This window comes from Sceloporus occidentalis, unplaced genomic scaffold (genome assembly GCF_023333645.1).
Source record: "Sceloporus occidentalis isolate IW3139 unplaced genomic scaffold, rSceOcc1.0.p SCAF_4, whole genome shotgun sequence".
NCBI classification, from domain to species: Eukaryota; Metazoa; Chordata; class Lepidosauria; order Squamata; family Phrynosomatidae; genus Sceloporus; species Sceloporus occidentalis.
In genome coordinates this window covers 47184364-47256452 of record NW_028316984.1, presented here as the reverse complement: position 1 = coordinate 47256452, position 72089 = coordinate 47184364, and the positions used below count along the sequence as shown (strand labels likewise).

The 72089-nt window shown below is 40.5% G+C and overlaps 1 protein-coding gene across 1 annotated transcript; it reads right to left on the bottom strand.

Annotated features, from left to right (window-relative positions):
* Nucleotides 1-15253: 15253 nt before the first annotated feature.
* ACVR1C (activin A receptor type 1C) lies at nucleotides 15254-54002 on the bottom strand. Its single transcript, XM_089523312.1, has 8 exons — nucleotides 53834-54002; nucleotides 34957-35202; nucleotides 29246-29476; nucleotides 26231-26398; nucleotides 22325-22481; nucleotides 20342-20466; nucleotides 17618-17748; nucleotides 15254-15405 (listed from the first exon to the last, which is right to left on the bottom strand). Exons 1-8 carry the CDS (start codon nucleotides 53985-53987, stop codon nucleotides 15280-15282), a joined length of 1338 nt encoding a protein of 445 aa, XP_089379438.1. The 5' UTR covers nucleotides 53988-54002; the 3' UTR covers nucleotides 15254-15279.
* Between the last annotated feature and the right edge of the window lie 18087 nt (nucleotides 54003-72089).

Below are 72089 nucleotides of genomic sequence, written 5' to 3'. Positions count from 1 at the left end.
GGGGTGCATCTACACTGTAGAAATAATGCAGTTTGACACCATTTTAACTGTCTTGGCTCTATCCTACAAAATCCTGGGATTTGTAGTTTCTGGCAGAGAAGACCAAAGACCCTGGGAAACTTGAAATCCCAGGATTCTATAGGATGAAGCTACAACACTTAAAGTGGTGTCAAACTGCATTATGTCTACAGTGCAGCTGTAACCTGGGAAGTCAACAAGGCTGTTCCACTTTTGATGAGCTTCATCCCACCAGCTGAAATGGGCACTAGCCATGGATAGCCCACAGTGAATTTTCATTGTCTATTTTTCCATAGAGAAAATAGGCTACTGATGGTACTATGCCATGAAGCTGTCTACAGAGGAATTATGTTCATGAGTAAGACCAGCTGCTCTTGTGACCCATCACACACACACAATTTCAGATGCAATAATCTGAAATTATTAAGGCTGGTACTTCCCAGAGAGCAGTAGCTTTTGGGTAACACTCTGGCAAGGGGATGGGCACCAGCCCACGGAGTGCTGAGATTGCATTGCTGAGGATAAAAACAGTGAAGCTAAGATTCATAACAAGCTAGAACGTGTCTACAGGAGGGTGACCAATATGATTTTAAAAAACCTGTGAAGACCAAGTCCCTATAAGAAATGGTTGAGGGGGATGGGTATACAGTATTTAGCCCGGAGAAGAAAAGACTGACAAGTAAGACAATTTTATTGTTGTTGTGCACCTTCAAGTCGTTTCTGACTTGGCAACCCTAACGCGATGGCCATCTTTAAATATTGAAAGTGTTATCGTGTAGATAGTGAAGTGAGCTTCAAAAAAAGTGGTACCACTGGAAACAATGGATTCAAATTACAGGAAAGGAGAGTCTGAATAAATATTAGGAAGATCTTTCTGACAGCACAAGCTATTCAGTAGTGGAATAGCCTCGTCTGAAGGTGGGGAGCTCTTATTCAAAAGAGGTTTTTAAACAAAGGGTGCTTTAGCTGTCGATTCCTGGATGGCAGGGGTTGAGCTATATGGTCTTTGCAGCCCCTTCCAGCTCTACGATTCCTCTTCCCGGATTGAGTGAAGAAACCCTTTCTCTGGCATTACGTCAGCAGGCACAGAGTTGGTGCTCGGCAACCATTTCTAATTAATTATTATCTATTTGAGCTGAATGCCATTCATTTTCACTGAATTGTTTGTTTGTGCTTTATTCGTATGTTGCTCTGACTTTAATATGATTAGATGGCTGTATTAACGGACCTACTATTTTTGTTATGTGTTGTAGTGTTTTTTTCATGTCAAGAGCCACTTTGAGCTCAACCTTGTCACTGGGAAAGTGGCACAGCAATATTAAATCAAAGCAGATAAAAGCTTCTTGCATTATAGATCATTCCAGGCTAACATGGAAGGTACTGGTGAACTTCTGATGTCACAGGAACAGCTTGCAATGTGCAGGTCTCCAGCAGAACAATTTTATCTGTCAAGCAGAATGAGTGTCCTCATGAATAGATTAGCATTAATCGTCCTACTGTTTGTGTGCATGCTGTGTGCCTTTAATTCATTTTTAACTTATGGCAACACTAAGGCAGGCCTATCCTGGAGTTTTCTTGGCAAGATTTGTTCAGAGGAGGTTTGCCATTGCTTTTCCCTGAGGCTGAGAGCATGTGACTTGCCCAAGGTCATGGCTGAACAGGAATCAGACTCCGGTCTCCAGAGTCCTAGCTCAATGCTCAGTTCACTATGCCACATTGTTTAGAAGTGCTCTATAACTTACCTGGGCCACAGTAGGGCAAATTTGCCACCTGTGCTTTGAGCCATTGTGGTGTAGTAGTTTGAGTGTTGGACCATGACTCTGGAGACCTGAGTTTGATTCCCAGCTTGACTGTGAAATACACCAGGTGACTTTGAGCAAGTCTCACGCTCTTAACCTCAGGAGAAGGCAATGGTAAACATCTGAACAATTTTGCCAAGAAAATGCCACGATAGGTTCGCCTTAGGGTCACCATAAATTGGAAACAACTTGAAAGCACACAACATCAACAACAAGCCTCAGGATCCCTCTTTATTTCCATTGCTGTAGATCTGACAGACCATAGCTGAACCACTTCTGTTGATGAAATACATCCCACACTGCAACATAACCCTTGGTGAGATGTTACCTGAACCATATGTGTGATGGACTTATTAAACTGAATGCAGATGTTACACATGGTGGTATGTTGTTGGCTCCATTTTCTCCTCTTGCCGCTAACTAGTAAAGAAAGCTAACAGGAAGCAAACCAACTCATTTGAAATGTGGTGCTGAAAGAGTTTTCTGTGGATACCATACACTGTCAAAAAGACAAATAAATGTGACTTGGATAAGAGCAAGCCTGAAATTTCCCTAGAAGCCAAAATGACTAATCAGAGCATCTAGTGGTAGCCATGTTGACCATATAGCAAATCCAAAAGCATCCAAACAATGATACCTTTATTGGGCCAACCAAAATGTACAATTACATGTTGCAAGCTTTTGAAGTCACATTGGCTTCTTCATTAGGCAAACAGAAGAAAGAAATTGAAGATGTTAGTCATAGGCCTGCATTTTCCAATAAAAGTGTAATTGTTTGGATGTTATTTGATTTGCTATATAGCCAACATGGCTACTCCTAGATGTTTTTTGGATTTCAAGATACAGTAGACCCACCCCTTACGTGGGGGATCTGTTCTGGACCCCCTCCATAAGAGGAATTGAGCGTATGCTCAAATCCCATTCAGAATAATTGGGCGTGCTCCTGCAGCACACGCCCCATTGTTTGATTGGGGCTTGCCTTCCCCTTGAGCTCAAGTCTGTGGAAGGAAAGCCCATGGAAGGGGCGGGCCAGCTGTACCACATTTTAGCTGTCACAGGGGACTCCTATGGAAAGAGCCAGTGCACTGGGATCTTGCCATCTGAGACTTTTGCCTCCAACAAAGGTAAAGCAATTTTTCTAATATTGGGACTGATTGGCATGCTTTGCCTCTACACCACCAAAAGTTTTCCTGATGCAAAATATGAAGACTTCTTGAGAAATTCAGTGTTCTCTACCTATGTACATAGGTGCCCATGGCTTGACAAAGGAAAGAGACATGCTGCATTCCAAGGAAACATCTCCTTTGAATTGCAAATGGACATTAAATGTTTTTGACTTTGAAAATCTTCCAGTGACCCCCTGGCCAAAGGGGGAGGTGCCAGCCTGCAGATAGCCCTCGGTGCCATCTTAACTAAGACCAGAAACCAAAAGTGCAGGCTTGTTTGTCTAATGAAGAAGCCAGTCTGACTTTGAACGTTTGTTATACTTTGGACAAAATATGAAATATCATGATTCATTGCAACAACAAAAAACCAATAATGTTTGGTAAAGTGGAAAGCTGTAGAAAAAAAGGAAGTGCACTGAATATGCATTTACTCAGTCAGTGAAGCCAAGACCTTGGGTTTGTAGCTCTAGCACACTGCACAATTAATTCAGCTTGACACCACTTTATCTGTCATGGCTACATCCTATGAAATACTGAGATTTGTAGTTTGCTGTGATACCAGAGCTCCGCAATAGAGAATGCTAAATATCTCACAAAATGACAAATCCCAGAATATCATAGCACTGAGCCATGGCAGTTAAACTGGTGTCAAACTGCATTAATTCTACAGTGTAGATATAGCCTGTAAAACCTGAGCAGGGCTGTGTAGAGAGTTCTCATTCTCAGGGTTGCCATGAATTAAAGCTGATCTCATGGCAAACATCAACATAACAAGAAATAGTAGTTTGGATGGTTCCATGTTACTGCTGGTATTACATTCTAAACATACATGAAAAATTATTATTATTATTATTATTATTATTATTTTCTTATATCCTGCCTTTCTCCCAGTATAGGAACTCAAGGCGGCAAACAGAGTGGCATCCATGTAGACTTGGCTATTCCCTCCTGCCACTTGAAAAAAAGAAAGAGGATAGATTCACAAACACAGAAGAGATTATTAAGTAAGCACACACAGAGAGCATAGGTTTTAGAACAACTTGATCCACTCCGGAAGATTTGTACTTCAACTGCCGCAAACCAATCAGTGGCTGTATTAAATAAGACTGGCATTTGGGGTGATGGCAGGTTGCCCACACCTAGCATTGAACATGTTTGATTCATTAGATGCAGAGAGACACAGAATTCCTGCTGTGTCCAGCAGATGGCATACAGTTCTCATTAAAAGAGCAATAATGGCATAGAAATGCACTAAGCTGGTGTATTGTATTAACTCACGAGGCTAAAAGAGATATTGGATACTGCTGGGCCCCTGATTTTCTTTTCCTTAAATTAAATAAGTTGTCCTACTTACAAAGATAATTTAGTCTGTGTATCAAGTGCCATGTGAATATGAACGTTGAAGAGGTTGCACTATATAGAAGATTACAGTACTAGTTCAATTAGAGATGATATAAGTGGTATGATGGTTAATTGCATGGGTAAAAAAATTAAGCTAAGCTTGGGATGAGTGTGTATGTGCTGCTTTTACTAAAAACACTTAGGACTCTATATCAGCATTATGGAATCCTGCAACTTGTAGTTTGGCAAGATGCTTGTAATCATCTGCTAGAGAGCTCTAGTCCCTTTTTGCATGGGAGACAATTACCTCACCAAACTATAAATCCCAGGATTTTGTAAAATGGAGCCATGGCAGTTGAAATAGTATCCCAGAATTAGAACTACCAAATATACTCATGTATACGTTGACCTCATGTGTAGGTTGAGGGCAGGTTTGGGGCCAAATTTATGGATTTTAAAATGACACCTGGATAAGTCACTGGTAAAACCTAGAGGCATGTAATAAAAGATGTAAAGGATACAGGAAAATAAAATAATGCCCAAGAATTTACAAAATACTGGCAGGCATAACTGTTTTTACTCACCCTAAATTGATGGATGAGGAGAAAACTAAAGTAAATGAGGGTTGTGTGATGTGTGTGGGAGGCAACCAGGCACAGGCAGGGTTAAGAAAACACAGGGTGCAAAGGCAAGAGTTAAGATGAAAGTTAAGAGACCTCTTCCACAAGTTCCAAGATATCAAAGAGAAATTTAAGCCAAGGATAGGGATGTTCTACGATCACAAAAAAATCGCATAATACATTACTATGGTGTAATTTTTAAAAAAAAAAAAAGGTAGAGACAATACACTGAAGAACTATACAAAAATGTGAAATCTCAAATGATACTTGGGAAGAAGAAATGAGGATGAACCCCCAAATTTTAGAAAGCCAAGTGAAAGCTGCACTCAAAGTAACTGTGAACAATAAATCACCAGGAAAATATCCTTTACCAACAGAACTGGTACAATCCACAGAGAGAAACTCAACTATCGTTCTAACTAAAATCTATCAACAAATATGGAAAACAAAACAGTGGCCCAAAGATTGGAAATGACCAGTTTACATTTTCACCCACAAAAACGAAACAGAAAAGGCGGCAGAAATTACAGGATTATTGCACTAATTTCCCATGTAAGCAAAGTTATGCTCAAAAAATTTCAGCAAAGACTCCTATGGAGCAAGAAAAAGGGAAAAATGTTTTTATTTAGGAATGCTTTTTAATGTAATAATCGTGACAGGGTGGTTTTATGTGGGGTGTATATGTTTTAATTTTTGCATGTTTTTAACTGTATATTATTTTAATTAGATGTTTTTAACTGTTTTTAAATTTTACTGTAAAGTTTTAAAAGATGTTTTTATTTTAATGAAATTTCACTTTTGAGAGATTAGGAAAAGATAAGCCTACAGAATAGCTAGGAATAGTTAACGAATGGGAAAATGTAGACAAAGTTACATGATTTTAGTGATAGAAAGTCAGTCAAGGATAAAGTAGGAAAACAGTGATCAAAGGAAGAGAAAGTTAGCAAGTATGGTAGATAGAAGGATGAAAGAAAGTTGGAAGATGGTTAGAGTATGTGAGTGAAGGTAGGCAAAAGGGTTATAAGAGAGATGGTAAGGAAAGAAAGAAGAAGGGTGGAGGTGGAGAAGTGAGAAAGTTTTGAGAGGAGTGAAAGGAGAAGAGGATAAATGAAAGAGAAAGGATGGGGAAGTAGAAATGGAAGGATGGAATAAGGCAGTTGAGAAAGATAAAGGAAGGAAGGAAAATGGGAAATGGAAATAGATATGCCTTCGACTTCACATTGGAAATAAATAAATATATATGCTGAAATTTACAAACTTAATAGATATGCATATAGAAAAGACATCAGTAAGGAAATTTATTTTGATATATTTTGAAGAATTCTTGACTATTATATGAAAACTTGTTTGTAGTTGTATGTTTGTTTGTTTTTATAACTTTATAGTGTATGTTTTAAATTAATAACCTTATTTAATATAAAAAATGCAAAAAAAGATGTTTTTATTTTGAGACTCAACTTGGGTCCCTTTTATGGGAGAAAGGAGGCATAAAAATGAAATAAATAAATAAATAAATCCCAGAGATGCAAGCTGGATTTCGAAAAGAAAGAGGCACTAGAGATCACATTGCAAATGCAGGTTGGATAAGGGATCACACTAGAGAATTTCAGAATAAAATCAGCTCATGCTCTATTGACTACAACAAAGCCTTTGACTGCATAGATCACAAAAACTATGGCTTGCTATTATAGGGACAGGAGTGCCACAACATCTGATCATCCTGATGCACAACCTTTATTCAGGACAAGAAGCTGCTGTCAGAACAGAATACTGAGAAACATAATGGTTCCTAATTGGCAAAGAGGTAAGGAATGGTTGCATAGTATCATCCTATTTATTCAACCTGTATACAGAAAATATTGTTTGCATAGCAGTCTTAGAGTCAGAAACAGGAGGAGTGAAGATTGGGGAAATAACATTAACAACCTAAGATACACAGATGACACAATACTACTAGTAGAAATCAACAAGGACCTGGAACAATTACTGAAGAAGATCAAGGAGGAAAGTGTCAAAGCAGGATTAATGCTGAACATTAAGGGGGCTTGGGATGACAATCACAAAAGAGCAAAAAGAATTCATCCTAGACAATGAGAAAATAGAAATTGTCAAAGAGTTCCCAAACCTTAGATCAAATATAGATCAGAACAGAGAGTGAGGTCAAGAAGTCAGGAGACTAAGAATGGAAAGGGAAGCTATGAAAGAACTAGACAAGATCATAAAGTGTAAAGATATAACTCTGAATGCTAAAGTGAAGATAGTCCAAGCCACTGTAGTCCCCAGCACAATGTACAGATGTGAGAGTTGGACAGTGAAGAAAGCTGATAGAGAGAAAACCAACTCAAATTTAAGATGTGGTGCTGGAGAAGAGTGCTGAAGACACTGTGGACAGCCAAGAAGACAAACAAATGGATTCTAGAACAGATAAGGCATGAATTCTCGCTGGAAGCCAGGACGACTAAATTGAGGCTGCTGTACTTTGGCCACATCACGAGAAAGCATGACTCATTATACCAATAGCTATAGCAAGTACATTTTTATACTGCTTATCAGTGCACTTAAGTGGTTTACAATGTGTAAGCTAATTGCCCCCAACAAGCTATGTACTCATTTTAGTGACCTAAGGAAGGATGCAAGGCTGAGTCGACCCTGGAACTTTGCCTGGGATCAGACTCACAACCTTGTGGCTGTGAGTGGCTGCAGTACTGGCATTTAACCAGTGTGCCACTAGGGCTCACAGAAAAGACAATGACGCTGGGAAAGGTAGAGGGCAGCAGAAAGAGAGGAAGACCACATGGCAGATGGTTAGACTCAATCAGGGAGGCCATGGGTTTGGGCCTGCAGGAACTGAGCAGAGCAGTTCAGGACCGGGAGTCTTAGAGATGTCTCATCCACAGGGTTGCTATGAGTCAAAGTCAACTCGAGGGCAGTTAACAACAATAATTAACTCTTATCAGAAAAGGAACCATCACCTTCCCTGAGTAGAGCTTATTCTGGCCTTTGAGAACCCAAAAGAACCACTGGTGCCTTTCTACTCTCTTGGAGTGCCTTTGCAGGGGGAAAGTGCCAAAGAGCTACTGCTACTACCATTTTCCTGCCTAGGCATTCCAAAAGGCCAGAAGCAGCACCACTGTGGACAGACTAGGAAGTTCAGTGCTTCTTTTAGATTCTCCTAGGACAGATTTAGCTCTTACATTTTGTCACTCTACTCAGAGAAGGTGATGGTTCCTTTTGGGGGGTAAGAGTTAAGACACAGTATTTACAAGAGCCAGCATGGTGTAGTGATTTGAGTGTTGGACGATAACTCTGGAGACCATGGTTCAATCCCACTGGGTGACTTTGAGCAAGTCACACAGTCTCAGCCCATGTAAAGCCTGTGATAGGTTTGCTTTTGGGTCATGTTAAATCGGAAACAACTTGAAGACACACAACAAATACAGTACATATATTGACCCGTAGATAAGTTGACCCAAGTTTTTTGGGTTGATTTTTTGACTAAATTTTCTACGTCTATACATGTGTATATACAATATGTACTTTAAATGTTCTGGAGTGGTATATATTAATATCTTACAATCAGATGTGCTTCAGAAGACTCTTTTTTAAAAAAAGAAACAGAACACACATCCTAGGTTCCCACTTTTTTATTTATTTAAGAGAAGTTGTGCATCACAAAAACAAATGGCAGAGAAGAATTAATATAGTAAAACTGACACTTTACAAAAATACATTTTCAGGAGGAAGTAAGCAAGTATACAAAAATACGATAATCAAATACATTATTTACAACCAGAAGCAAAAGCAATATCAAAGCAATGCTTTTTTAAAAAATAAATACTTTACTTTTTACAGTACAGACTAGGTTAAACCATGTACAGTATGAAGACTGACTTTATAATTCAGTTCCATAGCTATGTTTGAAACTAATCTGTGACTGGAGATTTTTAAAAATCCCATTTTTCTATAATGCACAGCTTTTGTGGAGACTTGCAGACTGAAAATACTACATTGTCCCCCTCTGGAATGGAGCTCTGCCCCACCATGCAGCAACTCTTTTAAAGAAATACGTTTTCTTCTGACACAGACTTACACATCTAACACATACAGATTCTTCAAATTCAGTTTATTGCACTTTCATCATATTCCTTATAAATATTTTTGTAATTTTTAATACATTATTTTCCCCTAACAGAGCCCTGAATGTGTGGTGCCTGCTGGGATGGAATGTGTTATCTTCCTTTCAAAAAGCTTCACACAAATAAAGATATCGTAGTGCAGGCTTTTCCATAACAAATAATATTTCAGAAACAACTGTGCAGCTTAACATGGTATCCTGCTAAAGATGTTTTCTACAAGGCAGTTTACTATTCATGCAAGAAATTGCACAGCACAATCCAGAGGATAGGATTAAGTGTTGAATAAAACAAGATTTCAAACTCTACCGGTGCTTACTGAAGACCAGAGAAGAAAAGCAATTTTTTTTACATAAAAGGCACTCCTTATTCCTGGCATTTTCACTAGTTGCCAGAATAAAAGCTTAAGCCATGGCAATTTGACAAACAGAAGGGTGACTGTCCAATCCAGAAAATGAATGAAAAAATGTAAAGATTAGTTCAATTACTTTTATATCCACCAATGAGTAACTAAGGGCCAGTCATACATGCAGCATTTACCATCTATTTTTGGCTGCTTGCAGAGCTTGAAAATATTTCTCCACTGAACTACAGCTCCCACAATCTCAAAGCCAGCATGGGAATTGTAGTCCTCAAAAGTAACATTTCCACATTCCGGACTGTAAGCATCAAACAATTACTTGCATGCATGAATGACTCTTTTGCAGATGAGTCATAGTGGATAGAGTATTTTTGTATCATCAATTACTACACATTAGAAGACAGTGGAAGGCATCCGCCATTATATGTACATGTATGAGCCAATGCTTACATGGGGCACAGTGACCTTCCTACAAGCAGAACTGTCATGACCTGCTACATTTTCACCAAGCTCACCAAGTAAGAAATTATCCTGTGCTGGTACAGGAGGAACGGTTGGAAGCAGCATGCTAAGAACCTGCCCAAGGTAGAATGATACAGGGCCAAAGCAGACATTAAAGCAACAAATCAACATTTCTGGCTTACAATCTGTAGGCTCTGTGGGTCTGATTTGGACCATAGTAGGCCAGGGAAATGATTAAAGACATCTTCTTCCCACATGAGGGTCTAGATCAAGATCGAGGAAGGAGACTGCACTTTGTTGTTGTGTATTTTTGTCATTTCTGCCTTAGGATAACCTTGAGATTAACCTATCATGGGATTTTCTTGGTAAGATTTCTTCAGAAGAGGTTTGCCACTGTTCTTCCAAAACTGATAGAGTGTGGCCAAGCAGGGATTCAAACACTGGCTTCCCACAAACCTAGTCCCACACTCAAACCATCACACCATAAGGAAAACCGGGGGGGGGGTGGGGGGGGATGGGACAAAGCAGCTAGCCACACAAATAAAGTAATATCTGCTTTGGCCTTAGATGGATAAATGAGACAATGGTGGTAACCTACTGATTCACACAGTTACTGTGGTATAGGACAAACCACAAAAATAAACAAAACCCAATGAAATTGATACTCTCAGGTTTTGAGTGTACTTTAAAGCAGGGATGGAGAATACGTGGTCCTCAAGTTGTTGTTGGAATGTAACTCCAATCAGCCCTAGTCAGTATAGTTAATAATGGGAGATGGGGAAAGTTATAGTCCAGAAACATCTGCAGCCCCATCTCTTTTTAAAAGGTTTAGTTCATAGAATAGTATAGATTTTTCCCCTTAAATACGTTTTCCCCCCATATGGAATATAAGATATTTATTTGCAGTTACAAAAATCCTAAACTAAAAGCAAACACTACTAATGATAATCACTTGTATCGTAACTTCCATTCCATGTATAAGAAAGGACTTCGCACCCACCCCCATTATCCTCAACTGCTCCCTTCACCTCTGGAAATCTGCCTTTAAAGAGTTAGGAGATCCAATCAGAAAACTTCAGACTGAGGGAGTTAAGGAGGCGGGGGGGGGGGGGGGGACACACGCGCCCAGCGCCACATTAACAGATGCATAATATTTTGGACCTAAGCTAATGTCCTCTTGTTCTACTATTAACCAGCATGGGAGAAAGAGTTTAAAAGAACCTTTCAATGTAGAAAATCATTGGATGGTGACATGTGGAAGGTTACTTATTAAAACTCAAAAATTGTCCAATCTGTTCAGTTTCTTGAAAGGAAGGAAAAAGGGAGAATTTGCCAAGTTCCTCTTTTACTTTGTTCATTGTAACAAGTTAATTAGCACCTCCAATTTACACCTACCTGACAAAAATCTAGATAATGGATAAAGATGCCATGCTTAATATAATCGACATCGTTCAGACAGACAGATAACAGTTAGGTACGTGCATAAATCCATGTATTGATCTTGGTTCTAATCCAAACTTTGACTAGATGGACTTGGTACAAGGCACATTCTAGTGTTTCAGTAATGCCACTGGTGGCTTTTTTGTTCTTATTTGTGTTTTAAAACTTTACTTACTCACATGTAGGCTGTAGGAGGAGTATCTGGGGAGTTGTCGTCCAAAAATTAACTTTTCTAAGGACAGCATATAGCTCAGTATGCATGTCACCTTTTGCATGCAAAGCATTGCTGTATCATTAAACAATGTTTCGTCTCTCTAGACAGGAGATAAGACATCTGGAATTCCAACAGGCAGTTGGAAGGAATACACTCTTACATATCTTTCCCTCCCTGCCTCTCTCCCTAGAGAGAGAGAGAATACAAAGCAATGTAATATTTTAATCATGTTGCTTTCCATTGTTTATATTGGGATGTGTATGAAATTATGGGCACCTTTCCATATATATTCAGCACCACTAGGCTCTAGGGTTGTTTGGGACCGACATACACACATAAGCAAGGAAAATCACAAGGGCCTTTCTCACTCATTTAGAACTGCACTGGTGGCATAGGAAAATCTTAAATTGCCCTGTCCTGTCTGCACTGTAATTACAAGACCTTCAACTGAACACAATCAAGTGACAAAAAAGCCACCCTTCTCTATAGCTGTGTGAGTATAGCCTTGAACTATATTGCTGGTCCTACTCTGCTGCTGCTGCTCCTGCTATTGAGTCAACACATCATTGAGTCATATTGCACAGTACCCTCTAGACAAAGACTTAAAAAAAAAGATTCCTGGCATTCATACAGACTCAGTATTCATTACAGCAAGGTGGGAATTATGTGACTTTCCAGATATTGTTGAACTGCAAGTCCCATCAGCCCTAGCCAGCACAAGCAGTGATGAGGAAAGCTGACAGATGCCATCCATCAATACTTGGAGTGCAACATGACTCCCACTGTTACACTAGAAGCCTGAGTTCCTTTTTAAAAATTGATTTAAAAATATTATACTCCCATATATGTATTTTCACCTTACATCCCCTTGTTCTTTCTCCAATCCCTTTCATTATGGACTGATGCAACCCTGTGTAAAAGAGCATTCCTTTTTAGCTTTCCTTAGCCACGTAACAACATTATGTTTTGGCCTCATTCTAAGTTTTGGCATCACAAAAGACAAACTCCAAGCTTAACAGAACAACACTAGTAACTAGGTTACATTTTGGAATACTTAAAGGCTAGAGGTCTAAATACAAAAAGCATGTAACAATGAAATTTCCAATGTTTTGCACTTGAAGGTTTAAATACATTGCTACCTTGAAGGCAACAAGTAATAAAATAAAAAGTTTCACTTCACAGTTTTCATGTTCCATCGAATGTCTATTATTTGGTTAATAAAAAGTTAAACAAAAACAAAATATATGAATTAAATGAACAAATGAACCATATGCATATGACACCAACTATTCTACAAATATCTATGTGAAATGCTTCAATGCCTTGATTAATTTGGTCTTTGTTTTGAAGGTGTAAGCTGCCTTGTATTCCAGGTCAGACTATTGGTTCATTTCATCTAGTACTGCCTGTTTGAATGGTTCCCTCTTAGTCTTAGGCAGACGTTTTTCACATCACCTTCCATCTGATCTTTTTCTTCAGACATGCTAGGAATATGTGCTTGACTTCACACAAATTTTCTTTGGTCATACAATGCTTCTTATATATATCCTAGTTAATACAGATACAGGTAGTGCATTTTGATTTCTACCAGCAGGAGTGTCTGCCCTCCCTTGGCAACAACCTATGAACGAGGGAGAATTGTAATGCATTTGGGGTGGGGATATGTCACTCCTCCAAGACTCTCCAGCAGGCCAGGAAGAATATGGAAAGTTAAGCATGTCACTCTGGCTGAACACTTATTTTCAAAATCCTGTGGTTCTCTTGCAAGGCAAACCTCTGATCTGTACATGACATGAGGATGCAACCATCACAAATTACCAGAGCCCCATAGCAAGCATAGAAACTCCCAGATTCTAGTAGTTGTAGTAAAAAAAAAAAAAGTAATAAAAAGTAAGGTCTCTTAATATGACATCAAGGACAGTCCTGATTAATCTGTTGTCCCACCTTTTCCAGCTGTTTTTAAACTATAGTTTTTTGTGGGGTTTTCAGGCTATGTGGCTGTGTTCTAAAAGAATTTAACTCTGATGTTTTGCCTGCATCCGTGGCTGGCATCTCTGAAGATGCCAGCTACAGAAGCGGGCAAAATGTCAAAAATAAATTCTTCTAGAACACAGCCACATAGCCTGAAAAACCACCACCACCAACAACAAAAACTATGGATGCCAGCTGTTAAAATCTTTGACTTCACATTGTTTTCAAACTGTCCTAGTACCTCTGTCCTCCTCCCACTTTCCTTTTTTGTTCTCTCCTTACATCAGTTGCTGCAAACTGAGATAAAGTGGAAAAGTAGTTTGAATTGACTCAACAGGGGAAAGAAAGAGAAAGAGCAGAATCTTGCCCTTCTTTATAGAAACAGGCAAAAGCAAACTGTTACAGCCTCTCCTAGCTTGTGTGTGCTTTCTTCATCATGGCCACACTTTGATGTTGTTTGGCCACATATCTCCTGGTTTTCAGCTGTGCACTTCTGGTGAGTATGGCATGGACAGAAATAGGGTTGCCATATTCCAATCTCTCACATCCAGGCATCTAAATAGCATATTATGCAAATTATTACAATTATATATATTATTAATTTGCATCCTGATCATGCAAATTCAACACATTAATCATTGTACTTTTTCTACCATTATGTTTCATCCTCAGTAGAGAAGGAGGCTTCCAAGCAGCCCCAGAATAAAGAGACTCCCTTTATTCTCTCAAGGCTGTTTGGAGATCAAAGTTCCTCAATGCTGCCTAGACCTAGGCCTGTTACAGACAGCCAAAATAAAGCTGCTTCGAGTCACTTTGGAGGTATGGTATTTCAATGATACATGCGTCCTAAGAGTCCAAAGGCCGCACCATAGCCACGCTCCAGTCCTAAGGACTGGAGTGCAGCTTTAGTGAAGCTTCCAGACTCTTAGGACTCATGCATCATTGAAATACCATACTTCCAAAGTGACTCGAAGCAGCTTTATTTTGGCTGTCTGTAACAGGCCCTAGGCTCAAGCCAGTGACAAAATCACCACACAACACAAGGGCATCTCTGCTTGCCTTCTTTCTTTCCCTTCCCACCTTCTGGACCTGTTGGGGAAATGGAGGAGGGAATGGAAGAATAAGGTGGCAATGCTACCCATGTATAGTACCAACAGAAGACTGCAGGGCAGGCTCCCACCAATGCCAGTCATCTTACATGGTTTCCTGTTTAATCACCACTGCCACATTTTAACCTACCCATCAACCTGCAATGAAGAAGAAATCTGGGATTTAATGGTTCAGCTGGCCCAGCCACCCAGGATAATCCAGGATTTCCCAGATTTTCTAGGACAAATGGCACAAGAAGCATCTGCCATGGTAAAACAGCCCACCATGTCTGGTTCTTACATGAGTCCTACAGTTTTCTGTAGCTTGTGCTGGCAATCATTGGAGCAGGAAACACCAGGTCAGCACTGTGGAGCACATTTTAAAAAATCATTTCTCATTTACCAGTCAAGCTGGTCACCTACAATCCCACCCCAAAAGTGTGTGTGTGTGGGGGTGGGAGGAAACACTTGAAAATCTGAACCCTTCTGCCACCAAAGAAAAAACTTGAATGAATTGGAACCACTAAAGAAGCTACTTTCCTGTATCCTGGGATTTGGTCTCTTAAATACTGTATTTAGTATCATGTGAGGTAGAACAAAATCAAAAAAGAGGCAGAAACATGAACATGATTTTCTTCCTTCTCCTTTTCTGCAGGTTGTGTGCACTTAAGTTTTGGAATCTTCTCGCACACAGAGCTGAGAAATAGTCTTCTTGATACGAAGTGCTGTCAGTCGAGCTGCCCCATTGGTATACCAGCACTCACGCATGATGCGACCCATTATTCTGAGTGCCTAAAGAAAATGCCAAAGAGAGTGCAAAAAACACCATCACAATCATTAATGTTTCAGGATAGTATAAAAATTTCTGACAGGCAAGAAACCATTTTGAAATGCTAATGCTAATGCTAATGCTAATAATAATAATAATAATAATAATAATAATAATAATATGCTTACACACTTTTTTATATATTTTAAGCAATTTCTTTATTCTTTAATCATTGAACTTTGGCTTGGATGCTGAATTCCTTTCTGCTTATTAAAGGATCCCTCCCCCCACACACCCAAAAAATTCTTAGCAGATCATTGAACCTGCCAGAGATCTGCTCTACAGGGTTGGGAGACCCTTGAGAACAGTGATGGCAAACCTTTTAGAGACCAAGTGCCCAAACTCTAAGGCATTCCAGCACCGGGTGTTACCCGATGCCGGGGGGGGGGGGGGGCAGGAATTCTGAGTGGACAGGACTTTGGGGGGATGGGACTTCCACCTTCTGGGGGCAGGTCTTCCACCTTCAGGGGAAGGGACTTCCCCAGATGCAGCTTCCCCACTGCTGCTGCTTAGAGGAAAGGGTGAAGGGAGCTGAGATGATGTACTTCTGTGAGGAATGGATGGGATAGGAGGGTGCACATTATCTGTGAGCGCACTCCCATCTTGTTCCCCTCTGAGCTGAGACAAGCAGTTCGTCATCATTGTTGTAACCCGCCCAGATTCCTTGTGGTTGGGCGGGTTATAAATAAATTATTATTATTATTATTATTATTATTATTATCATCATCATCATCATCATCATCATCATCATCATCTTTCTTGTCTCCCTGCTTCTTCCCTCTCCACACTGATAAGCAGCAGGATCTGCCAGGTGTCGTGAGGAGGTTTTGGATGGGGCACAGATGACCAGAGAACAGACCCTTGTGCATCCCCCCTGCAAAAAAGGCATGCCTGGGGGTAGATATGGAACTGCATGGGCAGAGCATTACTGTCCACCCATATAATTTAGGGCAAAGTTTGATTGAAGCCAATGCTTTCATCCATATTTTCAGATATCTGGTGGGGGTTCCTCTTCACTGATGTGCTCACTTAGGGAAGACGGTTGTTAAAGTATGTCTTTGCTGAATGGATTTTTCCTATTCAGTAAAAGGCACACTTTGATGACCGTCTCCCTTCAGGAAGAGAATATGAGTGCTAAAACTTCATGTGGATCAGCACAGAGAAAGCTGCTATTCTCCTGATCGGTTTCACCTTTTTTCCCCCTCATGCAATAAAATCTTGCATAATTATAGCACTATGGTTGCACTTTAACTGCCATGGTTTCATCTTATGGAATCCTGAGAGTTGTAGTTTAGGAAGGGATATTTATACTTTTCAGCCAGAGAGCTCCATTGCTTCCCTAAACTACAGGATGCATCCATGGCAAAAGTGGAATCACAGTGCTATAAATGGGTAGTGTGGAAGGGCCCTTGGCAATCATGACATCTGCATCTGCACTGCAGAAATAATGCCATTTGGCACTGCTTTAATTGTCAAGGCTCACTGCTATGGAAGCCTAAGATTTGCAATTTGCTGTGGCATCAGAGCTTTCCTACAGAGAAAGCTAAGCATCTCACAAAACTACAAATCCCAGGACTCCATAGCATTGAGCCTTGACAGTTAAAGCAGTGTCAAAGTGCATTATTTCTACAGTGCCGATGAAGCCTCAATAACAAAGACAGAGCATTTTCTGCACCTCTATCTGGCACTATGTTTATTTGTTTATTGGACTTGCCTTGCTCTCCAAGATGGAGTTCAAGGTGGCTCGCATTAAATAAGATAGAAGTAACCACCTATGAGTCTAAGAGAAATCTATGAAATTCATGAGGTCAGCACAAGCCAACAGGAAACCTAAAGGCACATACACATATATAATTATAGTACAAAATAAAACCAGTTATTAATAGAGAATTAGATCAAGCCATATATAAAACAACTGAAAACATCTTACTAAAAAGTTTGCTCCCTGTTGCTAAGCAGTCCAGCAATTTGAAAAAGAAAAAAAGAACTTAATTTTGCCTAATTTTGCACCACACTGATCCTTTCACTTCAATAGAAATGAATACGTTAACAAATAAAGAAAAATACTCTTTACTGATATGTTGGTATATTTTGGTTTGATTTAAATGTGTAGTTTTCAGATTTTCTATACAGTGAAAGCCGCAATGAAAAGATGAAGAAAGGAAAAAAAGGTACCTCACAGCTTTGCCACTGATTTGGGATATTTGGTCTAAGTTTTTGTTCACAAACCACCTTTCGCATATCATCGATTGAAGGATCAGAAGACACAACATCATAATAAGGTAACTGGTACTCTTCAACAATTCCTATAAGAAGAATGTAGTACAAGTACAATTTTATTATGACCATTTCAAACCTTGGGGGGGGGGAGTTGGAAAAGATATATAGATGTAGCAAGGAATCCTGATCAATCACTAGCCTGTGAGAACATCACTGTAAATGTCTTTTGTGCCAGTGTTTTCATGTTTCAAAATATTAGCTGAGCTCCTACATCACCAGACACAGCTATGATAATGGAGCTACTCCTGGCAATACCACTCCTATGAAACTGTATTTTCAGCCTGGCAGTGCTCCCAACCAAAGGATTTTTGAAGCACTGCAGATTGAGGTGCTGGAAAATGACATTTACAACACTCTCCTGGTTACAGGGCATGTTGAGATTGGTAGCTGAAGAGAGTCCTTGTGCTTCTGTTGCGGCTGATTGTCTCCACACAATCCACAACTGGGAATGCGTGGCTGCAGTAATCTCCCAGTGCCCTTATCTGCAATGCCTCAGAAACCTTTCAGTTGGGATGCTATCTGGCTTAAGAGGTAGATGCGGGGCATGCTTGTAATGACCATATCAATGAATCCCAAAAGTTATGAGAGCATAGATCTACCTTATGATCTTGTAAAGATTCAACAAGATATCAACCACAGATTTTAACCCAACCATTTAATTTGACATCCAAAACATATAATGAATAAAGCAGCTTTTTGTGGGGTTTTCAGGCTATGTGGGCATGTTCTAGAAGAGTTTGTTCCTGATGTTTCACCAGCATCTGTGGCTGGCATCTTCAGAGAATGCATTCAGCATTCTCTGAAGATGACAGAAACAGATGCTGGCAAAACATCAGGAATAAACTCTTCTAGAACAAGGCCACATAGCCCGAAAAACCCTCAAAAAACCATGGATGCCAGCCATGAAAGCCTTCGACTTCACAGTAAAGCAGCATCCTTAAAAATACATGTTTTTTATTTATTTTGGAAGTTTGTTCCAGATATAAAAAGTCAAAATTCTTACATCAGTATTAAAAAATGTTGAGCCCCCCTTATCCAAAATGCTTAGGACTAGATAATTTTTGGATTTCAGAGTTGTTTGAAATTTGGAATATTTGCATATACATCATGAGAAATCCTGGAGATAGGACCCAAGTCTAAACTTGAAATTCATGGATGCACCTTATACATACAGCCTGAAGGTAATTTTACACAGAGTATTTTTTTAAATAATGTTGTTCATGATATAAAGTTTGCGTACAGAAAGCAAAGGTGTCACTATCTCAGCCACCCAGGTGGACAATTTTGGATTTTGAAATATTTTGGATTTCAGAATTCTGGAAAAGGGAGACTCAACCTGTATTAACATTCAAAATCTTACATTTTAAAATCTTAACTTTAATCTTAATTTTAAAATCTAAGGCTGTAGCATGAAAAAATTCCTGGAAGTGATTGCCCCCCCCCCCCCAGCTAGTGATCCTGCCTCTAAAACCTGGAAAGCCAGTAGTGTACACAGTATTTGAAAAAGGGGTGGGTTTTTTTGGTGGGGGGACTATAGCTCCCAGAATTTGAGGAACTGTAGTCTATAGAGATAGTGAGAGATATAAAGTTTTCTGAGCTCTTTACAGACCAGACTTGTGCACTGGTTGTAACTGCTCCTGTCACCTCTATGGGTAGGCAAAGATCCAGCACTTAGGCTAAGCTCTCATAGAACCAAGCAAGAGGTTTATTTCTGAGCCAATGTTAACTCTACAAAGTATCATATATACAGTATTATCTTGAACTAGTGCTGATCTTAAGAAGCAGATGAATCTCCTAGCTATGTTTTAGCAAAAGAAACAATTTTGTTTTAATTACACTGACAATGAAGTTGTTGTATTTAGTAAGCTATCTTTAATTTAAACCAATTGGTAAACCAATTTAGCAGGTTAAATAAATTAGATGTCTTGGTGGTTTTGTTCACAGCCAACTCTTCTTGGAATTTAGTTGTCTTCTTTTTGGAGGAAAAATCTACTTATACATTTTCAGATAAACAAGTAAGTTCAATACATTCTGAAACACAGTTCTTTTGCTAGCCAGGCAGCTTGGTGTTGTTGTTTTAGTGTTACACTACAACTCTGGCAATTAGGGTCCAAATCCCTGCTCAGCCATGGAAACCCACTGGATGACCTTGGACAGGTCACATTCTCACAGCCTGAGAGGACGGCAATGACAAATGCCCTTTGAACAAATTTTGCCAATAAAACCCCATGACAGGCCTTCCATAAGTCGAAAATGACATGAAGGCACAGAACACATTCTTTCATTAGATGTAGAATGAATTTAAAATGCAGTGATGGATGGATGTTCAGTCAAATTTATTGTAGTTTTAATGGAAGAGACAGAGAGCCAACATGGTGTAGTGTTTTGAGTGTTGGACTACAACTCTGAAGATCAGAGTTTGATTCCCAGCTCAGCTATGAAATCCACTGGATGATCTTGGGCAACTCACATGCTCTCAGCCTCAGAGAAGGCAAAGTCAAAAACTCTTCTGAACAAACTCTGTCAAGAAAACCCCAAGATAACCTTGGGCCATGATACGTTGGGAACAACTTGAAGGCACACAACAACAACAACAACAACAACAGAGACAGATTATACCTCCAATTGAACATCTTCGAGATATCTCCCAGTACACTAGCCCAAGAGAGTAGATATCCGCCCGCTTGAAAGATTCAAAGATATTCATGTTCATTGTGTCATCGAGTATTTCTGGAGCCATGTACCTTCCAAATACAGGAAAACCTAAATTTAGGGATTTACCAGAGCAGGAACAATCACAGCTAACAAAGATTAAAATGAAGTAATGACAATTTTTTTAAAAAATGACTGTAAATGTCTTATGTATTCACTTGTATTGCTTTATGAACTTGAATTTCCTGGGAGAAAGGAGTCAAGACACAGTTCAAATGTCTTGCCAAAAACCTCCTGGACACTGGACTTCAGCTCTTTATATGTAATTAATGTGTACAGACTGAATAGACACAAATTAAGGAAACAGGCTCTCAGTCTGGTCAGAACAGACTGTTCTTTCATAGGCAGGCACAGCTTGTTCATTCTCCACTAATTATTATCCACATTGCACAGTTACCATAGTTTGATACCAGTTTAACTATTAAGGCTCCATCCAATGGAATCCTGCATTAAAGCTCTCTGGCAGGTAATTCCATGTACCTCACCAAACCAAAGCTTCCAAGATTCCATAAGACTGAGCCATGGAAATTAAAGTGGTATCAAAGTGTTATAACTGTGTGGCATGTATACATCCTGTATCACAAAGGATTCATTAAGATCAATTAGCTTTAAAGCAAAAGTAAGGATGCATTTGTACCAAATGGTAAGGGGGCAGAGGGAATCACGCATGACATTAATCCGCAGTTTGGATTTTCATGTTTGTTTGTTTTTTGTAGGATGTGAGTTTTATGCCCTTACTACCAGATTATGAGAAGGATAAAATTTATGTTATAAATTTTATACTGTTTTTAGGTAATTTTAATTTTTTTGAAAATTTTTATTGTAAAGTTTATAAATGGTTTCCCCTGTGAGCTGCCCTGGGTCCCTTTCTGAGAGAAAGGCAGCATAGAAATGAAAATAAATAATATTTATATAATACACACACACACACACACACACACGAAAATAAAGAAAGAAAGAATACCGCTTCCTTTCTACAACAGCTTGACTGGTACAGACGCTGTTTCTGGGCACAGTTAAAAGTGCTGGTGATGACCTATAAAGACCTATTATGCCCCCTCTTCCATCTCTTGATTTTTCTTTTCCTCCCTCACTTTTCCTTCCTTTTTCTGGGAGAGCAGATGATGGCCCCCACTCTAGAATTGTTGCTACAGGCACCACTCAGGTAAGGGGCCAAATTCTATTTTAAGATTGCTCATTTCTAGGTTTTTAACTATACACTACTGTATTTATTTTAGTCTTGATGCCACATGGAGTTCTGGTTTTAGGGGAAAGGCAGGATAGCAGTGATTATGAATATGACAGAGAGGGGTGATCATATTCAAGATTATGACAAGAAGGAAGGAGTTACGGTAATGTTTTAAACTTCATTCTACACTTCCAATGAAAATGATATCCATGAAGCTGCAAGTACACTCAATCCTGATTGCTCCATTGTCTACTGGCTATTTTAAAAGAAAGAAAGAATGAAATGTTAACATGAAACAGCAAAGAACATGTTTAACGTAGTGTCTTGTCTCATACTGAGGCACCCAACCATCCGGGAACATAACAATAGACTTTGAGTAATACAAAAGCAACATCTGAAGGATCACATGTAACAGTCATTGGGATCTTGATTCTCATACATTTATTTTCTAGTGACATTTTCCTGCCTATGGAGATGTTCAGACTTGTACTATATGATGATGGCAGAAAGCCAAATCAGAGTGAGCGCAATAGGACTCTGAAACATTTTCACCATCTTTCATATGACTCATGAACTATCTCTGATGGAGGGAGGGAGAGATTTAGCTAAACATAACTTTCGTTTTTAGATCAAACATGTTAGACACAAAAATTTAAAAGGGAAAATATTACTCTGCTGGACTGAGAAACATACTGCTTTACCTCTTGGTCCCCACTCTCGGATTCTGAGGTATATCTATTGTGTTTAACACAGAATCATGCTTCACAGCCAGACCCAGGTCAGCAATGGCACAGGTTTCATTCCTTTTGACTAAAATGTTTTTAGATTTCAGATCTCTGTGTGAAATTGCTGGCTTGCCTGCAAAATATAAAATATGTTAAGTTCAAAATGTCTTCCAGTGTGTTAATCTATTTAGCAAAAATATTGTGTGTGAGTGTAGGGGAAGGGAGTTAGGGAAAGAAAACACCAGAAATTTCAAAAACACCTTTTCACAGTACTTCCTCAGCTATCTTGATTTAACATACAACTTTATTTCCTTCAACTTTCTTCTCCGGCTTAATCAATACCAATATATAAAGCATCTTCAAATGTGACCATGTGCCATGTCTATATTTATTTTTCCATTTTCTACTGGTGCAGCAAATTCTTGTAAGCACATAGCTTCTGGATGTATTTTGCAATTCATGCACATCCTTTGGTGAAACTAAAACCAAAGTGCATGCAACTTTAAAAAAATGTCTCTCATTAGTTTTTTTAAAAACATTATTTTATACCTTCTAAGAGAACCTTATGCTTATAAAATGATGCACAATGATGCAGTGAACAGAATACTCAATGTTAGATTCCCAAGATTCAAATTGCATTCAGCCATGATTCTCATTTACAGTGTCATTCTATGAATATCTACTCTGGAGTAATTCCTATTGAATACAATGGGATTTATGCCCCAATAAATGTGTACAGAAGAAGTGAGTACTTGCTGGTGTAAAGAGGTCCCCCACCAGCACAGTGTGCTCCCCGCCCTTGGATATATATTTTTTTAAAATCCCATTCAAAACACTCCAATTTTGTTATGTTTCCAAGTAGTCTTAGACAGAGGAGGCCCTTTATTTATGCAGGAAATGAACTGGAATTTAACTTCCATTTTAGTTACTTGTTAATTAAAGGTCTAAACCAGCCCAGAGGAGGGCAAAGAATCCTCCTCTTTAGGGATGGTATTATGAATGCCAAAAAATGGACAATGATGAGAAGCAATGTTGCGCGACCATGGGGATTGCACTCTACCATCACCACCTTGGTCTGTCAGATTGCAGCCTCACTGATCCTGGGCCAGCTTACTGTCAACAAAATCTACCTTAAATGGCAAAATAAGGACAATCCCACATATACTGCCTTGGCTCAATGAAATTGCATTTTTATTGGCATTTTTGTGGCTATTAGTTATTGTTACTATTAGTTACAATGGCCCTTTACAGACCGGCCTGTGGGCAGAGTTAAGGCACAGCGTCCGCACACTGGACGCCCTAATCCCGGCCCCAGGGCATCATTTTGGTGTGCGCCAGTCCACGCAGTGCACGCCATCTTGACACCCATATGATGCAACACCAAAGGGGCATCATAAAGCTGCACCACCATAGCTATGGTGCCCCTTGGTGGGCACAAAAAGGAGCTGCTTTTTGTGGCTCTTTTTTGCACTTTCTAGAGGCTGGATTGGGGATTTGGCATGAGAACACACTGTATAGCTCCAAAGTTACTATTAGTTACTAAGAAGTGCTTACAGTTTTCCAGGCAGTGTACAAAGTGTAAAACAACAACACAATCCCTGTCCATAGTTTTACATTCTATTAAATGAAACACAGAAGGGAAAAAAAATTATAGACATGAACCAAAAAGCCAGGTGAATTTAGGCACAAATTCCTTATGCAGTTCCAGATACATTAACTCCTGGGGTGGTAAGCACAGGAAATACCACTTGATCCCAGCCAAGACAATGGAGTGCTTTCCTCCAAATCTCTCTGTGATGCTGATAAATGCTACTGTTCAGTGATGTAATATAGCCAGAGCGCACAGAATCGCTGGTAACCACCAGTCACTGTTATGTTGCCACTATTCCATAACTTCATTGTCCCTCCAAGTTTAGCTATATTCTTCATAGCAGCTGAAGTAGTGAGAAGTGGGGAAGATCTTCCAAGAACATGACATTGTTATGAACTATGGCTATTGTAATCAAAAGTAGTGACGAATAGGCAATAAAGATCTCTTTTTCCAAAAGTCGTACTCATGAAAACTCCTAGAAGAATTTTTTCTGATCTGGATCAGCACAGCTTGCCTTAATTTTTGGATTTGCTAAACCCAATGGAAACTGGTCCCAGCTTCATTAAGATATGAATGAAATTAATTAAATATTGTGTAAACTAGGGACCATATGATAAACATATGTTGGGTAGTACAGCATGTCAAACAACTTGGTATTTGAAAAGAAAATCAGCCTGTGCTGATTATAGCATCACTTGAATGTACAGTCGGCCCTTCTTATACACAGATTTTTTATACGCGGATTCAAGCATACATTCAAAATGTTCAAAAAAAGTATAAATTTCAAAGATCAAACCTTGTCTTTCCATTTTTTATAAGGGACATTTTGCTATGTCATTATATTTAATGGGACTTGAGCATCCACAAATTTTGTTATACATGGGGGATTTTGGAACCAAACCCCAGCGTATAACAAGGGTCCACTGTAGATCATAAAAACCTATGGATCACTTTTAAAGAAATGGGTATGCCACAACATTCAAATGTCCTGATACATAACGTGCACTCAGGACAAAAGGCTACTGTTAGGGCAGAATATGGAGAAACGGAATGGTTTCCGATTGGCAAATGAGTCAGACAGGACTGCATTTTATCACTTTATCTGTTTAACTTGTATGATGAACGTATTGTACATAAAAAAGGATTAGATAGGGAAGAAGGAGGAGTGAAAATTGGAGGAAGGAACATTAATAATCAAGAGATGCAGATGACACCATATTACAAACTGAAAACTACAAAGACTTGGGATGATTATGAAAAAAGTCAAGACAGAAAGTACACAGGCAAGTTTAGAACTGAAACAAAAATAATGACCACAGCTAATATGCAGAATTTCAAAGTAGATTATAATGACATTGAAATAGTTCAAGATATTCCAAACTTTGGCTCAATAATTAATAAGAAGAGAGACTGAAGTCAAGAAATCAGAAGAGAACTTGGACTTGCAAGGCAACTGTGAAGGAACCTGACAAGATCCTGAAGTGAAAAAATATATCATTGAATACTAAAGTCAGGATGGTTTATGGTATAGTATTCCCAATTTCTATGTTTGGCTGTGAAAGCTGGACAATGAGGAAAGTTGATAGGAAGATCAACCCATTTGAAATCAGGTGCTGGAGAAGAGTTCTTATGGATATTATGGACTGCTAAGAAGACAAATACAGTGGGCTCTTGGTAGCCGGTGAGGGTTGGTTCCAGGACCCCCCATGGATACCAAAATCCATGGATGCTCAAGTCTCATTGTAAAAAAGGCATAGTTAAATGGTGTCCCTTACAAAAAATGTCAGAATCAATATTTGCTTTTTGGATTTTTTTTGTCTGAACATTTTAAAGCCATGGATAGTGGAACCCATAGATACTGAATCCATGTATACAGCAGGCTAACTGTAAATAGGTCATAGGGCAAATTAAGCTTGAACTATCCCAAGAAGCCAGGATGACTAAACTGAAACTGACATACTTTGGATACATCATGAGAAAACATGACTCACTAGAAAAGACATTAATGCTTGGTAAAGTAGAAGGCAGTAGGAAAAGAGCACATTCCAGAACAATTGACTCAATCAAGAAAGCCAAGGCCTAGAGTCTGTAAGACCTGAGCAGGCCTATTGGTGACAGGGTGATTGGAGGTCTCTCATTTAGAAAGTCAACATAAGTCAAAGCAACTTGGCAGCAGTTAGCAACAACAAAACTTTGCAATCTAAATAGCTCCCTGTCATCCATTCAAATCATTCTCTGCTCCCATCTACAGTGACTTTATGGTGGAAACATCTGTACGAAACAGCTTCTACCTTGTGTGCCAACAATCTCCATGTGAAGGTGTGCAAGGCCACTTGCTATGGAGAAGGTCAATTTAATCATCCCATCAGCCGTGACAGTGTTGCTGTTTAAGTAGTCAAACAATGAGCCTTGCTCATAGTATTCAGATACAAGCCACAGCTGAGTCCAAGTACCATTGTCTGCAGAAAGACACATATTTACATTATTACCATGTAGGAGTAGAACAGCACAAAAGGCTCAACAATTCAACCATTACATTAAATTTGCAAAAAACAAAAACAAAAACCAAACAAACTTATTTCCTCCAAGGAGTGTTATCAGTATACAGTAATACTAGTAACACAGCATGTTTATATGGATGCATAAATTATGTCAGAATGAAGCTGCAATGTTCTTCTCACTGAATTATGGGTAAAAATCAATACATTAAAAAGACAAGAAGTGTTAAGTTGGACTTGATCTACCCACAGCTCACCTATATTACAGTTGGCCGTTCTTATATAGAGATTTTTTATACACAGATTCAAGCATACATGGTTTGAAAATGTTCAACAAAAGTATAAATTTCAAATATCAAACCTTGATTTTCCATTTTTTATAAGGGACACCATTTTGCTATGTCATTATATTCAATGGGACTTGAGCATACACGGATTTTGTTATACACGGAGGATTTTGGAACCAAACACCAACATATAACAAGGGTCCACTGTATTTGGTTAAGCCTTCAACAAGACTTGATCTTACACCTTCCAGCAGTCTTCTGTCATCCCACTTTTCAGTTGTTTTTAAAATGTCCCCATTTCTACACACACACACACACACACACACACACTCCCCCTTTGTCCTTAGTGTACTTCAGTTGCAGTGCTTCATTCCCACTTACCACTTATTTCGGTTTCCAAACCGAACCTATGATTCGGTTTGCCTCTGGGCGTGGTTCACACCACGTTTGCACCGAGTGAACAGTGTTGCCAATTTTTGGGAAATTTCCCAGAAGGGAATTTTAAAACCTTTCCATGTCATTTCTGTGTTTGGAAAATTTCCAGGAAGATTCAAGGAAATTCTGCCTTTAGAGAAATTCAACCTTCCTGCCAAAACATACCTTCCTGCCCAAAAAATACCTCCCCCCCCCCAAAAAAAAAAACCTCCTGGCATACCTCTCATCCCAGATGTCCTGCCCCCTTTAGCCTTCCCATAGTGCCTTGTGCCCCTCTTCGACCCGGAGGTCTGACCCCGACCCAGAAGTCCCACCCCATCCCAGAAGTCCTGCCCCCATTCTGGGAAATTTGGGGGCATTCCAGGAAACCAATCAGGGATTTCCTTCAAGGGTGATTGGTAACACTGTGACTGAAGCTGCTCCGTCAAACCTGGGGCCGGGGAAGCCAGGGACTACGCCAGGAAAGCCAGGAAGGGAAGGAGGCCACAGGGAAGCCGGCGACAAGGCTGGGGAAGCCAGGAAGAGAAGGAGGCAGGGGACAGGAGAAGGCCAGAGACAGAAGCCAGGGATGGACTGTCCAGAGATGGAGAGAGGCCGGTGATGGGAGAAGGCCAGCACCATTGCAGCTGCCCCCCATCAGGAGCAGATTCAAATCCACATAGTTCCTATGTGGGCTGAATGAATTTATTTTAAAATACATCGATTCAGCCCAAAAGGAGTGGGGAAAATCAGTGTCTTTTTGAAGCATGCCCCCCCCCCTTTCCAAATAATTTCAGGAATTCGGATTAAGTGGACACCATACATGTTTAAACCAGATCATAACAATCCGGTTTAAACGATAGTGGGAATGAGTGGGAATGAATAAGTTCAAAGTGCAAACATAGGCCCCATACAGACAGGCCAAAATAAAGCTGCTTCAGGTCACTTTGGAGGTATGGTGTTTAAATGATGCATGCATCTAAGAGTCTGGAAGCCACACCAAAGCCATTCTCCAGTCCTAAGGACTGGAGAATGGCTTTGGTGTGGCTTCCAGACTCTTAAGATGTGTGTATGATTTAAACACCATACCTCCAAAGTGACCCGAAGCAGCTTTATTTTGGCCTGTCTGTATGGGCCCATAGTTTGCATTCACTTAACAGTGGAGAGAGGAGAGGAGGTAATGGAATCTTGTCCTTCCCAAGAGGCTTAGACAACAGCAAACTGCTGCAGCATCGCCTAGCTTGTGTGTTCTTCCTCATTAATAATTTTTGCCATTTTTGTATTATCATCACAGTTTCTCCTGAGTCCATTAATTTTAGGTGAAATGTTAAATGTTTTTATTGTACATTTCCCTGGGCACCTCTTAGGAAAAGGGTGCAATGAATTAATAGAATACAATACCAAAATCAGTGCTAAGGCCACTACTGCAGGGAGGAGGGATTGGCATGAGGCAACATAGAAAAAAGGAATAGCAAACATGTCCTAGCTCCTAGAGCAGCAGATGGATCTCTCTTGAACAGAACCAGAGTAAGTTTTCTTTCTGGTGACCATGCAATGCCCAATTGGTGACAAAAACCCAGAAGAGGCTTCCATCAGTATCATATGAGAGTCCTGACAATACAAGCAGCAGACATTTTGTCATCTCAGACAAAGAAGAAAATGGCACTTCTCCTCCATTCCCTATGAGGAAGTCAGCTCGCCTTGACAACTACAACATGATGGTGTAATAGTATCTTCCATACTTGAGGGAGCAGAGTAGTTTAACTGGTTTGGGACAGACTATGTAACAAACAGAGCTCCATCCCCAGGTAGAAACACCAAGGAGTTCAGGAGGTTATCCTTTTGCTCCCTTTAAATGGTTGCCTGATTCTGCTTAATGTTAGGGTCAACCTTGAAGAGTTCACTGCAGTACCACAGAATGCAACATTTCTTTCTTCACTAAATCCGGATAATCATAAATCAGGCTTTCCTAATCTGTTCTACAAGTAGAATAACACATCTCAATATTTTTCCAAAAACCTCCTCCCCCTCAAATGGGCGCCCATGAATTCCACCAGGCAAATCCAGTGGAGGACAAACATTGTGAAACTGTTTGGAAGTACTATACCCTTGTTATCAGCAGCAATAAACCCCAAGATATTTTCATGCCTCAGCATGATTGTCTGATAGATTTCTGCTTCACGAAACCAAGACCTCTCATCTCTTGAGGAGAAGATCTTCACAGCTACATCTTCACCACACCATTTTCCACGCCAGACTTCACCAAATCGACCTTTTCCTACTAGTTCTTGAAGAACGATAGTCCTGGCAATTGTTCTTTGTACAAGCAGAGGTAAACCTGACAACAGAAATACAGGCATTTGTATAATGCAGCAGTCATTATGTTAAATTTCTTTAAAACCTAAGAAATATCAGTATTCTGCAATATTTGCTATATAACTACAGAAAACAACTATGATCTGTAAAATTCACATCATGTTAAAATAACATGAAAGCTCTCGTCATATAGAACTGGGGGCTCATTCCCACTATGGTTTAAACCAGATCATGCCAAATCACGATCCGGTTTAAACCACCATGGTCCCCACTTAATCCAAATTGCTAAACCAATTCGGAAAGGGGGGGCATGGTTTTCACCTATTTAACCTGCATCAAAAAGACGCTGGGTTTTTCCACTCCTTTTGGGCTGAATTGATTTATTTTCAAATAAATCGACCCAGCCCAAGTGGGAACCAGCAGATTCAAATCTGCTGGTTCTGTGACCAGGCCCCCGGGGGGGGGGGGGGGAGGCTAGCTGCAAAGGCACCGGCCATTTCCTCGTCACCAGCCTCCCTTGCCTCTACATACCTGACTTGGGTTTCTCTTCAGCCTTCCGTGGCCTGCTTCCCAGCTTCCTTTCCCTTCTGTGACCTCCTTTCCAGCTTTCCTGGCTCCTCTGTGACTTTCCTCCATTCCCTGCGCCCAGGGAAGCCAGTAAGGTGGTCGCAGGAAGGTCGCAGGGAAGCTGGGGAAGCCCTGGGGAAGCCGGGGAAACCTGGGGAAGCCCTGCAACCTTCCTTCAAACTCCTTACCAGCTTTCCTGGCCATGGGGAATGGAGAAGACAGGGAAGCTGGGAAAGAGGTTGCAGAGTAGGAGGCCACTGGGAAGTTGAAGAAAGTTGCAGAAGGCCGAGGAGAAGCCAATGGCCAGTACAGAGAGGCAAGGGAGGCCAGTGACAGGGGAGATGGCCAGGGCCCTTGCAGCTGCCCCCCCCCTCAGGCCCGACCTGGTGCAAACATAGGGGGAAACCACACTCGCTGCTGGAACCGGATCCAGGATTCAGTTCAGCAGCAATTTAAAAGGTAAGTGGGAATGAGCCCTGGGTTTCTACCCAGTTTTATGCCTCCTATAGGTACAGTGATTCCCTGAGGCTCGCAGAAGTACAGCAGAGATACTGATGAATGGAAAGGCTTGAGGGGGTTAAAAAATGTATCCACAAGAAACCCAATGAAGACTGAGCATGGTTAGTAGCCACAGGATGCTGGCTTTCATCTGGAAAAGAAAAAAAGAAACTGGAGAGTGGAAGAAAAGCCTGGAGTATCCTGAAAAAGTGCAGGGGTGTCACGAGGGGAGTTCAGGGTGCACCAGGTGACACCCTAGGTGGTGTGGGTGACACCACTGCCTTTGGGTATGTGCCTTTTGACAGAAACAGGCCATAGTATTCACCTGTCTCCTTTAAAACACTGAAGAAATGGTGTGAGGGGGTATGGCTCAGTGGGAGGAGAAAAGAGAGGTCCCAGTTTTTTTTTAAAAAAATAACAAAAATGTTTTTATTTATTTTTTTAAAATTCTTTTAAAACATCCCCCCATACTGCATTTTCACTTTAACCACATGAAACTATGTACATGTAAATACATTTAGGCTGTGCATATGATATTTTAAGTTAAAGGCATAATTTTAATGTTGCTAATTGTTTCTGTAACAACTATTACCATGGTATTCAGTGATATATGGGAATTACGATTTATGAGTAACATTAGTATAAAAAACATTACTACAGATTCTGTATGGTATGGGAGGAAGTCAATGGCAGAGGGTGATACCATGAGTTATCAGGTGACGCCAACTCTACTGATGCCACTGGAGACAGGTTTGTCTTAGGGTCTCCATAAATCAGAAATTACTTGCAGGCAGGCAGACATACAGCAGCAGCAGCAACAACAGCAGTAACAACCTCAACAACCATAAAGCTGCCGTCTATTTTAAGAACAACAATTGGCAGATTGGTGTAAGGCCAAAGCTTCAGGGCATTCAGCCTAGATGAAATGAAATTTCAGGCCCTGTCTTCAAGACACACAAGACATGGTGTTAAGCAAGAATATCAATCTCAGTCTACACTTATTTCAAAACAGTTTTAAACTTTTTGGCTCAGGAAACACCCAAAAATTGTCAGCATAACCCTGACCTTTGAAGCAAAAATATTTGTCTTTCACAAACGTACATAAAATAGCCTGGAAATCCTGCAGAGACTTCAGTTGCTATAATTGTATAATCATGAACCTCTTCCATATTTGGCTTATGGTCAGATACTGCTGGGAAGGCAATATTTTTTTCCTGGCAAATGTAACTTCTCAGTGGAGATACACACAGAATATGCTGAAGGCAGATGAACTTTCCAAAGCCATCAGTGAACCTGGCAGGAATGTTTGTAAGTTAGGGGCTTTTAAGGTGTTTTTTTCATGGCAAATAATATCTCTCCCACAAAGTACATTGGTTCTAAGAAGCAGACACCATCTGCTTATGTTCATTTCTTTTGTTGCCTATTTAAGTGGCATGTATTTGTACTGCCCAAGAAACATGAACATCTGTTAGACCATTTCATTTGCATTCTTGAGGTTACAGCTTATATGAAATACATATATATATGTTGTATTTATAGACTTTTCAAGCAGGAGATGTATTTTAGCAAACAAACAAGAAACCTACAACACTACACATCTGCTCTGGACAATACACCATATTGACTCTTCGTGACAAACTAGGGATGCATCTACACTGCAGAAATAATGCAGTTTGACATCACTTTAAGTGCTGTAGTGCCATCTTAGGAAACCCTGGGGTTTGTATTTTTACAAAGTCTTTAGCTTTCTCTGCTAAAGAGTGCAGATACCTCACAACACTGCAAATCCAAGGATTCTGTAGGATACAGCCATGGCAGTTAAAATGGTATAAAACCGCATTACTTCTACAGTGTAGCTACACCCAAGGAACCTGTTTGTTCCAGTGCTGTAAATGTGGCACAACTGTTTTGTATACACAAAACCATTTTTCTACCATTAATAGATGAGATGCTACCTATAATCCTAGTTATAGTTAGAAATAAATGCCAGGTGTATATCTGAGTAGCATTTAAGAGCAAGGTAATACAATTTTTCATATGGTAAAAGTATGTTTGCCACTGTGGACAACTCTTGTAACATCTCATGAACAGGAGCACAAGTGAGCAGCCTCTTCTTAGATCATCATGGGAACTGCTGCAGCAGGACTTCTTCTTACCCAACTTGGGTAATGTAGGTAAGAAAGAAGTTGGTAATACTCTAGTCAAGCCCCAGGCTGGTTAATCATAATGTATCATAGGAGGGGCTGCCCTTCACAATGGTATGGAAACTAGCTGGGGCAGAATAATTACCAATAAATATTTCTCTAGTCTTAGAATAGTTGTGGGGCTCCAGCATCCTATTAAAAGGCCCACAGTCTGATCTAAAAAGACTAGTTAGATCTCTGATAAGAGTAAGCAAGGGGGAGAGAGACAGAGAGAAGAGATGGTTAGGAAGATTGCCAAATGAGATAAAGAGTTGGCAGAAGAGGACACAGAAAGAGAAAAGGAGAGATAGGAGGTGACCACAGAGAGAGATAGCAATGCCCACTCTATTTTGGCTCTGACCCTGTCCTTTACCTCCATGTACCAACTGCACGTGACCTTGACTAGACAAAAAAATGTTACTCAGTCCTAGAAAAAAGATCAATTATATTATACTGAACTTGCATCAATGAAACTGGTCAATACTGACCAAACTCAATTCATGATGCTGAATTTGAATTTTAAATATCTATAAACAGTATGGGGTCAGGGCATCTCAAAGCGTGTATGTGGGAGAGGGCATCTTCTCCCTTACAAAGCCAGCTGAAAACTCCATTCCACTGCTGAAACCCTTCTTTCTGCTTTCTGCTCCTTCTTTATGGGGTGGCATATGGGAAAAGTTGATGTTATGGTACTGAGCCTGTACAATAGCCTCCTCAGAGATTTTATCCTGATCCTGCCACTACTCACATTTAGAAAGGCAATAAAGGCTGTGCCCTTTCATTCAAGTTTTTACTGTGTCAGTTTGTTGGGATTAATAATTTCTTTATTATCCAATTAATACTTTATACCAGGGGTAGGCAACCTTTTTGAGCCGGGGGCCGGGTTGCTGTCCCTCAGACAACTGGGGGGCCGAAGCCAAAAAATAAATAATTAATTTTATAAAAAATTAAATAAATAAATAAAACCAGGACAAATGTAGGACAAAAATTTCAGGTGGAGGACACTTTTAAAAAAAATATGGAGGACACGCTAAAAAATTTGCTGATTTAAAAAAAATGTTAATATAAATGCATGTTTCGGAGGCTTCTATAGACAATTGCCCCCCTTGCCCGCCTCTTGCTCCCTTTGCCTGCCGCTTGCCCCCTCTTGCCCGCCTCCTCCTGATAGGCCAAAGGCTCCGGCGGCAATCGGCGGCAGGACCGGGCTGGGGCTGGTCCCAAGGCCCTGCCGGGCCGCAGGTTGCCTACCCTTGCTTTATACTGTGCTTTTATAGAATTACAGAATCATAGAGTTGGAAGAGACCACAACGGCCACCCAGTCCAACCCCCTGCCATGCAGGAAATCCAAATCAAAGCATCCCCGACAGATGGCCATCCAGCCTCTGTTTAAAGACCTCTAAGGAAGGAGATTCCACTACACTCCAAGGAAGCTTGTTCCACTGTCAAACAGCCCTCACTGTCAGTTCCTCTTAATGTTGAGGTGGAATCTCTTTTCCTGCAGTTTGCATCCATTGTTCTCGGTCCTGTTCTCAGAAGCAGCAGAAAACAAGTTTGCTCCCTCCTTTCTATTATATTTATTGTTAACCACTTTGACTATATTACATATTTACAAAATATCTACAAATATTTTGAGTGATATTTAAAAAAAATAACACACACCTAAATGATTCCAGTGATGTTGATGAAATGTTTTATTGTTTGTATGGTATTTTCTGCTTTTTATTATGGCCATAGTGTAGTTATTATTTTATTCATTTTATTTAAAATGTTCATGTATTGCCTCCCAGCCCACTGTAAAGCACTTTGAGACCTTTTTAAAATGAAAATAGCACAGAGAGAGGAAGGAAGGAAGGAAGGAAGGAAGGAAGGAAGGAAATAAACAAACTAGCCTATTTAATTTTTCTTTCCTAGTAGATGAGGCAATTTTATCACAGGAGGAAATTCTTTCAGTGATTTCAGAGTCTCATGACACAGGAAGAAACAAGTCTATGCTAGATCCCATCCTTTTTCAGTGGAACAGAATGACAGGCTCTAACAAATTGCACACACCACTACATCAGTGCTGTACATCCCCTTCTCCTTCACATATATTTTTTAAGACTGCTTTGATTTTATTGATTTCAATGTTTTTGTATATACTGAGCTTCTGTTACACAGGTGTTTACTGTAAACTGCCTTGGCTGCATTATACATTTACCAAATATATGATATGGAACTCATGCAAGCCCCGGTTCTGCAGCATGCAAGCACATACCAGATCCAGAACCTGATGTTGTCATATCAAAAATGAGGTCTCTGAGGGTTTTTCCTGGATTCACCAGATTGTATTCAGATAGAGGTTCTTCAATATTGGGCCTTTTTTTCTTCTTCAGTTTACAGTTGTGGCCTTGGCATGTGTACACAATCACCATTAAAGCTATACACAAGACACATACTGGTACGGTTATAATCACTGTTAGCTCCACAGGACCCAGCTTAGTTTTGCTTGAAGTATCTTGACCTGAAAAATCAACAAAACAAGTTCATATATTTAATGTACAAATCTGTGAATAAAGCCATCAGTTTGAGCTTGTTGTACCACTGGCCCTGCTGCGTGAACTACCACTGCTACTACTACTACTTCTTCTTCTTTGGAAGTTTGCGAAGGTAGAATTCACTTTTCTATAGTATCCATATTCATTGTGAGGAAATTCTGGCAGGATGAAGACACATGGATGTCAAGGCAGGACCAGCTGCTTATTTGCTGCAACACTTTGTACATTTGCACATACCACTGGTGTCTATTTGTTGCTAGATTCTAATTTGTTGTTCCCTGCTTCGATCTATAAGTACAGCAAGTAAGAAATATATAGCTGTTGTCATCATCATCAAGAGGGAAGTCACTGAATAGAATCACAATGCACCCCCATCCTCAGAAAAATTCCACATACTTTCCTTCCATGCAGCCCCACACAAGGCATTCTGAAAGGGCCTCGGCTTTGAACTCCTATCCACCCCATTCCCTTCCAAGACTCACTTTTTCCTTTTTCTTTCTTTTTTTCTTTTTTCCTTCCTTTCCCAAACCCAGCTGGACAAGGTAGACTGCCACTGCTGCCTGACAATCTTTTCCAGGTCTGCTCTAGTGGCAGATGGCCAAGTGGACAAAGAGGGGGGCAGGTGAACAAAGCAGTGGGAGGAAAGTGAGGAGGGGAGGGGGCAGGCCATCACTACCACCCCCAGCAAGCCTTTCAAGGCATATGAACTGGGTGAGACCAAACCCTAGTGATGCACTGGGTTCAAGTTGTAGCCATTCCTTATGATTTCAAATTTGGCTACCATGACATATGCCTTGATTGCATCCTGTTTGGATTACTGTAGCACTCTGCAACACGGGGCAGCCATTGAAAATTGTTCAGAAACTCCAGCAGCTCCAAAGTGCCACAGCCAGGTTGCTCACTGGAGCAGGTTATAGAGAACCATTTCTAGACAGAATTCAAAGTGCTTGAGTAAATTAATAAAATGTCCAGCAGATGGAGAAGAAACTTCAGGCAACGAGTAACTAGGCAGAGTGCTCAAGTAGTAGTAATTCTTGGTATTAATGATTCATTAGAAATATTTCCATACTGCTTATTTGCCCATGTGATTCATAACATAAACCATTGTCGTCAACACTCATTCTGCAGAGTTGATCCATGGGGATACTATGGTCGGTGATATCAACAGCCATTCTAAGAGTTTTATCACACTAGTGAGATCCCACAGGAAAACGGGATTTAAATGAGAGTTTAATTAAATTTGAATGTAAACAGAACTTGCAAATTTAGGAAGTTTATCCCACGTAATGGCTGCCAAAGTGAAATGACGCAAAGTTAACCTGAAATTGTGTATAACAAGGGTCCACTGTATATGACGCAAACCCTCTATTTCTCCTTCTTTCTCATTCATTGGGCTAGGACAGGCTGGCAATGCAAGAAAAGGCAAGACTCTCCTCCTGCATCATCAGATCACTGAGGTTTCTCACCAAAGACTGTGAAATTTTTGGAGAATTGCTGACAGATAATCATGATGAGCTCCTTCTCACTTCTTAGAGAGGAAAAACAAAGGAGGGGATGGGAAGATGGGTGGCCTAGCAGGAGATCAGACCGATTGGTCAGAGAAGCTTAGTGGGTTAGATCCAATCCACTGGGCAAAGCAATTCACTTTTTTGGTTAGGAAAAAAGACCATAAGAGAAGTTATCTTTTAAAAATGCACTGTGTAGAACAGGGGTAGGCAATCTTTTTGAGCCGGGGGCCGGGTTGCTGTCCCTCAGACAACTGGGGGGCCGAAGCCAAAAAATAAATAATTAACTAATTTTTAAAAAATTTAAATATATAAATAAACCAGGACAAATGTAGTACAAAATTTTCAAATGGAAGACACTTTTTTTAAAAAAATGGAGGACACGCAAAAAAATTGCTGATTTTTTTAAAAATGTTAATATAAATGCATGTTTCTGAGGCTTCTATAGACAATTGCCCCCCAAAGGCCCCGGCGGCAATCGGCAGCAGGACTGGGTTGGGGCCGGTCCCAAGGCCTCGCTGGGCCGCATCCGGCCTGCGGGCCGCAGGTTGCCTACCCCTGGTGTAGAAGAAGCAGACAGAGGCCTGTTACAGACTGCCAAAATAAAGCTGCTTCGGGTCTCTTTGGAGGTATGCTGTTTAAATTATGCATGCATCCGAAGAATCCAGAAGTGCACCAAAGCTGCACTCTAGTCCTTAGGATTGGAGCGTGGCTTTGGTGCGACCTCTGGACTCTTAGTACCCATGCATCATTTAAATAGCATACGTCCAAAGAGACCCGAAGCAGCTTTATTTTGGCAGTCTTTAACAGGCCAGAGTACCGTATACTTTCCAATTAAACCTCTGTCATCCTATTTTTCCAGTTGCTTTTAAAATGTATGTTTTTCTCTCCTCCTCCCACTTTCCCCTCGTCCTCAGCTTTCTTTAATTGCTGTAAATTGAATCCAATGTGCAAAAGTAGTTTGCATTCATATAACTCAGCAGAAGAGGAGAGAAGAGGGCAGTCTTGCCCTTACCAGTAGACTCAGGCAAATGCCAACTGCTACAGCCACCACTATCTTGCATGATATTCCTCATTAGTGACTGTTATCCTCTTGATCACACTCCTCTTGATCACACATGCTTGGCTACATGTGTTCTGGTTTTCATTTGTGAAACCCTGGAGGGTATGGAACTGTTTCTAATTCCTTCAGTAAAACGATCTGGCTGTGAGTTCAAAAGTGAAAAAACTAAGTATACTCGTCCCTCCCCTTCATGGACAGCAAGCAGGGGGGTCAAAACAGGGCACACGTACAGGAGCGCACCCCCATTATAACTAATGCGGCTTGAATATCTGCTATATTTCTGATTGGTAGGGGGTCCAGAATGGATCCCCCACAAATCGAGAGGGACGAGTGTGTTCACAGATGACATCATTTTGGGATTTGTTGCCAGAAGATATGCTGATGCTCACCATCTTGAGTAGCTTTAAAGGAGAGTAAAAAAGTCTATGGAAGAGAATGAGATTATCAGAGATCAACATACTACTCAGAACATTCCTGATCTCACCTGATGGAGAGTTACCGCCAGACAGAAGTCTCCTTCAGACTGGTCATATGTCCCAAGCTGCCCTGGATCATGCCATGTCCCTCCCTGCTGCTTCCTGTCACTTCCTGCAGATTTCCCAAACAGTTCTCTCTCCCAATATGCCTCTTTTCACTTAGAGAAAAAAAGAAGTTTTAACCACACTCTTTAGCCTTAGTGCTAAACTGTTTTCAGCCCTAGGAAGGCAGCAACTCCCTCTGCTCCCCAAAACCCTTTTTCTAAGGGACCTTCAATCACCTTCTTCAATATTCAAGAGCCCACTCCCAGCACCTACCCACCACCCAAACGGCCTAGTCAACCCTCAGCACTCAAATGTGTGTGTGACAGGGAATAGGAGAGTGTAATACTTCAAGCACACAGACCATAGTACTTGACCACTATGTTAGTTAAAAAACAAACAAATAAAATGAACTCATAGGATTGTTGTTTTTAAGTCATGACTGAGGTAAGAGCAAAAATAATTCGGAAGACTTGGAAATGGGAGGATGAAAGGCCAAAATATCCTGGAGCAAGAAAAACATTGTTTGGATCAAGCAGTAACAAAGACTGCTATGTCTCTACACATTTGTCCTATCTAGGTATAGCGGCATCTCTAGGATAAGTGTCACCCGGTGCGGTAACTCAGGGTGTCACCTTCCCCATTGACCTTCTTCCATTTTACACCATACAGAATCCTTACTGATGCTTTTTTACATTGATACTCATAATTCGTAATTCTCATATGCCACTGAATGTAATAATAGGTGTGACATAAACAACTAGCAAAATTAAAATTATACCTTCAAATTGCAATATCATACACTCAACCTATATGTATTTACATATACATAGTAAACATTTGGTTAAAATATGTTTTTAAAGAAAATTTTAAAATAACATTTTAAAAAATTAAAATAAAAAAAGGAATTTGACATTTTAATTTTAAAAATTCTGGGGCCCCTCCTTTCTCCTTCCACTGAGCTTCACCCCACTCCTACCATCTCTTAAAGCATTTTAAAGGGAAGCAGGCGAATGCCACAGCTATTTCTGCCAAAAGGTAGGTGTTTGGGGAGAACTGGTGCCCCCCCCCTTTATGGTGTCACCTGGTGCAGCCCGCACCCCCAGCACCTCTCCTAGTGATGCCACTGTCTAGGTAGCCACAATACTGGGTTAGATGGCCCAATGGTCTGAATCAGTGTAAGGTAACTTCCTATGTTCCTATGTTCCTCTGTTCCTCGTAGCTATTTGTCATGAGAGGTATATTGACCCTGCATGATCACAGTCACTTACTCTTCTGAATACTGTTTGCTGGGAGGCTTTCATGTCCTATTTGTGGGCTTTCTGACAGCATTATTATGATAGGGGCATGTTTCTAGCCAATATGAAGTATTGGTCTGATTCAACACAACTTATCTTAACTCACAGCTGTAATTAGAATACCCTCAAATGCTGAACCAGTGGGGACTACATTTTTCATTATGTTAGAAATCTGACCTTTGCTTCTTCCTACAGCCCAGTACTTGGAAACATGTGCCACTAATTTTTATTGAACTTATATTTCCAAGTAAGCATTCAAGATTTCAGACATTAGTCTTCTGGGAGTTTGATCAAGAGATGACAACCTCTGTCTGGAAAGAAGAAAAAGAAGAAAACACAAGGAAGTCCTGGAAAACAAAACATTCTGTTTATTGGACACAAAACCTATTTTTAAAGCCTGCACCCTGACACACAGAGGCAAGTCATCAGAGGCACCCAAAGTGTGAGGAGCAAAAACTCATAAAATCTGTTGGAAATGCAAGAAAAACATTAATACATAGTACATTCAGATTAATATCTATGGCATGATTCAAACCTCACCAAAACAAGATTCATTGTGCCATCACGATGTTTCCTTGTTGGAAATGTAAAATCGACTTCCAGTTCACTAACTGAAGCCACTAATGGACAGCAGTAAATAAGACAGGTTTTGCAGCTCTGGATTTAAAATCATCCACTTACATATGGTTCAAAAATAGAGGTTTTTCAGCAATTAATTTGCAATCAACTGAATAATCTGACAAGTGCCTGATGGATTCAACGTACTATATGAAGTGCTGACCCTGCTGACTAATGAAGACCATTTTTTAGCAGTGGAAGATTATGTTATTTGGTTGCTAAGCAATTCAAAAAAGAATGCTCCAAAAACAAGGTAAATTAAGTGCAATGCACCACAGCAGTAATTCATTTCCAGTTAGTAGGGGCAAAACACACACATTAGTACAAAACACTGCTTTTAACATGCATGTGTTAAAGAAGGGCCTGGGTTTGACTCTGGCCTGTTACAGACTGCCAAAATAAAGCTGCTTCGGGTCTCTTTGGAGGTATGCCATTTAAATGATGCATGGGTCCTAAGAGTCCGGAGGTCGCACCAAAGCCACACACCATTCCTAAGCACTGGAGTGCAGCTTTGGTGCAGCTTCCGGATTCTTAGGATGCATGCATCATTTAAACAGTATACCTTCAAAGAGACCCGAAGCAGCTTTATTTTGGCAGTCTGTAACAGGCCTCTAGAAGTGTATTGATCTAAGTAACAACTGATCCAGTGCAAACCTATCCAAGTTTACTGAGAATTAAGCACCACTGTGATCTGGGATTTACTCCTGAGTAAATGTACATCAGTTTGCCACCAAAGTAGATTCTGAAGCCTTCAAGCTTTCATGAGAACCCTATCATAGATTTTTCTTGTCAAGAGAAAGGTTTGGCATTGCCTTCCCCTTAGGTTGACAGGGAATATGACTTGCCCAAAGCCACCCAGTTTCCACAGCTAAGGAGCAATTCAAACCCTTGTCTCCCAGAGTCTAATTCAATGTTCAAATCACCACAGTACTCTGGCTCTCTACTCTGGAGACAGCAGTTAAGAAATCACAAGAAAACTAGGAATGGGAAGGGCAGCCATGAAAGAGCTAGAAAAGATCCTAAAGAGTAAAGATATACAACTGAATACAAAAGTTGGAATCATCCAATCCACTGTATTCCCCATCTCCATGTATGGGTGCAAGAGCTGGACAGTGAAGAAAGTTGATAAGAAGAAAATCAGTTTATTTGTGATGTGGTGCTGGAGAAGAGTGCTTAAGCATACCATGGACAGCCAAAAAGACAAACAAGTGAGTCATTGAACAGATCAAGCCCGAAATCTCCCTGGAAGCCAAGATGATGAAACTGAGGCTGTCATACGGTGGTCACATCATGAGAAGGCACAACTCATTAAAAAGACGATAATGTTAGGAAAGGTAGTGGGATGTAGGAAGAGAGGAAAACCACAAGCTAGATCAGGGGTAGGCAACCTTTTTGAGCCAGGGACCGGGTTGCTGTCCCACAGACAACTGGGGGGCCAAAGCCAAAAAATAAATAATTGAATAATTTTTTTAAAAAATTAAATTAAATATATAAATAAACTGGGACAAATGTAGAACAAAATTTTCAAATGGAGGACACTTTTTTTAAAATTGAAGACACGCGAAAAAATTTGCTGTTTTTTTAAAAAATGTTAATATAAATGCATGTTTCTGAGGCTTCTATAGACAATTGCCCCCCAAAGGCCCTGGTGGCAAGTGGCAGCAGGACCGGGCTGGGGCCGGTCCCAAGGCCTCGCCGGGCCGCATCCGGCCCCCGGGCCGCAGGCTGCCTACCCCTGCGCTAGATGGATAGACTCAATTAGTGAGGTCACAGGCTTGAATCTACAGGACCTAAGCAGAGCAATGAACAACAGGGAGACTTCAAAATGGCTCATCCACAGGGTCACTCCACAGGCCCATGGGGTTGACTCAAGTTAACAACAACAACAAAGAATGGACAGGAAGTTGAATTTATTTATGGCTGATTATATAGCATATAATCTGAAATTTGAAGGCCCTCAACTCTACCTATTGGGGACTTGGGCTGCACCTGCACTGTAGAAATAATGCAGTGTGACACTGCTTTAACTGCAATGGCTCAATGCTATGTAATTCTGGGATTTGTAGTTTTGTGAGATATTTAGCCTTCCATGTCAGAGAGCTCTTGTGCCACAATAAATGACAAATCCAAAGATTCTATAGCATTGAGTTATGGCAGTTAAAGCAGTGTCAAACTGCATTATTTTTGGAGTGTAGAGGCAGCCTTGGTGAGGCTGAGAGAACGCTCTCTCTGTTTAAGCTGCGCAGCACCAAGCACAGTAAACTACTGTAATTTTCTTCCACTTTCAGGACAAAACTAGAAGGCATCACTGCAGCCCAGCATGAGAACTGGACAGCCCTCCAGGTGTTGTTGAACTGCAACTCCCAGCAGTCCTACCCAGGATAACCAAACATAATGAATGCTGGGAGCTGCAGTTCAACAACATCTGAAGGGCCGCCATACAATTCCCACCTCTGTTGTAGTTTGATGCATATGAAGTCGCAAACACAAGTCTTCCAAGAACAAAGGCTTTAATAACCCACACTGAAGTTTTTCTATAAGCCTCCTCAAATGCCTCCCCCTTTTCCCAATTTTGTTTGACACAGCATCTAACCAATAGGAATTTTCCCCTACAGCTGTTTGCATGGCAAATGTATTTTTAATGGGATAACAACGGGGAAGGCTTAAATTTTCCCTCCACAGATACTACAGTCCCAATACCCCCTTTGTTGTGTGTTAATTTGAAAAACAATAGTACTTTGACATTGCTGCAAGTTAATGTTGCAAGCTATGCACTCAGAAAAGCAGATCACAACTTAGATCCAGCCAGTGCCAGTCAGAAGTACTGGTTAAGAGGGATGACTGACCTGATCCTATTGGGGTTTGGTTCCAGGACTCCCCGTGGATACCAAAATCCATGGATGCTCAAGTTCCAGTATATACTATGATACAGTAAAATGATATCCCTTATATCAAATGGCAAAAACAAGGTTTGCTTTTTGGATTTTTTAAAATATATATATTTTCAAAACATGGATGGTTAAATCCATGGATAAAGAATCTGTAGATCATGTGGACTGACTGTAGTCCTGATACTTCTCCAGCTTTAAATAAAGATTACCTTTACTCACACATATACACAATCCCCTCTGCTGAAAAAATGGTTGACCAGGCAAATTAAATTGTTGTGGAGTGAGATTAGAATCCTTCCATAGCAAATGCTCATAATTCACCTTTGATTGTTTAGCTTGCAATGCATGTTTTGTAAGATGCTGTCAAATGAGAATATCAAACAATGGTTTGAAGCTGGTTATAGTAACCATAGTTTGCCATTAAACCTGAATTCAAATCATTGTTTGAATTCAAACCACTGCTATTCAACAAAGGCTTGCTGTACCATGGAGTTGGGAGTTACAAAAATGGCCCCTGAATAAGTGAAAAATGAAAACGGACAATTAGTTCTAACCATATGCCTTAGTATTTGTAAAGAGGATCCACACTGCAGGATCTAAACTGTGGTTTGGAGCAATGACTGGATTCAGCTAATGAAACATTTTCACCATCAGTTTGGATTAGTGATCTTCAACATTTAAAGAGCCAGGGCTCACTCAAACAATTAAACAGTGTTTGAAATGTTGACCATATATACTGTACATACTCATATATAAGCCTATAAATTTTACACAAAAAAGGTGACCCCAAAACCCTGGGTCGACTTATCTATGGGGCAAGGCAAATACTGTACATTAACTCTTATTTAAAAAGGAACCATTTCCTGGTGAAAGACAAGAGTGTAATCTGTCCTTTGCAGCACCAAACCCCCTCTAGTCTCTTATCCATCCAGGCTTTAGCATGAGCACAAACAATTATGCCTACTGGAATGTTTTAAATTCTTTGGCATAGTTTTCCATTGTTATATGCTCCTAAATTCTACCTTCAACTTATTCACGTGCCATTTCAGAATCCATAATTCTGGCCCCAAAATGTGAGTTTACCAAGTTTTGAGCTAATGCATGCATTGAAGAACAATGACACTTAGATATTCACATTTCTGAATTGTGTAGTGCAGTTCTCCAATCAGAGAATACACACACACACATTCATGGGAAACAGAAGAATATACATATCAATGAAAATATTATTTTTAAATGCATTGTAGTATGGAAAGACATTTGTAAAAATGCTTTTATTAGATAGCCTTTTGTACAAAATATGTACAGTATGAGAAATGTACATGAAAAGTTTGTGCATTTTCATGTATACTTTTTTAAAAAAAATGCAAATGAAGGCAGCAATGGAATAAAATATTCTTGAAATTAGTAAAATAAGAAATAGAAATTGATAGACTTGTTCATTCCTATGAGAGGTGTAAGCACATGTATGAAACACATAGGAAAGTGAGTCATTACTTCCCTCATCCATGTAAATGCTCACCTTGATGTTTTAAGTGTCTCACATTATGATTTGATATATAGGTGATGGAAAATCATTTTGGGACTTGACAGGTTAGAAGCTTAGCTGATAGTGTCCTGTACCTGTAATATTACCAAAGTCCGATTGGGTAAATCTAAGCTGATATTTAAAATAAAGCTAAACTACAGTATGTCTCAGTGTTTAAATATTCTTTTCAAATAGTAATATATTGGTGCAATTGGGCCCCAGTTAGAAATCACAGTGCAGCACTCTGCAGTTTTATACCCTTCACCAGCAGACTCAGTTGTCAGTGTGGCTGTTACATGCCACCTATATGAAATTCACTTAGTCCTGCACCAATGCAATGTTATGGTTTAGTGCAATAGGGTGCTTGTAGCAAATGAAATCCTAGAACCTCTGGCAGCTGAACATCATTATGAAAACTGAAGGGTTCAGAGTACTGCAATGGAGGAACAAGTCTCACATATCATCTTAATTGCACTAGGCAGCCAGAAGATCCAGCTTTAGACTCCCATCTCTTCACTCCCACTGTGACAGTAAGCAGCTAGTCAGACAACTCATTCTTTTCTAAGATCTAATTCAAAACATATTAACACTAAACCAGAAAGAAGGCCAACAGTTTGCTACACATCTAATCATCTCATTATTATAATCAGATTGGGGAAATCCTGTTTACTCTTTGGGTGGTAATGCTCTATTAGGATCAACATGTAATGCAAGCCATCCAGTTTGACTACAAAAGCTGGCCCACAATGACAGGCCTCAGAGAACAAATAATCATGGCCCTTAGATGCAGCTAACAGGCAGTAATTTGAATCTGATGTGACAAATGGCACCCTTAAACCAGCATTACTGTCACATTTCAGAACCTGCTGCATGAAAACCAGGTAGAAATATAAAATGAAAACCTTATACAGATGCATCCATCATTCATAGAATCTTCACAGGATATGGGGCATCCTGAATCTATAATATAAACTTTTGTAGCCTACGAACTTATACCCCAGTTGTTATATATACTGAAAATCAACATACAGGTTAAGTCTTCCTTATCTGAAATGCTTGGGACCAGAAGTGTTTTTAGATTTCGTTTGTTTTTTTTCCAAATTTTGGAATATATATATAGTCAGCCCTCCTTATCCATGGATTCATTATCCTTGGATTCAAGCATCCACAGCTTGAAAATATTAAAATATATATACAAATTCTAAATAGCAAAGCTTGATTTTGCCATTTTAGGTAAAGGACACTATTTTACTTCCCATTATATTTAAAGGGACTTGAGCTTCCACAGATTTTGGTATCTACGGGGAGTCCTGGAATCAAACCCCAGCAGATACCAAGGGCACACTATACACACACACATAGAGAGAGAGGGGGGGGGGGAGGGAGAGAGAGAGAGATCTACCAGGTGGGAGCCATGTCTAAATGTAAATTCATTTATGTTTCATATACACCTTTATTTGTTTACATAATATTTTCAAACAATTTTGTGCATGAAACCAAATTGATGTACACTGAACCATTAGAAAGCAAATGTGTTCCTATCTCAGCCACCCACATGGACAATTTTGGAGTAATTTGGAATTTGGAATTCCAAATAAGAGATGCTCAACCTGTAGCAGTTCTGTATAGAGAATGGTAGGAAGTGATCCTGTCCTCAACATTCTGTCAGGTGCCCCAGCTACAGATAAATGTTATCAGCCTCTCACTAATTCTAAGAATCTGCTTTGTGTAATGTAAGACAAGTAACCCATCTACTTCAAAGCATTTAACTGGCAACTGCCTTCCAAGCAGACATCTTTAAAAAACATTTTAAAGTATTATGTTAAAAAAATGCTAGGAATTTAGTTTGTGGCCTTCAACATACAAATTGTCCTCTGCCTCGAAGTGATGCCTCTCTGTGGTTTAGAAGACGTCACAAGATAAGCTATGCATCACCAGCATCACCAGATCTACTATCGCACACTGACATGGTAAAACCTCTGCAGTAAAACACCTGCAGGAATAATCAACAGTACAGACAGTAAATGGTGTGGATAAAAAAACATTTATTTACAAATAAAGAGTGCCACCTGCACACAGCCATATCAGTGTATCTTTTATAGTGGGATGTGGTGGCTTAGTATTTAAGATGCCAGTTCTGACTATTGGAAGGTTGGCAGTTCGAAATCCGAGTGCCGCGTGATGGGGTGAGCTCCTGTCACTAGTCCCAGCTTCTGTCAACCTAGGAATTAGAAAGCATGCAAATGCAAGTAGATAAATAAGTACCACTTTGGTGGGAAGATAACAGTATTTGGTGCAGTCATGCTGGCCACATGACCACTGGATTCGTCTTCAGACAACGCTGGCTCTTTGGCTTAGTAACGGAGATGAGCCCCCCACAGTTGGTTACAACTAGATATTCATGTCAAGGGACTACCTTTACTTTACCTTTTACACTCTTTTATCAGCTTACAATTCCTCATACATTTCAGGGCTGCTGGATTATATCACCATCATATATAGCATTAGCATTTAGCAGAATAAATTCTGATGCTAGAAAGGTCAGTATGCAACACACTGTTGCATTACCATATTTTCCGGTGTATAAGACGACTGGGCGTATAAGACGACCCCCAACTTTTCCAGTTAAAATATAGAGTTTGGGATATACTTGCCGTATAAGACCACCCCTCTTCCAATGCACACCAAATAAAAAATTTAAAAACATCACTGCATTTACCCCAACTCGTTCTCTAATCTTGGCTTGCTTGCTTGCCTGCTTGCTTTTCTCTCTCTCTCTCTCTCTCTCTCATCTATCTATCTATCTATCTATCTATCTATCTATCTATCTATCTATCTCTATCTATTTCTCTCTCTCTATCTCCCTCCCTCTCTCTCTCTCTGTTTCTCTCTCTCTCATTCATCCATCTATCTATCTATCTATCTGTCTGTCTGTCTGTCTGTCTGTCTGTCTATCTATCTATTTCTCTCTCTCTCTCTCTATCTCCCTCTCTCTCTCCCTCCCTCCCTCTCCCTCCCTCCCTCTCTCTCTCTCTCTCTATCTATCATCTATCTCCCTCTCTCTCCCTCCCCCCCCTCTCTCTCTCTCTCTCTCTCTCTCTATCTCCCTCTCTTTCTCTCTCTCTCTCTCTCTCTCATTTTTTATTTTTATTTTTATTTACCCCAGGCCTTTGCTGAGGCCTGCAAAGCCTGCCTTGCATGCAGGCAGTGCCCTGGCCTACTATAGGCCAAGTTTAGGGGGCCTGATGCCCACGAACGCCGGCTTCCGAAAGGCTCCGGAGGGCTTTGGAAGCTGGCAGGACAACCAGGTAAGTGCGCTGGGTTACTGGGGCTCTCTTGTTACTGGCGTACAAGACGGCCCCCAACTTTTGACCCCATTTTAGAGGGTCAAAAAGTCATCTTGTACGCCGGAAAATACGGTAATTTGAGGCCAGTTTTACCCCCAGCGTTAAGCACACTTACTTTGACAAGTTCAGTAAGTTATTGCACTTCCAGATTTATGTCCTTTGAATTATATCCTTTGCAATTCTTCCAGAAGCTAAATATTTACTACCATACATTCCCTCCACAGCGAGGTAATGTTGCTTTTGACATGACCTTTTTGTGACAAGGGTAATTGCCCACATGCCACTTGTGGATGGGACCAGCTGCAGCAGAGACTGGGGCCACCCCTATTCTCCATCCTTTTGCCACCCTCTTTTCCCAGACTTTCTTTCTGACCCACCCCCACCTTCTACCCCTCTTTCCATTTCACCCCTGTCCTGGAAAAGGGAGAAATCACTCTTGCCAGAGGTCTGAACTGATCACTTGCAAAAGAGCTTTTGAAATTAATCCAAGGGCCACAGATTGCCCATTCCTCCTTTACACAGAATCTTTCCCCTTGTGTTTTATGATGGCTACAATATCAGTTAAAGACTAAATACATACCCTCCAACATTTCACAGATGACAACCAGGGCAGATGTGGCCAAGGAACATCAGAGTCTGGTCAAGAGGGTGACAGTTATTAATGGGGAAGAACACAAAAAAAGCTAGGAGAGGCTGCAGCAGTTGGCTTTTACCTGAGCCTCCTGGGAAGGGCAGCCCTCCCCTCCTCCCTACTCTGCTGAGTTTACTGAATACAAGCTACTTTTGCACTTTGAATTCAATTTGCACCACTTGAAATAAGCTGAGGATAAAAAAAAAAATGGGAGAAGGAAAGAAGAAAGTGGGCCATTTTAAAAGCAGCATAAAACAACACAGGGTTAAATCAGGACTATTCTTGCCAAACTGGGACATTTGGGGGATATGTGAATACAATGGTTCCATCATCAAAATGCAAATTGAGAAACATTATAGAAGCTCACTAGTTCAACATCTTAGAAGCAAGGAAGCAGCATCAGTATATTTTCATATTTTAATAGTACAACCTGCATCTTAAGCATATAGAGTTGCTGGATCAGACCAAAGGCTCTGCAGTCCATCATTCTGCTCACAGAGGCCTCATTTCCACTTACAAATAAATCGGTTTGTGATCCAAATCAATGGATTGATTCGACAGTGGAGCATGGTTCACACTACATTTGTCCTGATCACATTTTTTCCCTGTAAAATAACCCACTTGTGGTTCACATTCACAAATAAATCTATTCAAAATGGACCTGCTTCAGCTGGTCAAAGGGCAAATTTATCCAAAAAGACATGGAAAAAAACAGCGTCAAAAAGACCCGGGTTAAATGGATCTAGCACATGGCCCCCCTCTCTGAAGCAATTCGTTTCAAGTGGGAACCAGGGTCATTTGAACCAGTTCAAACGGATTTGTGATCCGGTTTAAAAGGTAGTGGGAATCAGGCCACAGTCAGATACCTATGGGGAATTTGCAAATAGGACATAACTGCAGCACTACCTTTTGATTTTCATTTCACAGCCATTGATACACGGCTCATAATAGCTATCATGACTGGTAACATTTTATAGCCTTATCTGCCATGAATGTGTCCAATCCCCTTTTAAAAGTTGTCCACACTGATGGCTGCCTCTGGAGAAGTGAATTCCATACTTTATGGATGCTCTGTGTCAAGAGGTAGTATTTCTGCTTGCACAGGGTTTCTCGAGTTCCATGAGTTCATATTTTAGGTTTAGAGAGCAAACATTTCTGCCTATCCAATTTCTGAATGTCATGCCTAACTTTATACATCTCTATCATGCTTTTCCTTTATATTTTTCCCTAAGCTAAACAGCCTCAAACATTGTAACTTTCCCAAATAGTAGAATTGTTTTTGTTGCTCTTTTTAGTATCTTTTCCAGGTCCATAACATTATTTTTCACAGATGATGACTGGAACTGTATACCATGTTCCAAGTAGGGCTGAACGTGAGCTTTGTATGTATGGATTTAGCGATTTTAATTTTTTTTCATTCCTTTTCCAAGTATGCTCAATTTGGCATTGACCCTTTATTCAGACGCAGTACATTCTGGACATTCACCATGCTGACTACTAGAACACCAACATCTCTCTTGATCCTTCAGTGCCAGTTGAGATTCCATCAGCTTTGATGTGATATTGGGATCCCACCACCATGTAACATTTTACACTTGCTTACACTGAACTGCATTCACCATTTTAATGCCTCTTCCCTTAGTTAGGGGAGAGCCTTCTGGAGCTGTTCATAATTCATTTTGGTTGAACAATCCTAATCTATTTCCTGCTGTCAGCAATCTCAGCCATCTCACTGCTCACATTAAGTGCTAGATCGTTTTTGTTATTGTTATGTGCCTTCAAGTCATTTTTGACTTATTTTGACCCTAAGGCAAACTTATCATGGGGTGTACTTGGCAGAGGAGGTTTGCCAGAGCCTTCCTAAATTTACAGCGCTATATAAATAAAGATTAATAATAATAATAATAATAATCCTCAGAGACTGAGAGCATGTAGCTCACCCAAGGTCACCCAGTTTACATGGCCAAGCGGGAATCAAACCCTAGTCTCCAGAGTCGTAGTTCAACACTCAAACCACTACAAAAAAGCACCAGTTCCAACACCAACTGTCTAACTGTTTTCATCCCTCTATTGTCTTTTCATGCCTGCCATTTACATCCTGTTCTTTAATCAGTCCCCACTCAATGAGAAAACCTAATGTCTTATCAGATAACTGCAACATTTGCTCAGGAGAGTCTTTGGTGAGCAACCTTGATCAAAAGGCCTTTGAAACACCAAATACTTTTTTTTAAAAATCCAAGTAAACAGTGTCTAGTGAGTCACCCTCTGCTTCTTGAACCTCCCAAACTTATCTAAGCTTTGTAGAGCTTGTGATGTTTTTCTGGACTTATCTTCCTAATCTGCCTGATTATTTGGTCCCTAACAACACTTTGCACACATTTCCCCAGCACAGATGTTAAGTAAGAATACTGCAAAGCTTAGCATTACATTGGCCACTATTCACTTCTCTGGTACACAGGACACTTTTGGCACATGTTACATATTTTTGTTGAAAGATTTTGAATTTCACATTTGTGTCCAGAGAGAAACCATCTGGACCTCATCATTTGTCTAATTTTCAGTTTTGTCCATAAAGTTGATCACTTCATCTCTTGCCATCCCTATGTAGCTTTTCTCAATATGTAAATTCAAGCCCAGGCTTCTGCCCCATGTCTTCTGCAATGAAGACAGATGAAAATAATTCATTTAACTCCTCTGCCATCTTTTCAGTCTCCTATTCTATGAACTCACTCAAAGTCATCCTGTGGTCCAACTGTCTTCCTAGCCAGTTTCCTGTTTCTCATAACACAAAGGATTATTGTTCATAAGGATTACAGCACATAAAGGATTATTTATTGTTGTTCATGCTATTGACAATAAGCTCCTCAAAATCACCCCATTTGTCTGCTTGTATTTCCCTTGTGCAAGTTTGTATTTCTATTTGTTCTCTTCATTATGGTCAAACTTTCAGTTTCCGAAGGGAGCCTTTTTATTAAATACACACACACACACACACACACACACACACACACACACACACATTAAAATATCAGTGGTCTCTGCATGTTGACAGAAATTATGGGACTGACATTCCCATTTCTCCAGTGTACTTTTCATGATAATCTATGCAGGGGATCCATGCACCTGGCCACACGGCTTGACCAATGCATATTGACTGATCTTGTCTTTTTTCAGAAAAACTGTTTTATTTATGTGATATTTTAATTCTGTTTTTAAAGGTTTTTAGTTTTGGGTTCTTGGGGTTTTTTCATCTTTGTGAGCTGCCTTGGGTCCAATTTGGGGGAAAGGCAGCATATAAAATAAATAAATAAATCCCCTGCCTTCTGAACACACTGAACATCACTAGGATTATCCAATAGGAAAATCAAAATCCAGGATTAAATTAATTCTCTTTGGGAACCAATCCAGTTTATAACCTAAATACAGAATATGCCTCTATGGTGTAATATATTTTAATTCTATCGGCAAAAGAATCTAGGCAGGCTACAGACCTTGTGTTTGTAAAATGAAAATAAAAATGCTTATCCCTTTCCTTCCCACTTGTTGTCAAGCAACAGTTCAAACTGAAACAAGAAACCAAAAATAATTAAACATTAACAGCAAAATCAAACAAGGAGAGATTATGTAAGCAATGCAAAACGGGGAAGGGTGTGTACTTGTCTGATCATGGAAGAGTTACTTTCTGAACTATACCTCCCACACTCCCCCAGCTCACATGGCCAATGGTCATGTGAGTTTAGTTGTTCACCGCCTTGAGTCCTTATACTGGGAGAAAAGTGGGATATAAGAAAATAATAATAATAATGATCCCAGAATCCCTAGCTTACACGGTCAATCATTGTCCTTCAACTAAATGTTCCATATTCTGGTCAGGCTTGCTTCTGTCTTCCATGAACTATATTATTATTATTATTATTATTATTATTATTATTATTATTATTATTATGTTCTTATAGCCCACTGTTCTGTAAGGACTCAAGATGGCAGCTACATAAACTTTAAAAAAAATGAATACTTTTTCAGCAAAGTCCATCTGCCTAAGGTAGTTTCTACTTCTTTCACTAGACTTTGGCTGGAACCTGATCTACATTTTCCTGACAATGAGCCCTACTTAGTCCAGTGGCCTTGCTCTGAACAAAAGCAGGCATAGGCTTGCTCTGCATAACTCTTTGAGGCTATCTGCACAGTCTGAAAAGCCAGGGTCCCCATCACCACCTCACATTGTCATATTTGGATGACACAGGCCAAAACACCAGGGCCAAGACCTGGCTGGATCCTGGCAAACCAGACACAGATCTGGTGGATCTGGCCCAATCCCCGGGCAAAATCCCTCACTGTTTTTAAATCCAAATTGAAAATGTTTTTGTTTTCCAAAATTTTTCTAATTTCAAATTAAGATTTTGTATCTTTAGTATATTCAATTATCTGTATTGCCTATTTCGTTTTATTTTACACTATGTCTCTCTGTGTGTGTTTTTCTTTTTTTTCTTACAGTGGAACAACATGTCAGTGACATTGTGGAAAATGAAAAAAGGCAGACCTGATGATGATGATGATGATGATGATATTATTATTATTATTATTATTATTATTATTATTATTATTATTACCTTAACCTTTTCCCCAAAATTGGGACTCAATGCAGCTGACACATTTAAAAAAGTACAGCATAGATAAAAATGCAATAAAGTTGCCGTCAAAGTAGTATTTTGCCATCTGCAGTGGAGATAAGAAAGGCCCACTGTACAATTAAAATTACACCTAAAAGAATAGAGCACACTCTCAAAAGCCTTCCTTTAAAAACCTTCAGCTAATTTGCAGCTAAGAGTTACAGCAAGTACATTTATAGCAAATACATTTCTATACCACTTATCAGTGAACTCCCTAAGTGATTTACAATATATCACTGATGGATTTTTGTTTGCATTTGTCAAATGGTCAACACAGCTACCCCTGCATGGTTTACCATGTGTAAGCCAATTGCCCAAACAATCTGGGTACTCATTTTACTGACCAATGAAAGGAGGGAAGGCTGAGTGGACCCTGGAGCCCTCCTCTAGGATTGAACTTACAACATTGTGGATACAGTAACAGCCTTTAACCACTGCACTACCAGGGCTCCTGGTTATGTTACCTGTTTATGTTATGTGAAAACTGCAGTCACAATTGATTTCCTTGCATTACCAAGCAGTTCTTACCTGTGGGCAAGTGAATGGTAATGTTGTTGCAGAAATCAGTATAGCAGCATTCTGTCCTGGTTATGTTCTTAGAGCTATGGCAGAAGATTTGTGCCTTCAGCTGTGGTAGCGTCACACATGCCTTTATTACCTCTTGTCGACCATTTGTTAGCATGACTGAAGTCCAACAGGCCCCCTCTGTTTCACAAGTGAAGTTTGTTTTTTCACACCATTGGCACACACATGTTAGACCTGAAAATATAATTAAGAATTTGATGAAAAACAATGCCAAGCAAAACAAAATTTTCTGAACCTAGTCCATGTTGGTCAAGTGATCCAGTAAGAAAAGAGAAAACTGAATAGTCCTGGAAAAAAATAAAATTACAGATCAGGGTGAAGACATTTAGAGCTTTATTCATAATCCATTTAAATAATGTACGGTTACCCAAAATGTTTTAAAGTAACATCTACTTTAAAAAAACCTTTAAAAGTCACGCTCTCTCAGCCTTAGAGGGAAGTAGTGGCAAAGCTACTCTGAATAAATCTTGCCAATAAAACCCTAAGAATGGGTCACCATAAGTCAGAGTTGACTTGAAGACACATAACATTGAAAATAAAAACAACAGAGCTAATTCTGCTTTTTAAAATCTTATATTAAAAAGCTTCAGCAGTTTATATGATCCCAAAATGTAACATGCAAGGAAATAATTGTTCTAACCAGGGTTGAGTATTCAGGAGCATGTTACAAGATCAACTTCCTATTAGTGCTTGCTGTAGCTCAGGGGTGACAATCATGCAGCCTTCCAGATGTTGTTGGGCTGCAATTCCTAGCATTCCTTACCACTGGCTGTGCTGGCTAGGGCTGCTGGGATGTGCAGTCAAACATCATCTGGAGGGCTCATGACTCTCATCCTTATGTAGGAAGATCTTCTCCAGTTGCACCTAATCCTGGTACTCCATTATGGCAGCAACCATGTTAACCAGAGTTAGAGTTAATCCAGAAATCGGTTTCTTCTTTTTGTTGCTTTTCCTATATGAGCAGGATGCAACTGTGTTGTTTGCTGAACCTTGGGTGTATCTATACTGACACCACTTTAACTACAATGGCTCCATCCAGCTGAATCCTGCAATTGTGGTTTGGTGAGGCACTAGCACTCTTTGGCAGAGAAGGCTAAAGAGCTTATAAAACTACAAATTCCAGGATTGCATAGGATGTTGCTACAGCACTTAAAGTGGTATCAAACTGCATTATTTCTACAGTGTAGAATCACCTCTTGACTACTGACTTTAAGTTTTTTACAAGGTTCGATGATGCTCCTTAGCTGGGTTTCTGAAGCAGACATACAGAAGGATTTCCCCTTAGTTAAGGAGGAATGAATCTTTGTTGTCCTGAAGGAGACACCACATAGGTAGCTCTCTGCACCTGACCTGGGTGCAAAGATTTTGTCAAGTGCCTGGCAACCCACCACACAAGGCAAACAGGTTGCTTTTGATATGGTGGGTCACATGTTGTGGGGGCTGCTTTTGATAAATAACTCCTATTATTTTACAGGAAATGGGGCTAAATATGGGGTATGAACAGTTTTCATTCTCCTTGAGTCCATGCAGAGACTATCTGTGCCAGCTTTATGAAAAAAGAAAGATGTGTCTGGCTGGTAAACACAAGGTAGCAGTATGTTCTGGCATAAGTATTGCTCTTAATCATTTCTGTAATTTATTGAAGAGTACTTTCCCTGAGACTAAGTGGCAATAGTGGCAATCTCAGGAAAGTGGGGCCCTATACAGACAGCCAAAATAAAGCTGCTTCAAGTCACTTTGGAGATATGGTGTTTCAATGATGCATCTGTCCTAAGAGTCTGGAAGCTGCACCAATGCTGCACTCCAGTCCTTAGGACTGGAGCGTGGCTTTGGTGCGGCTTCTGGACTCTTAGGATGCATGCATCATTGAAACACCATATCTCCAAAGTGACTCGATGCAGCTTTATTTTGACTGTCTGTATCAGGCCTTACTCTATGCTGCTTTTGCAGTCTAGAAGATGTAGTCCAAAAATAAGTAACTTTTTGAGGCCTGTGTACAGAGATAGCCGCTGTTGCATTATTTTGACAATCAGAGCGATGCATAAAGATTTCTCTATGTCAAAGAAAATATTTTGCATTATGTATCAGCTGAATAATTGAAACATGACATAGACTACATCTTTTAAATCTTGCCAAACAAGAATACACACATTTGCTCAAGGATTGCAGGTATACTTTCTGAAAATATTTGTCCAGGGCCAAATGTTTAATATCTTTATAAATGGTTTGGGGGTCATTCTCACTGGCAGGATGAATCACTTCGTAATTCGCTCTTGCCCCGGTTTGGAAAGCAATTTCAAAAGACCCCTAGTTCTCATTATGAAAGGGTTTCTTTTCCTTACCCAGTGTGATTGGGTTTTTGTTTGTTTTTTTGAGGCGATTGTGGTTCCCACTGGCAGCACTGCTTTAAACTCCCCTGTCAATCATCTGACGTAAGCCCAGCTTGGAAATGGGGGGGGGGGCTTGGAGGCTGAGAGAGTGTGACAAGGAAGATGGCAATGGAGCAAGGCAAGGCGGGGGGAGTGGAGAAGAGGAGGAGGATGAGACGAAGGCAAGGCTGGGAAGGGAGCTTGGGGCCGGGGAAGGGACATCGCCAGGCCAGGAAGGGAGAGGAGGAGGAGGAGGAGGAAGAGGAAATGGAGGGCACCGGGACCCAGAGAGGCCTGTGAGAAGTAGGACAAGGCATGTTTTGTTTTGTTTTGTTTTTTGTAAATACAATTAAGCGATTAAGCGATAGAGTAGTTTAGCACCTTTGCAAGTAGTAGCTAAACCATTCTGTCAGTTCATTGCTTTTTTTTAAAAAAGGAACCAAACATCACATCAATAATAACAAGACAGCACGGGGGGGGGGGGGGGGAGGGATGACATCTCCAAAAAAAAATGGAGAGGGATATTAAACACCCCTCCGCCATTAGTCCCTCCCCTCAAGAATGCTGCGATTCCAATCTGTCGTTCCCACTTTCTCGACAAGCTTTGGAATAGCATTTTTTCAAAAGAACCTCTTTTAAGCTGGTGTCTGGATAAACCAGTTCTTTTGCCTTTGCCTTGCTTCATCATGACAAATTCGATCACATCGTGACAGGAACCGGTTTCAAATAGGAACTAGGGTCATTTAATTCACTCAGCAATCCGATTCTTTTTATAGAGGGAATGGGGCCTTGGATTATAAGACAGAGGCTGTGCTTACTAAATTTGCAGGTGACACCAAATTAATCAGAGAGTAGCAAAACCCTAAAGGACAAACTCAGAATTCAAAATGTTCAAGACAGATTGGGGACCTAGGTCAAAACTAGCAAAGTTAACTTCTACAATGATAAATATGAGGTCCACATCGAGGCAGGAAAAAATGTAATCCACCAATAAAGAATGGGTGACACCTGGCTAGCAAGCAATGTATGTGAAAATGATCTAACGATCTCAGTAGACGACAAGTTAAAAGTCAACAGTGTGATGCAGCAGCCAAAGAAAACAACACAATTCTAGGCTGTATCAACATAGACAGACGCAGTAGTTCCATTCTTTTCTGCTTTGGTCAGTCCTCACCTGGAATATTGGGTGCCACATTTCAAGAACGACATTGGTATGCTGAAACATATCCTGAGAAAGGTAACCAAGATAATTAAAAGTCTGGAAGCCAAAACATATGAGGGACAATTGAGGGAGCTGAGAAGTGGTATGATAGGTATCTTTAAATACCCAAAGGGATGTCATATTGAGGATGGAACAAGGCTGTTTTCTGCTGTTCCAGAGACCAGAGCACTAACCAATCAATTAAAATTACAAGAAAATAGATTCCATCTGCACATTAGGAAGAACTGGTGTTTTTACTGTACAGCTGGCCCTTTGGCTCCACAGGGCTTTGATTTTGCCCCATATTCATCATATCCACATTCATATTGCTGTCATTCAATATGAGGCATGACAATCCATGGATGATTCAATTTGCAGATTCAAAGCCCACAGATTTAAAGGGTGAACTTTAATCGCTAATTGAGAGTAGAATGCTAAAATTCTGTGATTTATCAGTACATATATGCGACAAACAATAGGAATAAAGATAATAAAACTATCATTTGTTCCATGGTTTTTAACTGTTTTTTTCCAAAATAAATTGATGCTAAATTTCAACATTGTTGTTCTACATGCATTCTTTATTTAAACATTGTTCTACATGCATTCTTTATTTAAACACATTTAAAATACTGAGACCCGTCTTCCTAAAAGCATGTAATTTCCTACCGTTATTTGATGGATCCTCATGATTGTGTCAACATGTTCCTGAAACTACCAGTTATGCTGTTATGAACAAACAAAATTATTTTTTCTTCTTCTTGCAGAGAGAAAATGAAATTGCTGTGTTTATACTAGAAAAAAAGGGAGCTCTGACCCATTAACAGTCTGGAAGAGGACATTCCTTCTGCCACCCTGCTAAGAACTTTATCGCACACCTTTTTTTCCCCGTTATGGGAACTGGAAAGGTACTCTCAGGGCTGCGCACGACCTGCAAAAAACAGATTTTATCACACAGCGAATCATCCTCAAAAGGGCCCTGTTCCGTCCCCCGGTGCCAAGCCATCCCCGTTCACTGCTGAGGGGCGTTACATGTTCTGATCAGAGGTCTTCCGACTGTGGAAAATGGTGCCCCTCAGCACTGAACGGGGATGGAACAGGGCCCTTTTGAGAATGATTCGCTGTGTGATAAAATCAGTTTTTTGCAGGTTGTGCACAGCTCCGAGAGTCTTCTTCCAGTTCCCATATCAGGGGAAAAAACGTGTGCAATAAAGTTCTAAGTCTCCCCAATGGGAAGGTAAGTTCCACGCTACTTATCTTCCACATTGGCAAGGGAGGTAGAGTAAGGTGGGTAAACCCAGTCTAATCCTGTTAGTGACAGAAGATGACACAAGGATCCTTCCCTCTCACAATTGTCCTCTTGCCTGTGAAGGCAAACAGAGCAGGGAAACAGTTTTGTTTCCAATCAGAGATAATATGAGAATCTGTCATCTCAACCACCCCCATTCATATATCATATGTTAACTCTGATTGCTGGTTAGAGATAACATTGTGATTTCTCCCTCCCCTGCTTACCTTCTTAAAGAAGGAAGTACTACACTTCAGAACTTGGGGCCTTGCCCTTCTTTCTCAGTCCTCAGGGAGTCTCAGGGTGAGAACATGACCTTGAAAAGTGTGAGTGCATATATCTATTCTCCATTAGAAGACTTTAGTTGTTGTTAACTACAGTACCCTTGGGTATGAGATATCTCCAAGAACCCCCTGTTCTCCACTGTTTTACTCAGTTCAGATAATTTCATGCCCATGACTAGGGTTGCCATATGTCAGGACCGCCAGACCGGGACAAATATAGGACAACATTTTCAAATGTAGGACACTTTTTTAAAAATAGAGGACACCCCACGCCCCATCCCAGCCTCTAAGGAGACCGAGGCCTCCTTAAAGGCCAGGAAGGGGCACGGGGCATCCTCCATTTAATAAAAAAGTGTCCTACAAAAAACAGTGTCCCTCCTTCATGGCCTCTGAGGAGACCGAGGCCTCCTTAGAAGCCAGGAAGGAGAGCGGGGGCCGGCCGCAATCGTCGCGATCCCAGCTGGCCTCCTCCCTCTTCCCTGGCCTTTAAGGAGTCCCAGGCCTCCTTAAAGGCCAGGAAGGCGCGCGGGGGCTCACCGCGATCGCTGCCCCTGGCCCCTGCTGACGCCTGGGTGGCGCACGCAGAGGAGCCCATCCCCTTTGGCCAGCTGGCCAATGGCCGGCTGGCAACAAAGCAGGGGACAAACTCCTGCTTCAGAGGCCTGCGCGCGGGCGTGCGCACGGGAGGTGCGGTGGCGACAGCACTGCTGCCGCCAAGGAGGAGGAAGGCGGAGCCGGAGGTGGGTTGGCGCTGCCCACCACTCCAGAAGAGGAGGAGGAGGTGGGTTGGCGATGTGGCCAGCAGCATTAGCGGCAGCGGCAATGGCCGCAGGAGCGGGCCCCGAACCGGGACCAATGCATGGCTGGGGGCCAAACCAGACCGTGACCGGGAGGGGCCCCCAAAAGCATGATTTTCCCAGCGGCCACCGGGATATGGCATCCCTACCCATGACCTCCCTAACTGAGTCTATCCATCTGGCATGTGGTCTTCCTCACTTTCTACTACCTTCTACCTTCCTAGCTTTATTGCTTTTTCTTTTCTTTTTTAATAATTTTTTATTAAATTTTTGAACAAAACAAACATACAATTGGTCTAAAAATACTAATAAACATGCACACATATTAACAACAACAACAAAGCACCAGACAAACAATAAAAAATAAAAAGATAGATCTTATATTTCTAATTTTCTTTTCCAATGAATCATGTCTCCTCATGATGTGGCCAAAGTACAACTTCAGATTGGTCATCTTGGCTTCCAGGGATATTTTTGTCTTTATCTGCTCAAGGACAGATTTTTGTTCTCTTGGCTGTCCACAGTATCCTCAACAGTCTTCTGCAGCACTACATCTCAAATGTGTTGATTTTCCTCTTATCTGCCTTTTTCACCATCCAGCTCTTGCATCCATACATGATAATGGGGCATCGGACAATGGCTTGGATGATTCTTACTTTAGTGGTCAGTTGTATGTATATCTTTGCTCTTTACGATCTTTCATAGCTGCCTTTCCCATTCCTAGACTTCTTCTGATTTCCTGACTGCAGCCTCCAGTCTTAAGGATTATTTTTTTTTAAAAAAATTACATAATATGCAATTGTGGTTGATGCTTAATGACATTAACAGCGGCTGCCCCTTGGTCCTAGCTTAGAAATATGGAAGTGACAGTAACAAAAGAATAGATTCTTCGGAGATGCTTCCAGACAGAGACTGGTAATGGAATCACTATGGCTCATTCTCTTACATTTCACCAGAAGTCCACACACAGAGGTCCACACAGAGCCACCATCCATCAGCTACTCATCCAGGTATTCCCAGTCATGCTTAAAGTCTAGGAAGGCAGAAGAATGCCAGTATCTTTTACTCTTCGTGCTATTTTAATGCTGTTTTTTTTTTAAAAAGTATTGCAGCTCTGTCATGAGCAGAGGGTGTCATTTCGATAACCTCGTTATTTCATAGCTCTTTTAAGAACTCATAAAGATGTTTTCCAGTTATATGTATTTGATAATTAAAATAATACAAAAATGTCACTTAAATGAAAGGTTAATGCTTTACTATAGCATCCAGGGGTAGTCATGTTGGCCATATTTGCTATACTATACTGTATTATAGCATATACTATTTTTATAAATACAATCTATATTATCTTTGAACTATGTACAGTGCACCCGCGTTATACGCGTGGGGCGGTGCATCTCATTCACATGAATGGGCCGCGCTCCCATGGTGTGCACCCCATGCGCTGCTGCCGCGCCACCACGGGCATGAGCCACATTTGTTTGAATGGGGCTTGAGCATCTGTGTTTTTTCTCTTACATGAGGGGGTCCGGAACAGATCCCCGCGTAAGAGAAGGGCGGACTGTATATCATTTAATTGATGAGGGAAATTTCTTTCTAATCACCAACATTTTAGACAAGACTGATGGACAGACAGACAGCAGATTAGCAAACAAAACAGTTTGGCTTCCAACTTCTTCTGTTGCTAAAGTTGAAAATGAGCTGCATCCAAGATGGCAGTTCACCACACATCAGCCCCATTCACACTAGGAAATAACCTGGTGTGCAAACTGGGTTATTTCCATAAATTTGCCACGATTAAATCTCTGTGTGTCATTTTATCCTGATTCCTATTCATACTTGGGAACAGGATAAAATGCCATAGAGAGATTTGATCCTGGCAAAGAGAGAGAGGAGGGAGGAAGAGGAGGAAGTGGAAAGGAGAGACGACAGACCAATGGCAAGTGCAAGGGGGAGATGAAGAGGAGGAAGAAAAGGAAGAGAAGAGGAGGGAGGAAGAAAAGGGGAGGAATGACAGACCAACAGCAGGTGAAGGAGGAGAGGAAAAGGAGGGAGGATGAGGAGGAAGAGAGGAAGAGGAGAAAGGCAGATGTGGCGGCGGGGACAGGGTAAGGTGAGAAAGAGGAGGAAGAGAAGGAAGGCAGACATGGCAGCTAGGGCAAGAGGAAAAGGAGGTTGGAGGAAAAGAAAGAGCAGTGTGGCAGGCAGAGAGGAAGAGGAGGAAGAGCAGAGGCAGTGGGATGCTCCAAATGTGGTCGACTTTGAGTTCCCATTGGCGGCTCCTACAAAAAATACCCCACAGTTCTTTTGAAAAGAACTGCTAAAATCCTTGTTTCCAAAAAATAACCCGAGTTAAGGAGTATTTGTGCTCCCCCCCTCCCCGAATTCAGGTCAGGAAAACCCAATGCAATTGTGAATGACTCCAATTTAAACCAGTTTGCAAAGTAGTTTAAAAAGTAATGTGAACAGTCCATCTGTTTTCAGCATTCTTCAGTGGATGATGGCATTATCCTCGAGGGTAGGCAAAGGCCATGTGGTGTTAGTGTTTTAAGACTATGAATCCAGAAATTCTCCTTTTTGTTCAAAATGCCTGAGGGAAATGATACTTTAGTATCAAACAAGGAAAATCCAGAGAGACTCTGATGTTCCAAAGTGGCCAGGCCACTGGTTGCCCGAATTTTCTAGTCAGGATTGTAAACCTGTGGTTCCTAAAATGTGTATGCAGGTCTGCGATCATTTTTCTCCCATGTACTGCAATTGACCAAGCAGAGATAAAAAGACAATGGAAACAATATAGTGAAGAACTATATAAAAGACATAAAAGAATAACACATTCATTTAAGGAAGAACCATTTGAAGATAAACCTACTCTTTTAGAAATTGAAGTGGAAGCTGCACTCAGAGCACTTGGGAGAAATAAATTGTCAGGAACAAATGAACAGACGGCATACCAATAAAGCTTTTTCAAGCTACAGAGACAGAATCAACTCTAGTTTTAAGTAATATATGTCAGCAAAAATGGGAAACAAAACAGTGGCCCACAGAATGGAAATGCTCAATATACATTCCAGTCTTCAAGAATGGGGACACCAGGGATTGCAGAAATCACAGGACCAATGCATTAATTTCCTATGCAAGCAAAGTGATGCTCAAAATTCTGCAATACCATATATGGAATGAGATATGCCAGATGTCCAAGCTGGGTTCAGGAAAGGAAGAGGCAATACAGATCATATTGCAAACATATATTGGGTAATGGAACACACCAAATAATTTCAGAAAAAAATCAATCTGTTCTATATGTACTGTAGCAAAGCCTTTGATTGTGTAGATCATGAAAAGCTATGGATCACTCTTAAAGAAATCCATGTGCCTTAACATTTGATTGTCTTGATGCATATCCTGTATTCAGAACAACAGTCTACCATTCAGAACAGAATACAGATAAATGAAATGATTTCCAATTGGAAAGGGGATCAAGGAAGGCTGCATTTTATCATCCTAACATATCATACGTAAAGTAGGAGTAGACTCAAAGGAAAGAGGCATGAAAATTGGAGGAATATCAACCATTTAAGATAAGCAGATGACACAATACTTCTAGCAGAAAATTTAAAGAATAACAGAATAAAATCAAGGAAGAAAGTGCAAAAAGAGGTTTACAGTTGAACATTAGGAAAACAAAAATAATAGCCACAGATGAATTACGTAACTTTAAAGTAGACGATTAAGACATTGAAATAGTTAAAGATTTTCCATACTTGGCAGAATCATTAGTCAGAATAGAGACTCCAGTCAAGAAATCAGAAGACTTCAACTTAGAAGGGCAGCTGTGAAGAAACTAGACAAGATCCTGAAGTATAAGGATAAATATTTGAATATAAAAGTTAGATTGTCCATGCCATTGTTTTTCCTATTTCTGTGTATGATTGTGAAAGCAAGACAATGTTGAAAGCTGATAGGAAGAAAATCAACTCATTTGAAATGTCATGCTGGAGAAGAGCTATAGGGATATTGTTGCCTGTTGAAAAGACAAATGATTGAGTCCTAGAGCAAATCAAGCCCAAATTCTCACTTGATATCAAAATGACAACCCTGAAACTTGAATCTTTGGACATATTATGAGAAGAAATGAGTCACTAGAAAAGACAATAATACTTGGCAAGGTAGAAAGCTACAGGAAAATAGGAAGACTGCATCCCAGATGGAAAGACTCAATCAAGGAAGCCACGGTTCTGAGTGTGAAGGACCTGAGTAGTAGGATGAGGTGGAGGTATCCCATCCAAAAGGTCATTATAAGTCAAATTAAACCAAAGTAATCTTTTTGAGAGAAATAGGCCAACCAGGAAAGGATAAGGAATAGCATTATATGTCAGGGGTGTTTACACCTGCGAAGAGATCCAGTACTGAATCCTGGAAGCCAGGTGGAAAGCATCTGAATAAAAATTAAAGGGGGGGGGGGGGAAACAAGAGGAATATTACTGTGGGAGTCTACCACAAACCCCCAAGTCAGACTGAGGAATTGGATAATGCCTTTTTAGAACAGATGACAACACACTCAAAAAGGAGAGATGTTGTAGTGATGGGTGATTTCAACTATCCTGTTATTTGTTGGAAGTCAAACTCAGCCAAAACTTTAAGGTCTAGGAAATTCCTCACTTGCCTCGAAGACAATTTCATTGTCCAAAAGGTGGAAGAAGCAACAAGGGGATCAACTAATTTAGATCTGATCCTAACCAGCAGGGATGGCCTGGTTAATAGGGTGAAAATGGTGGGATCCTTAGGTGGGAGTGATCATGTTCTTCTGGAGTTTGCTATACAGTGGGAAGGAGAAGCCAAGCATAGTCAGACATGCATTCTAGACTTTAGGAAAGCTGATTTCAGTAAATTTAGGAAACTACTGGGGGTGATCCCATGGTCAGGAATACAGAGAGTTCAGGACGGATGGGAGTTTCTCAAAAAGGAGATATTGAAGGCACAATTTCAAATAGTTCCTAAGAGGAGGAAAAATGGGAAGTGTCTCAAGAAACCAGGATGGATGACTAAGGAACTTTCAACTGAGTTATGTTTTAAAAAATGGAAAATGACAGAAATCACCAAAGAGGAAGTCAAACAAATAACTACCCCCTTCTCTGGCTTTTCTTCGCGAATGAAGATTCAGGAAGGATTCATCCCACGCTTTCTACAAGTGTGTTGATGACTAAAAAGGCTTCAACAAAAACTTAGAGACATTCAGAACAAGTGGTGGGTCAATTTAGCAGAAAAGACACAACGTTGTGCAGATTTGGGTGATCCCAGAGGATTTTACAAAGCTCAGTGGGAAAAGGAAGAAGGAGGAAATGGTAGAGCCATTGCATGGAGAAGATGGTGAAACACTAATGAGGGACAGATAAAAGGTACTACTACTCAACTCCTCCTTTGCCTCAGTCTTCTCAGAAAAAGAAAAGGTATTCAACCTGAGGGAAATGGAGCAAAGAACACAATAGGGGAAATGCAATGCACGATAAGTAAAGAGGTAGTACAGGAATACCTGGTTAATCTAAATTTAAATCTCCAGATGAACTACATCCAAGGGTATTAAAGGAACTGGCAGACAGAATCTCAGAGCCACTGCCAATAATCTTTGAGAACTCCTGGAGAACAGAAGTCCCAGCAGACTGGAGGAGGACAAATGTTGTCCCCATCTTCAAAAAGGGAGAAAAGAGGATCCCAACAATTACCACTCAGTTAGCCTGACATCAATACCAGGAAAGATTCTAGATCAGCAGTTCTCAACCTGTGGGTCACAACCCCTTTGGAGTTCGAATGACCCTTTCACAGGGGTTGCCTAATAACATCAGAAAACACATATTTTAGTTAGTTATGAAGTAGCAATGAAAATAAAGGGATGCAGCATTAGGAATGCTGAGAACCACTGTTCTAGAGCATATCATTGAACAGAGGGTCTGTAAACATTCAGAAGGGAATGCCATAATCACAAAGAGTGAACTGAGAAACAAGTCATGCCACACTACTCTGATCTGCTGGATGAAGGAAATGCTGTGGATATAGCATATCTTCATTTCAATATGCAATGGCTGCTCTTCATCCTGGAAAGAGGTGACCAGTGGGGTGCCAGAGGGTTCTGTCCTGGACCCAGTGCTATTCAACGTCTTTTTCAATGACTTAGAGGAAAGAATAAAGAGCATGCATATCAAATTTACAGATGACACTAAATTAGGAGGAGGAGTTAATATCCCAGAGGAGAGGATCAAAATTCAAAATGGCCAGGCCCAGCAAGTGATGTGCTGTTTAATATAGTAGGTTGTGAGAATGCTACAATAGTGTTATTGGTGTGGATGTGTGTTCAGACATAGGATGTCTGTGGTGACAACGGTAGTTCAAGGGTGGTGTCCAATAGTGGGATTATACAAATAAAGTCTCACAGAGGAATCACCAGGGCTTCTAGTATGTCCCCACATTTAATGCCATGATGGTAGGACAGGAGAAGGGTCTCACATTTGGTGGCAGAAGTGGGAATAAGCAGAAGTGCTACTAATATACTTGCATATTAAACAACACATCACCTGACAGTCCTGCAATCTTATTTATGTGATTGAACGCAGACAGTCATTTGCACTATGTGGAGAAAACACATGTTTTGTTATTTTTTATTTTACTTCATTATTTTCTGTGCACTTTCTTTGATTTTATTAAAGAAATAAAAAGGTTTCTGAAAAGAAAAAGAAAAAATAGAAAAAATAGTTCTTGTAAAAGCCAGGAATATGCAATATAAACCTTAAACTCAAAAGTGGTCTTAAATCCAAAGATATTTGCTTGGTTTTGCCCAGGAGGTCAACAGATAAGTTTAATGGACTTTGAAACAACCTCTCAGAGTAACTCAGCAATGATCATGTGCTTGTTTACTTCATTTTTCTATACCATGTCTTATTGATTGGAATAAGCATTTATTTTCTATTTTAGCCACATATAAAATGACTCATGCCTATTCACATGCTGTTTACAATTTAGCAGGTCTACATATTAAACCACAATATCAAATCTTTTTTCCTTTTTAAAAATATATATACTAGCACATGAAAGCCCAGCTATAAAACATCAAGACAAAATTACCTTGATTTTTTGTTCTGAACACTGTTTTTGGATGCTGGTATAGAATAGATTGTACAAGGGTCTGCCAATCTAATTTTCATGGGGTTTTCTGCAGCTAATGGAACATTCTCGTTGGCTACAGAGGTTTCAGATCTTTAGTAGTCTCCCATAATAATGCTACTGTTCATATTTGCTCTAAATCAGAGGAAATCTACTAACCAAAACTGAGCACATTTGTAAACATGCCAATTCTACCACCTCAAGGCTTGTCTCCTTTTCTAGAGGTTTTTAAACAGAGGCTGGATGGTAATCTGTCAGGAGTGTTTTGACTATGTATTCCTGCATGGTAAGGAGTTGAATTGAATGGCCCTTGTGGTCTCTTCCACCTCTTATGATTCTATAGTTTTATATGATTTTAAATTCTTTGATTTTATTTTCTCATTTGTTTAATTATCTATGAGTATAACCATCTATGGTATAAGATTTTGGACCTAATCAAGCAAATTTTGATGGGCATTGAGGGTGACAGATGGGAAGCCAAGTGCCTGTCTCTGGAAATAACAGAGGTGAGAGCCTGTTTATCAAATGATGTTTAATTTGGCATGTGTTTCACATTTTTTAAGCCGTTTATCTTTTAACTTCTCTTTACTAAAGTCAACTCAGAGGTCATATTAAACAGTAATAAAATAAGTTATCACTCCACCTTATTATTTCTTCTTGTCAGCCTTTCTTGGAGGTTTTTTTCAAATCCAAATCAAGATCTCTTCTAACATGTATAGCATATCAGAAGTCTGCTTGGACATCAATTATGCTTCCTATTTATCCCATCAGCTAGTGCTTCCCATTTATTATTCCACTAGCATAAGCAAAAGGATGACTAACTTCCTCATATCACTCCCATTCAGTCTTCTCTTGCCCTCACCCACTCTATTCTTGTTTTGTTGTTGTTGTTGCTGCTGCTGCTGCTGTTAGCTGCCCTTGAGTCGGTTTGAACTCATGGCGACCCCATGGATGAGACATCTCCAAGAATCCCTATCTTCCACTGCCTTGCCCAGATCCTGCAAGCCCTTGCCTATAAATCCTCACCCCAACATTGAGTCTATCCATCTAGTTTGTGGTCTTCCTCTCTTTCCTCTACCCCTCTACCTTTCCTAGCATTACTGTTTTTTCTAGTGATCCATGCCTTCTCATTATGTGGCCAAAGTACAATAGTCTTAATTTGATCATGTCTGCTTCCAAAGGAGAGTCCTAGTCTGATCTAGAACCCTTTGTTTGGAGTATATCACACGGAGCTTTTGGGTGGTTTTCTGGCTCAGTTCTGGCTCAGTTCCGACGTGACTGCACTTCCAACTATGCGGTTTCACATCGTAACATAAATGTGTTATCAGACGCCATTACTTTCTATGGGAGCTCCTTGAGAGGTGCTTCTGCAGTGTCTCCGAAGTGACTCCTCATTTTGATAAAACCGGAAAAAAGTGGCTTCAGAGAATTCGCTTCCAAGCTCCCTTCGATTGCACTGCGATTTGATCTGGTGTGGAATGCAGCTTTGCTACTGCTCTGGTACTCCACCTCAAACGCCCCGGGTTGCAAATTTCCCATGATGCGGCACTGCAGTTTTCCCCCATTCCCTTCCGGTGGTCTTTCCACTTTCAGGGCAACCCGGGGGTGGGAAGCGATCCCTCCGTTGTCTCTGGGGATATTCCCTGGCCTCAGGCGCACTTCCCGGGCGCTATGTTGGAGGATGAGGTGTGTTTCTGGAGTAAATCATGTGTGGAATATATATATATATATATATATATATATATATATATATATATATATCTGTCTCTCTGTGTGTGTGCATGAACGTGAATATATAGGTGTGTGTGTATTTACGTGAATGTGAATATACAGATATATGTGTGTGTGTTTTTGCGTGAATGTGAATATACAGATATATATGTGTATGTATGTGTGTTTGCGTGAATGTGACTATATAGATATGTATATATGTGTGTGTGTTTTTGCGTGAATGTGAATATACAGATATATATGTGTGTGTGTGTGTGTTTGCGTGAATGTGAATATACAGATATATATGTGTGTGTGTGTGTTTGCGTAAATGTGACTATATAGATATGTATATATATGTGTGTGTGTGTGTGTGTTTGCGTGAATGTGACTATATAGGTGTGTGTGTGTTTTTTTTTGCATGAATATCCTCCTTTTCCTCCTTCCCTGGCCAAGAGCTCCATTGAGGCTCCCATCTACAGGAAAGAGAGAGAGAGGGAGGGAGGCGGGTGGCGTACCTTAAGCTCCTAAATGTCCATCTGGGGGGCTCTTTCCATCCGGGGGGGGGAGGGCGAGGGGCTGCCCAGGTGGCGAAGGGGAAGCCAAGGGAGGCTCCTCCGAGGAAGTTGTGGCGCTGCCCCTGCCTCCTCCTCGGTGGCACATCCGAGCCGGGAGCCCTAGCCCCACAGCCCTCTCGGGGGGGAGGGGGGACTCAGCCTTGTCCTCCAAATCCAGCAGGGTCTGGGGAAAGGGGGCATCCTCCTCCGGGAGCCAGGGCCCCTTGGCTGCTCCCCCTCTCCCCTTGGTCCTCCTTTGCTCCCGGCAGAAGAAGCCAGTGACAGGTGCTTCACAGAGGACACCCGCCAAAAAATGGGGGACACCAGGTGCGAAAGGAGAAAGAGAGAGAAAGAGAGACTGGAAAAATCCTGGCCAGGAAGAGGGCTGTGTCCTCTAGCAAGGCAAGGCTCCGGGTCTCCCCCCAGACGGCACCAATGCAGCAAAGCCAGCCGCGACCGGGGAAGGATGACAGTTAAGGAGGGGGCAGAGAAGGATGACAGCGTCCAGAGCCCCATTGTGCATGAGCAAGGGTGCCGATTCGAATCATTGAACCCTCAAAGTATGCTCTGGTGTGGTAATACAATGTGCACTCACTCCGCTTTGCTTGAATCCACATCACGTGACTTGCTTGGAATCGAACTGACTTCGCTTCTCCCTAAGTTCGGAAGGGCAGCGGAAAGGCAACCAGGTGTGGTAAAACATCATGTTTTAACCTTAATTCGCATTGCTAGACAGGAGTGACTCTGGATCTGGTGTGAAAAAACATCAGGCTTCGCATTGCTAGAACAGGAGTGACTGCGGATCTGAGCTGCAACTCCCCCCCCCCCACGTGTGATAAGGTCCTTTGTCTTCTTGGCTGTCCGTGGTATCCTAAGTACTCTTCTCCAGCACCACATTTCAAATGAATTGATTTTCTTTCTGTCTGCTTCCTTCATTGTCCAACTCTCGCATCCATACATGGTAATGGGGAATAAATGGCCTGAACAATTCTGACTTTAGTGCTCGGTTGTATGTCTTTGCTCTTCAGTATCTTTTCCAGTTCTTTCATAGCTGTCATTCCCATTCCTAGTCTTCTTCTTATTTCTTGACTGCAGTCTCCATTCTGGTCAATGTTTGATCATTGATCATTCTTTAACTATTTCAATTTCCTCGTTGTCTAGATTGAATCTGTGTATTTCTTCTGTGGTCATTATTTTTGTTTTCTTTACGTTGAGCATCAAACCTGCCTTTGCACTTTCATCTTTGACCTTCCTTATTAACTGTTCCAATTCCTGAATGTCTTCTCCTCATATTATGGTGTTGTCTGCATATCTTAGGTTGTTAATGTTGCTTCCTCCTATCTTCACTCCTCCTTTTTCTGATTCTAATTCTGCTTTTCTTATGATGTTTTCAGCATAAAAATTAAACAAGTAGAGTGACCCCTTTGCCTATTCGGAACTACTCTGTTTCCCCGAATTCTGTTGTGGCTTCTTGTCCTTGGTACAGATTCCTCATCAAGACTATCAGATGTAGTGGCATGTCCATGTCTTTAAGTGCTTTCCATAGCTTTTTGTGATCTATACAATTAAATGCTTTGTTGTAGTCTATAAAACACATGCTAATTCTTGTTTGGGATTCTTTGGTGTGCTCCATTAGCCATTGCATGTTTGCAATGTGCTCCTTCCTTTTCTGAATCCTGCTTGCACCTCTGGAATTTCTCTCCTTCTCACTCTCCACATACCAAGCTGCAGAGATTCTCTCTCTTCTCTCCCTGCCTACAACTGTTGGAAGAGTTTGGGGTCCTGCAAGAAACAGAACTATCTAGAGGCCCTACAAAGTACTGAAGTCCTCAGGCCAACATGCCTTCAGCCTTGTCTCTATATTAAGGACACCTCTAATATGTTATATTGTAGACAAAATATTTGTCTAACTAAATAGATTTCGAAATTTTGGTCTACAGCGTTTTTAGCTTTAAAAATTCTTTGAACTACAGCTGATTAATCATTTATCTGTTCAGGAAAGAAGCTGAATAAATGGGTAATATTTTTAAGGAGTTTTATGAACTGCCTATCTGCAGTCATAATTGATCAGTAACAAAAAAATTATATCATAGTATTAGAAATCTCATATGTTCTTGGAGAGAACTTGGAGGTAGAATTTTAAATAATCTCAAAGTAACAGTATGGTTAGGTCCAATTAAAGAAGATGTAACGACTAAAAGAAAGTCTTTGACATGGCCAAACTTATTCAAAACTCTTCATCTGGCTTTAACTTAAGCATATTTTTGTGACACTTGAGCATATAAATATGTACTATTTGTTTAAGATTTCCATACAGACATGAACTGGAACGGTTAACTGATCAACAACACTATATGGAATCTTTCTGTTCAAAGTTCAAAACATGCATAGATTTCAACACAAAATATGAAACACTTTGTAACTATGGGTTGAAATCCAACTGGTGCCGCATGTTGACAGAACAGCAGACTGGGAGAAGTGATGGCAACTCTAGGGACTGGGGGCCTTTCGACAGAATTTCTTACTTCTTACTTTTCACCTACCCTTTGCAGTCCTACAAGCTTCTCCACAAACAAGCTGGGAGGTATCAGTCCTCTGAAACAAGTTTTTGTGGTGCTTGGAGATGGGGGACTGGATTCTTCTCTTTTGTGAGAGAATGAGCAACACTGGATACAGCCCAAGGTTTCCACTACACATACAAAACCCTTATAGCTTTAATGTCCTTTCACACTATACATTTATAGTACTGTGATTCCACTAACTGCCACACCTACCTCCTATGAAATCCTAGGATTTGTAGCCTAGTGAGAGATCAGAGGAGTTCTTTAGCTGAGAGTTCTA

Bases quoted from the DNA above. Each gene is read 5' to 3' on its own strand.
- ACVR1C (XM_089523312.1), bottom strand. From the start codon at position 53,987: ATGCTAACAAATGGTCGACAAGAGGTAATAAAGGCATGTGTGACGCTA. The intron at 35,203-53,833 runs GTAAGAACTGCT...TTGATTTTTCAG, and splicing joins TACCATTCACTTGCCCACAG to GTCAAGATACTTCAAGCAAA. The intron at 17,749-20,341 runs GTATAATCTGTC...TTCTTCTTATAG, and splicing joins TCGAAGATGTTCAATTGGAG to GAATTGTTGAAGAGTACCAG.